The following is a 72089-nucleotide window of genomic DNA, read 5'->3' as shown; positions in this document are numbered from 1 at the left end:
CCATGATATAGGAGCAGCGAGTGCTTTCTTCACACAGGTGGGTATTGAATGTCAGGATTTCTCTTCTCAAGAGTGTTCAGGAAGCTAGATGACTGAAAGTATTTGAAGAGGAGGTCGATGGATATTGACCTGTAACGGAGTTGAGGGCTTTGAAGAATTCTGTATAAAAGAGGATTTGAGAACAAGAACAGATCAATCATGATCTTAGTGAAGGGCAAAGCAGGCTTGGGGAGTGAATGATCTGCCCCTGTTTTTAATATTCACACATTCTGTTATTGGAAAGTAAGTGGGTGTTATTTTCATGAATGTTCTGTTATTGAATGTTGCAGTCAGGGAGACCAGAGGATTTTGTGAGCCATTGATTGGTGAGGTATGTGGGCTGTGTGAGAAACAAAGCTCACACACTTCAGTAATATCAGTCCGAGACAAGATCTGAATCAATAGTGACATTTATTTTACACTTGCAAGTGGGTGTGATGTCCAGTGTCTATAAAGGCAGAGGACATACACACCAGGTTGAATTCATACATAATATTTATCTGATTTGATGTCTATTGTTTTACACTGCTCCCTCCCCTGCTTACATCATCCACTTCCCTAAGACCGGCCCCCATTACCCCTGTTTGCCTCTTGCCTTATCCGGCCTTGTCTGTGTTAAAATGCTTATTTCTGGTCTCACAAGGCTGTTTGACCTTACCCTGCTATAGGTCATTGTTAGGCATATCCTTTCTTCATCATTATCTACCCCCTTCATCTGTGCCTTTCCCGAGGCCGTTCTGATCCCTATGACCCTTTTAATTGGGGTTTGTTCCTGTGTTTTCGTAAAAGTGGGAAGCAGATGTTTATACCTACTGTTTGTACATGCATATCTAGCTTAACTTCATCCTCTCACAACATCTTATCTATTTGCCCACCGTGCCTACTATTGTTCATTGGCACATTTCATTCTGACATACAATTTTAGCTAATACAAAAACAATTCTACATTTCCTCTACATCGTTTCCATTCTTGTTGACTCAGCTCTTGCTAAAACAATTACCCACTGGTGTGAGTTCACCTCCTTTGTAAAATGGAATTTCAGAAGTAACACTAATCCACCTCGATCCCACAATTCCCCCTCTTTCTTTTAGTTACCATTTGTTATCTTCTGCAAATATTTTGTTTTTAAGCATCGCTCCCGAAATTCGCAAGCATCATCCCGGAGATTTCATCCATCTTGGTCTCACTCATCTCCTCATTATTTAGTCGATAAAGTCCTTCAGCCTGATTCCCTTTTAGGGGCATCTGTTTCATTAAGGCTGTTTCAATCAACCTTTGGGTGAGTCCTCGTATACAGGGTATGATACAGCAGCCAATGGCTACTAATACCCCGACTACTACTATCAGGGAAGTAAGGATAGAAACCACCACCCCCTTTCATTTCCCAAACCATGATTCCAGCCAACCTGTGAGAGATGTATCTACTCCTGAATTCTCAGCCAGTTCCTCTGCTAAGGTAGTCAATCCCCTTAAGGCCCGAGTAATTGAACCATCAGGCGCAGTGTTATTAGGAATAAAGGTGCAACAGCTTCTTCCTAACATCACACACACACACACTTTTTCTGCTAGAATCATATCAAGGGCTATTCTATTTTCCCATGCCATCCTACTTGTCGCATCAAGCTGTTCTGATATTCCTTTAACCGCATCTCTTGTATAATTTATAAATCGCTGTTGATTATAGAAAATGTAATTTATCCAATCTACATTTTTATTAATTGTTACCCACCAAAAGAGAGCTGACTCAAAGCCTGCTGCAATCTGGTTACGAGCCTTAAATTCATCCGGTACTCCGCTAGGGACTCCTACTGAATCAAGATAAATCCTGTCATCGAAAGAAGTGTCTAACAGTAATCTCTTACCCCTTCCCTTTTTCCCTCCTATCGTTTCCTTCTCAAATGCCAGGGTAAATGGAATTGCCAATTGTACAATTGCACATATCCCTCTCCAATCCGGAGGTAAGGTGGGTCTCAATATTTTGCCTCCACAGTACCACCACAGATCCGCTCGGGGAACATTTAATGCTGATTAGTTCCCTCCCTTCTCCGTTTCGGTGACATTCTTAATCTCTGTACATAGTTTCAGCTCCCCCAAATCTTTCGACCGACTTGTACCTCGTCTACGCACACACGAGGTGTGATTTCCAACTGCGGCAGAAAACAGGGGGGGACCTTTTACATCATTCTTCTCCGAGGGAGGGAACATCTGAGATAGGGAGGTACAATTCCTATCATTCCATGCAGTCTCATCCTGATACAGGGCTATCATACATTTCATGCCCTTCCTGTCTCGCCTCCACCCGAGCGGAAAGGGAACCACCTGGGCCACTGGCCGACTGGAGGCACATGCATAGCAATTGCTTTTGTTCAGACTTTTTACAGTACACTTTACCCATTCAACCCAGGCATTTGCATCCCCGTACCCAGTTTCTATTTCAATGGTCTGTTTCAAGTCATTTACCTCTATAAATTTTACTACTTTAGGATCATCGGGAGGGGTGAAAGATTGTATCTTATTACCCAGTAGTTCTACCCGTTTTCCCTGTCCTACACTAATTCGGAAACAACAGCCCAAGAAATCCTTCCCATTTGCTTTCATTTCTATCCCAAATGGTTCGTTTAATTGTATCTCATAGGTGGCCCCACCCAGGATTGTTTCGTGCCATGTGGTTTTCCTTATTGTTAGGTATATTGGGTTACACTTTTTATCAGGGCAATCGCGAGCTGGTCGGAAGGGGGCCCGGTGTACTGTGACAAGACCATTATACCAAGTACCGTCCCCAAGGCCATCCCCATAGGACTTAAGATGTATCTCAGAGCTGCGATACTGTCTCTGATTATCTACATCCCCACAATTTACTAAGCTACATACATCAGCGTCTATTACTTGTGGGTTATCAGATTCAGGAACCGTTAATAATACATATGAAAATGATATTTGATGAAGTGCCAATACTAAGAGAGCTAGCATCATAACTCTAAGCATTCCCAGTATTCTAAACATCATGCTGAAGCACAAAAAGACTTAATATACAATCTTACAGAAATAATCCCGCGCTCGCGTCGCCACTGTATAATTAGTTACTCAAAGTCTCTTTAGTCTGAGTTTCAGCGGATCTTGCGTTGATTCGGCTGTCCAGACTTCTTTCTCCACGGGAGGGTCCACTGGCCCTTTGATCAGAGTGTAGTGAGTCCAGCCTTTCTCCGCTGTCCTTATTGCCGTTTCGGTCGTCAAAAGAGCCTGGTACGGCCCTTCCCAGTCCGGCTGCAATTTAGTCTCTGTCCATGATTTTACTAAGATCCAATCGCCCGGCCGGATGGAATGAACGGTGAATTCAAGGGGTGGAGTCTGTGCCAATAAACCCTGTTTCCTGAGGAAAGACAAAGAGGAGGACAAACCCAGTATGTACTTCTTTAAAAACAAATCTTTAGTTTCGGGAATTGGCAATTCTCCATTCGTTCCCAAGTAAGGTAATCCAAATAAGATTTCATAGGGGAATAGTCCCAAGTCTTTCCTTGGGGCTGTTCGTACTTGCAAGAGAGCTATCGGTAAACATTTGGTCCAAGGGAGTCTGGTTCCTATTATCAATTTAGAGAGCTGTCATTTGAGTGTTTGGTTCATTCTCTCAACCCTTCCCGATGATGGCGGGTGCCACGGAGTATGGAACTCCCAGGAAATTCCCAACCATTTCATTACCCCCTGTAACACTTTAGAAGTAAAGTGAGTTCCTTGATCGGAATCAATATGGTTCACGAGCCCATATCGGGGAATTATGTGCTCCAATATTGTTTTAGACACTCCACTTGCAGTGGCGGTAGCTAGGGGGTATGCCTCAACCCAACCAGATAAGTGATCTACTATGACCAACATATATTTTAGTCTGCCTACCCTGGGGAGTTCAGTATAATCCACTTGTATACTCTGGAAAGGTCTCAATCCTGGGTCTCTTCCTCCCGGGGTCTGTTTTCTCAAGACTTTCTTATTTACCTTTCTGCATATGATACATCCCTCACATATTTGTTTAGCAATTGTATATATTCCTTTACATCCATATTCCCTAAGAACTAAATCACATATTGCTTGTACTCCCCAATGGCTGCCTTGGTGTAGGACAGCCATAATCTCTCGCATCATCATTTTGTTTAACATTTCCCTTCCATCAGGTAACCTCCAATGCCCGTCTGCTGTTTTTACAGCTCCTAAATCTCTCAATTCATTTTCTTCGCTTTCAGTAAATATAGGAGCTTCCCGAGGACCTGGAACAGTAGGTATTAGGGAATGAATCACCACTTCTTGTGGGTTCAGGCCTGCTTCCTTAGCCACCTCACCGGCTAATCTATTCCCCCTAACTTCTAGTTCATTTCCTTTCTGATGACCATTTACATGCACTACTGCTATTTCTCGGGGAAGTAATAGGGACTCCAAGACCCGTTTAATCAATTCTTCATGTACTAATTCTTTCCCTCGGCTGTTCATCAGCCCTCGTTCCTGCCATATCTTGCCGAAAGTGTGCACAACACCAAATGCATATTTAGAGTCAGTGTATACTGTTCCCTCTTTATTCTCTAATGCTCTAAGGGCTCTTTCCAATGCATAGAGTTCACAAGTCTGAGCTGACCACTCATTTGGCAACCGTCCTGCCTCCACCACACTACTGTTTGTCCCGTCACGACTGCATACCCATTATATCTTTTCCCTTCAATCACCCGGGATGATCCGTCTATAAAAGGTCTAACCCCTGCATGAAATGGAACATCTCTGAGGTCCATGCGGACCTTAGTTTGGTATTCTATAATGTCAAGGCAATCGTGCCCTGGATTCTGAGAAGAGTCTCCTTCCCCTTTCCAAAGAAAGGCAGCTGGATTTAAACAATTGTCAGTGACCAACACTAGAACATCCTTTTCTATTAATATTGCCTCATATTTCAGAATCCGCGAGTCTGTCAACCATCGCCCAGCTTTTTGGTTTAGGATTGTTCTCACTTGGTGTGGAGTGCTTACTATTAGGGCGCCCCCAAATGTAAGCTTTCTGCTTTCCTCCAACAGTGCAGTGGCAGCCACAGCCTGCACACACTGGCCACTCCCGGGATACTGGATCCAGTAGCTTCGAAAGATATGCTACTGGTTGTCTCATTCCTCCCCACCTCTGGGTCAATACTCCCAAAGCCGCTCCCTTATCCACGGTAGCAAAGAGGTGGAAAGGTTTATCTCGAGAAGGTAAGGCTAACACGGGGGCATGGATCAGATCTCTTTTGAGTTTCTCAACTAGTTCTTTTTCCTCATCATCCCAACTTAGACATTTTGGTTCCCCCTCTAATAGTTTGAGATATAATTTCTTAGTCTTCAGTGCATAGGAATCAATCCACAATCTGCAATAACCCGTTAGACCTAAAAATTTGCATAACTCCCTTTTAGTGCTGGGCAATGGCATCCCCACTATTCCCTCTATCCGTTCCGGTTCGCTTTCCGTCACTAACTAAATGTCCCAAGTATTTCACTTCTTGCTCCACATATTGTAGTTTGTTTTTAGATACCCGCAGTCCCTGCTGACCCAGGAAATTCAATAATTTGTTAGTGGCTTCTACTACTCTTTCTCTTCTTTTTCCTGTTACTAAGAGGTCGTCTACATACTGAAACAGGGTAGTCCCCTTGGGGCTGCTAAATTTCTCCAATACTTGTTCTAACATCTGTCCAAATAAATTCAGGGATTCCGTAAACCCCTGGGGAAGCACAGTCCATCGGTATTGCTGTTTTCGTCCTGTCTTAGGGTCTTCCCACTCAAAGGCAAACAAATTCCTTCTTTCCTCTGCCAAGGGACAGGCCCAAAAGGCATCCTTTAAATCTATCACACTAAACCATTTGTGGTCATGAGGGATCTTTCTTAATAAGGTATAGGGGTTTGGCACCACTGGGTGCCTGATCAGTACTATTTGATTTAATGTTCTCAAATCCTGCACCAATCGATAAGTTCCATCGGATTTCCGCACTGGTAATATTGGGGTATTATAAGGAGACATACATGGCTCCAACAATCCATCTCTAATCAATCCTTCAATTTCTGGCTGCAGTCCTCGTTTACCTTCTATGGACATGGGATATTGTCGCTCACAGACAACGTCCCCTTTCCTTTTTAAATTTATTTCAAGGGGGGGATCTGTAATTTTCCACGATTCCCTTCTCTAGCCCATACAATAGGGTCTATCTTTCTCTCCATATCCTCTGTCAACATTGCCATTTGTACAAAATTTTTTTTTCCTGAATTCCAATCTCCAGTCCTAAGAGGATAATTAAATCTCTCCCTTGTAAGTTACTTCCTATATCAGGGATATACAACAATTCCCCTTTGACCCTATCCTTAGGACCTTCTATCATCATAGGTTCAAAAACTGGAAAGTAAATCCCTCCCCTTTAACCCCTGAAACAGTAATTGACCGTGTCGACATTTCTACTTTCTTTGGTTTAAAATTCAGTGATGACCGTGCTGCCCCGGTATCTACTAGGAAGACTACCTCTTCCCTATAGGGTCCCACCTTCAGGTTTATCAAGGGTTCCTGGTGGGCTCCCGAGGGCAGGAACCCCTGACACCCCTATTCTTCATCAAAATTCATAAGCGGAATTGCCCTCTCTTCCCTTTTCAGAGCCGGACATTCCCGCTTAAAGTGCCCTATCTTTCCGCAATAATAGCATCCTGCCTGTGGAGTCTTCCAGCTCTGCCCCTGTCGCTCGAACCCTCTATCAAATACTCCCCCTTGTCCTCTCCCTCTCTCTCTCCCTTTCCCCCTTCCTCTCTGTCCTACATGCTGCCACCCACCGCTCTGGTTGCTCAATATTGGTTCCATTCTTTTCTTAACTACCTCATCAACCGTTGCGACTATCATTTTCACCTTCTGTTTCTGTCTCTCATCCTCTCTCTTTACAAACACTTTCTGTGCGTCTCTTAACAATTCATCTAATGGCTTTTCACTCCACCCTTCTATCTTCTGTATCTTTCTCTGTATGTCTGGCCATGCCTTTGTCACAAAATGTACTTTCAAAAGAACCTGTGCCACTGGGTCCTCAGGGTTCATTCCAGAATATTTCCGCATTGAGTCTCTTAATCTTTGCAAGAAAGCTGAGGGAGTCGAACCTTTCTCCTGTCTAACTTCAAAGGCTTTAGTCAAATTCTGTGACTTCGGAACTGCCTCTTTTATTCCTTTTAGAATCAGGTCTTTCAATTCCCTCATTTCTTCTCTATGCTCCGGATTTTGATTTTCCCACTGGGGGTCTCTAAGGGGAAACTTCACCTCTCCCTGTCCAGCATCCCCATCTCCAATCGAATGTTCCCTGTCCCATATTTTAATGGCTGCTCCCCGTACAAGTCCCCTTTCTTCCCCAGTAAATAATATATTCAAAATAGACATTAACTCAGCCCAGGTATACAGACTGGGCCCCAAAAATTGATCAATTTGTTCAGACAGCCCCACTGGATCCTCAACCAGGACTTTCATTTCTTTTTTAAATGTTCTGACCTCCCCACTGCTGAGGGGGGCACTTACAAACCCAATCTCTTTATCCCCTATTGGTACCACCCGAAGGGGATAAGTCATTACGTTCTTCCCTTTTTTTTGTTCCCCCCCCCCCCACTTTGGCTTTGATTTAGATCCTCCGGAGCCCTCCTCTACATCTACTGCAGCTGTGCTTTCTTTTACTGAGGATTGAGGGTCAGGAACAACAACATCCACGTCCAGTGCCCCTTCATCCTCCTCTCGTGAATCATCTGTTTCCTGTCCCTGTCTGTCTGTCTCTCCTCCTCCCCCATTTTCACCTAACCTGATTTTATGATATGGGGGAGGCAAACAGCCAAGAGGATCCCAGGGAATCGGTGGGGCAGAGGGGGAATCCTTTGTCTTTACTACCATCATTCCCAAACTGCCCTTCCAACAGGATTCATATTCCGCCTCCTCTTGACTGAAAGGTTGTTTCTTATTCACATACAAACCTAAATACTGACAGACCCAATCCTCGTCCGAACCATACCTTGGCCAGAAGACAGCCGGACGAAGGATTGGTTCTTTGGTCCATACTAAACAACAATATTTAATCATTTTCTTTTTATCCTTTTCCCTTGTACAAGTATTGCTTGTCCATTCCCGCAACATCCTCCCCAACGGACTTTCAGGAGGAATGTTACCAGGGACTTTTTCTTCTTCCTGTACTTCGTGACAGCTACTCTGCCTACCCCCCATTTCCCGGGGCCTTCGCTAGTCCCTCAGCGAGTAAATACCCCTTGTCCCGGCCACCAAGGCAATACTTAAAAGTCAGGTTTCTTACCTTGGTCTGTGCACAGAGTTGCCTGGCCCCTTGTCGCCGTAGTTTCTATCGACCTCCTTTCCCTGTCTGATTCAGATGTCTCTCTTGTGGGATTCGTACCAGTCACCCAAGGGAGCTGACCAAACCATGACAGGAGACCGCTCCTCAATGGGGAACGGGACGCGTCTACCCAGTGTCCAAGGCCAGCCACTCCCCCCGGTGATGGAAGAAAATCCCGGACGAGCCCCCAATTGTGAGAAACAAAGCTCACACAATTCAATAATTTCAGTCCGAGACAAGATCTGATTCAATAGGTTCATTTATTTTACACTTGCAAGTGGGTGTGATGTCCAGTGTCTAAAAAGGCAGAGGACATACACACCAGGTTCAATTCATACATAATATTTATATGATTTGATGTCTATTGTTTTACACTGCTCCCTCCCCTGCTTACATCATCCACTTCCCTAAGACCGGCCCCCATTACCCCTGTTTTCTCTTGCCTTATCCGGCCTTGTCTGTGTTAAAATGCTTATTTCTGGTCTCACAAGGCTGTTTGAACTTACCCTGCTATAGGTCATTGTTAGGCATATCCTTTCTTCATCATTATCTACCCCCTTCATCTGTGCCTTTCCCGAGGCCGTTCTGATCCCTATGACCCTTTTAATTGGGGTTTGTTCCTGTGTTTTCGTAAAAGTGGGAAGCAGATGTTTATACCTACTGTTTGTACATGCTATCTAGCTTAACTTCATCCTCTCACAACATCTTATCTATTTGCCCACCGTGCCTACTATTGTTCATTGGCACATTTCATTCTGACATACAATTTTAGCTATTACAAAAACAATTCTACATTTCCTCTACATCGTTTCCATTCTTGTTGACTCAGCTCTTGACTAAAACAATTACCCACTGGTGTGAGTTCACCTCATTTGTAAAATGGAATTGCAGAAGTAACACTAATCCACCTATATCCCACAGCTGTATTTACAGTGAATTTGTGTCTACGACATGACCAATAAATGAAGCACAAGTTGCAGACAGGAGAAGCTCTGGAAAGAGAGATGAGGGGCCTCTTTCATACCCAGACTGGGCTTTCCAATTACATTTCCCAAATCACCTCAAAGCTTGTGTGATAGTCTTGAAGGGCTGAATGATCTCCTCTATTTCTGTGCACCAGTTTATAGCAGTAAGTAGCCTCACATTGCTCCTGTCTAACAGGTTTGGTGTTCGGAATGGAACACAGGAACATGGGACTGAGGGGTAGGAGTGGGTCAGAACAGAACAGAACAGAACAATACAGCACAGAACAGGCCCTTCGGCCCACGATGTTGTGCCGAACTTCTATCCTAGATTAAGCACCCATCCATGTACCTATCCAAATCCCGCTTAAAGATCGCCAATGAATCTGACTCTACCATTCCCACGGGCAGCGCATTCCATGCCCCCACCACTCTCTGGGTAAAGAACCCACCCCTGACATCTCCCCTATACCTTCCACCCTTCACCTTAAATTTATGTCCCCTTGTAACACTCTGTTGTACCCGGGGAAAAAGTTTCTGACTGTCTACTCTATCTATACCTCTGATCATCTTATAAACCTCTATCAAGTCACCCCTCATCCTTCGCCGTTCCAACGAGAAAAGGCCGAGAACTCTCAACCTATCCTCGTACGACCTACTCTCCATTCCAGGCAACATCCTGGTAAATCTTCTCTGCACCCTCTCCAAAGCTTCCACATCTTTCCTAAAGTGAGGCGACCAGAAGTGCACACAGTACTCCAAATGTGGCCTAACCAAAGTCCTGTACAGCTGCAACATCACTTCACGACTCTTGAATTCAATCCCTCTGCTAATGAGCGATAATTCTCCATAGGCCTTCTTACAAACTCTATCCACCTGAGTGGCAACCTTCAAAGATCTTTGTTCATAGACCCCAAGATCCCTCTATTCCTCCACCTGACCAAGAACCCTACCATTAACCCTGTATTCCGCATTCTTATTTGTTCTTCCAAAATGGGCAACCTCACACTTGGCAGGGTTGAACTCCATCTGCCACTACTCAGCCCAGCTCTGCATCATATCTAAGTCCCTCTGCAGCCGACAACAGCCCTCCTCACTGTCCACAACTCCACCAATCTTTGTATCATCTGCAAATTTACTGACCCACCCTTCGACTCCCTCATCTAAGTCATTAATAAAAATTACAAACAGCAGAGGACCCAGAACTGATCCCTGCGGAACTCCACTTGTAACTGGACTCCATGCTGAATATTTACCATCTACCACCAATCTGGCTTCGACCGGTTAGCCAGTTTTCTATCCAATTGGCCAAATTTCCCTCTATCCCATGCCTCCTGACTTTCCGCATAAGCCTACCATGGGGAACCTTATCAAATGCCTTACTAAAATCCATGTACACTACATCCACTGCTCTACCCTCATCCACATGCTTGGTCACCTCCTCGAAGAATTCAATAAGACTTGTAAGGCAAGACCTACCCTTCACAAATCCGTGCTGGCTGTCCCTAATCAAGCAGTGTCTTTCCAGATACTCGTAAATCCTATCCCTCAGTACCCTTTCCATTACTTTGCCTACCACAGAAGTAAGACTAACTGGCCTGTAATTCCCGGGGTTATCCCTATTCCCTTTTTTGAACAGGGGCACAACATTCGTTACTCTCCAGTCCCCTGGTACCACCCCAGTTGCCAGTGAAGACGAGAAGATCATTGCCAACGGTACTGCAATTTCCTCTCTTGCTTCCCACATAATCCTAGGATATATCCCGTCAGGCCCGGGGGACTTGTCTATCCTCAAGTTTTTCAAAATGTCCAAAACATCTTCCTTCCTAACAGGTATCTCTTCTAGCTTATCAGTCCGTTTCACACTCTCCTCTTCAAAAATACGGTCCCTCTCGTTCGTAAATACTGAAGAGAAGTACTTGTTCAAGACCTCTCCTATCTCTTCCGACTCAATACACAGTCTCCCACCACTGTCCTTGATCGGACCTACCCTCGTTCTCTTCATTCTCAGGTTTCTCACATACGCATAGAATGCCTTGGGGTTATCCTTGATCCTATCCGCCAGGGATTTTTCATGCCCTCTCTTAGCTCTCCTAATCCCTTTCTTCAGGTCCCTTCTGGCTATCCTGTATCCCTCCACTGCTCTGTCTGAACCTTGTTTCCTCAACCTTATGTAAGCCTCCTTCTTCCTCTTTACTAGACATTCAACCTCCCTCGTCAACCAAGGCTCCCTCACACGACCATTTCTTTCCTGCCTGATTGGTACATACATATCAAGGACACGTCGTATCTGCTCCTTGAAAAAGTTCCACATTTCCACCACATCCTTCCCTGACAGCCTATGCTCCCAACGTATGCTCCTCAAATCCTGTCTTACAGCATCGTAATTTCCCTTCCTCCAATTGTAAAATCTTCCTTGTGCGCACCTATCTCTCTCCATAACCAAGGTGAAAGTCACAGAATTGTGGTCGCCATCACCAAAATGTTCACCCGCTAACAAGCCCACCACTTGTCCCGGTTCATTACCGAGTACCAAATCCAATATGGCCTCCCCTCTGGTTGGACAATCTACATACTGCGTTAGAAAAGCTTCCTGGACACACTGCACAAACACCGCCCCATCCAATCTACTTGATCTAAAGAGCTTCCAATCAATATTTGGGAAGTTGAAGTCGCCCATGACTACGACCCTGTGTCTTCTGCACCTTTCCAAAATCTGTTTCCCAATCTGTTTCTCCACATCTCTGCTGCTATTGGGGGGCCTATAATAAACAACCAACAAGGTGACTGCACCTTTCCTATTTCTGACTTCAGCCCATACTACCTCCAGAGGCAGATCCCCCTCAAACTTCCTTTCTGCAGCCGTTATACCATTTCTAATTAGCAATGCCACCCCCCCTCCTTTTTTACCACCCTCCATAATCTTACTGAAACATCTGTAACCAGGAACCTCCAACAGCCATTCCTGTCCCTCATCTATCCATGTTTCCGTGATGGCCACAACATCGTAGTCCCAGGTACCGATTCACGCCTTAAGTTCACCCACCTTATTTCTGATACTCCTTGCATTGAAGAATACGCACTTGAGCCCATCTGTGTCCGCAAGTAGTCCCTGTCAGTGCTACCTTCTCCACAGCCTCCCTACAGTCTTGGACATCCTGACACACAGCTAGCTTACTTGCTGGACTACAAGTCCGGATCCCATCCCCCTGCCAAATTAGTTTAAACCCCCCCGAAGAGTGCTAGCAAACCTACCCCCCAGGATATTGGTGCCCTTCTGGTTCAGGTGCAACCCGTCCTGTTTATACAGGTCCCACCTTCCCCAGAATGCAGTCCAATTGTCCAAATATCTGAAGCCCTCCCTCCTACACCATCCTTGCAGCCACGTGTTCAACTGCACTCTCCCTATTCTTTGCCTCTCTGTCACGTGGCACCGGCAACAACCCAGAGATGACGACTCTGTCTGTCCTAGCTTTTAGCTTCCAGCCTAACTCCTTGAGCTCTTGAATGACCTCCCCACCCCTCTTCCTAACTATGTCGTTGGTGCCAATGTGTACCACGACTTCTGGCTGCACACCCTCCCCCTTAAGGATTCTGAAGACACGGTCCGAGACATCTTGGACCCTAGCACCCGGGAGGCAACAAACCATCCGAGAGTCTCGCCCATGTCCACAGAACCGCCTGTCCGTCCCTCTAACTAGAGAGTCCCCTATAACTAGCGCTCTCCTCTTCTCCCCCTTTCCCTTCTGAATCTCAGAGCCACAGACCCCTTCACTGCAGCTTACACCTGCAAGGCTGTCCCCCCCAACAGTTTCCAAAGCTGCATACTTATTTTTTAGGGGAACGACCACAGGGGAACCCTGCACTGCCTGCTTCTTCCCCTTCCCACCTCTCACTGTTACCCAGCTACCTCTGTTCTCCGGCGTAACTATGTCCCTGAAGCTTCTATCGATCACCCTCTCAGCCTCTCGAATAATCCTCAGCTCATCCAGCTCCAGTTCCAGTTCCCTAACTCGTTCGGTGAGGATCAGGATCTGACTGCATTTCCTGCACACGAAGTCGGCAGGAGTATCGGTGGTCACCCCTACCTCAAACATCCTGCAGGAGGAACATTCCACCGCCTGCGCTGCCATGACTGTACACTGTCTCCAAAAACAAGAACACTGAGTCAATAACCTGTGGATTTTAAAGTTAGGTTAGAGGAGGAGGGTGGGAGGGAGGCCCTACGGGAGTAGGACCTGGGGTCTAGAACACACCCACTCAAATACTAATCACTTGCCTTCCCGCCCAGCTATGCGCTCCAACCTCACTTCCGCTGCCCGCTACAGGGAAGTAATTTTGAAACAAACTGTCTTACCTTAGCTGTAGTCTCCCGGGTTCGTTTTTCCTCGGCCGCTGCTCCCACTCAAATGACCGTTGGTGATCAAAGGGTGAGTATTTATTCTCACCGTTCTCCTTCCCGGCTGCCCCTCTGTTTGCCGTCACTTCCTCTGCTGCTCCCGCTCTTTTTGTGAAGAGAGAAAAAAAAAACACCGCTGCCCGCTACAGGTAAGTAATTTTGAAACAAACTGTCTTACCTTAGCTGTAGTCTCCCGGGTTCGTTTTTCCTCGGCCGCTGCTCCCACTCAAATGACCGTTGGTGATTAAAGGGTGAGTATTTAAAGGGTCATTAGATACTTTGAGACTTCTCCACCAGGCTCTAAGATTGTGGCTGATCAGGTTGTGGACTCAGCCCCACTTTCCTGTCTGTATCCCATTATCCGTGACTCACTTCCCTGTCAAATATTTAACTAAAGCAGCTTTCAATCAATGTGAACATAGAGGCACGATAAACTTTCAGTGAAGAGAATTCTGACTTGAAAGGTTCTTTTAGAATTTTTCGTCATCCCTCTTATAGAATCAGAGAGTCATGCAGAACGGAAACAGGGAAACAGACCCATTCGTCCAATCTGTTCACTCCGATCAGATATCAAATCTGATCTCGTCCCATTTGCCAGCATTTGGCCAATATCCCTCCTCTCAGATACTTTTTAAATCTGCGATTGTAACCAACTTCACGACTTCTTCTGACAGCACTTTCTGTACACACACCACTCTCTGTGTGAAAGATTTACCCTAAGGTCGCTTCTAAATCATTCGCCCTCTCGCCTTCAACCTATGCCCTCTTGTTCTGGGCTTTCCTACCCTGGGAAACAGAAAGTGCCTGTTCGGAATGCCCCTGATGGTTTTATATGCCACTATAACGTCACCCTTCTGCCTCTGACACTCCAGGGGGAAACACCTCAACCTAATCAACTTCTACCTAAAGCTCAAACCCTCCAGTCCTGGAACATCCGTGTCAATCTTTTCTGCAGACCAACAAGTCGTATGCAGTATTCTTCAAGGGGCCGCACCAACATCCTGCACAGATGCAACTCCTATATTTAATGGTCTGACTGATTAAGGCAAAAGTGCCAAATGTGTTCTGCGCCACACTGTCTACCTGCAACTCCACTTTCAAGGAACAATGTATCTGCAACCCTCGGTCCCTTTTTCTCCAACACTCCCCAGGACCTTACCATTAAGTGTATAATTCTTGCCCTGATTTGTCTTCCCAAAATGCAAAACCTCGTATTTATCTAAATTAAACATCATCTGTCACTCCTTGCACCTTTGTCCCATCTAATTGTGGTCTCGTTGTACTCTGAAATAATCTACTACACCACCTTTCTGATGTTATCTGTAACCTTACGAACTATGGCCCCGATATTCACATCCAGATCCCTGACATAAATGATGAAATGCAGTGAACTCAGTACTGATTCTTACAGCACAGTGCTGCTCATAAAGCCTCCAGTCTGAAAAATACGCCTCTTCCTTCAAGCCAGTTATGACGAGCTTCCTCTGAATCCCATGTGACCGAAACTTGCTCATCTGCCTACCAATCGGAATGTTATGAACACCTTGCTGAGGTCCATGTGGACAATGTCTACCGAACTGCCTTCATCAATCTTCTTTGTCACCTCTTCATAAACTCCATCAAATTAATGAGACATGATTTCCCATGCAGAAAGACACGTTGTCTACCCCGACCAGCCCTTGCCTTCCCAAATGTATGTAAATCCTATTACTCGGAATCACCTCTAACAACTTACCCACCACTGACATCAGGCTCACGGGTCTATAGTTCCCCGGCTCTTTGGGTCATTTTTTCCTCTTCTAGTCCCACTCCACCACTGCTCACAGCAAATGTTAAATACAACAAGGTTGGTGATGTGGCCGATGTTATCGGTCTCAGACTGGGTCAGGGTCAGTTTTAGGAACAAGTCAGGCTAGTTTCTTTAATCTGTTAAAACAACATGTTTATGATCCAGAGCAATGTTACTCTAACAATGATGGAAAGATGAATGGCAAACTGGGTATTGCAATTATATAATCAATATTTCTCTGTTTACAACACTGAGACACACACACACACACACACACACACACACACACACACACACACACACACACACACACACACACACACACACACACACAACGATAAACAGAATCTCTGCAATTTTAACTTGAAAGAACTTTGTCTAAATCTTAGTGTAACTCACGACAAAAGTAAAAACTGAGAGATTGCCCAAAATGTTATTCTGCTTCTGAAGATATTTTACTCACACAGCTACTAGCAGTGGAATGTCATCCTGGAGTAGATGGATTTGGCAGAATTCCCTTTGCATTAGGCAGTGAGGAGATTCCAATGGATTCAGTCAGTGATCGCCCAAAGAGTGGCACGGTGGGTCAATGGTTAGCACAGCTGCCTCATAGCATCAGAGACCCGGCTTTGATTCTAAGCTTGGGCGACTCTCTGTGTGGAGTTTGTACATTCTCCCCTTGTCTGTGTGAGCTTCTAATGGGTGTTCCAGTTTCCTCCCACAGTCCAAAGCTGTGCAGGTTAGGTGGATTGGCCATGTTAAATGGTCCATAGTGTTCAGGGATTTCTAGGTTAGGTGCATTCGTCAGGGATAAATATAGGGGAGCGAGTTGGGAAGGTTACTCTTTGGAAGGTTGGTATGGAGTTATTGGGCCAAATGGCCTGGTTCCACACTGAAGGGATTCTATAAAAATAAGAATGGTAACGATGACTGTAGAGTTTGTTTTAGCTTGCACACATTGCTGTGATGAGGAACAATGAAGGAGAGAGAATGCAATAGGCCATTCCTTCTCAGGAAGATGACATTTTCTGCCTCTCTGAGTTGAATCACACAGTAATGGCATCCTCTCCCAAACTGGACCATGTGAGGTCTCCTTGTACATTGTCCAAACTATTCTGAGTACACGGGCTGTGCCATCGAAATTAACTATGACCATCTTTAATAGTTATTATCTGTAGTCTGCAATATTAGGGAAAGAAATCCTACAGACACACTCTGCACAATGAAGGTTCTTGAATAGACAGAGACAGCAAAAGACCATAATTTCTGGCCCCAAAATACAGATCAGTATTACCCACCTCTCATGTGTTACTGCCCTCTTCCTCAAACCATGAAATGATACAAGGCAGCTGATTACTGTCTAGCCTCTCCTCCCCACTGACTGTGTATAATATCAGTCCCTCATCCCCCTAACAACACAAGGCAACCCAAGCTCAGGTGCTTTGTGAAAATCAAGGCCGGAATCAAGGCATCCTGCAGAGGGGCAGGAATTTTAAAATTAAACGGGGAGGGTGAGTAGTTGGTAATATTACTCACTGGGTTGAAGAGTGGCAAGTGGAGTTTAGTTTGGATTAATGCGAGGTATTGGATTTGGTAAATCAAACAAGAGCAGGACCTATACAATTAAAAGCAGGGCCTTTGGCATTGTTGGAGTACAAAGACCTAGGCCGTCAGGTATAATTCTTTAAAATTTGAATCTCAAATAGATAGTATGGTTAAGAAGGTGTATAGCACACTTGTCTTCATTGGTCAGACCTGTGAGTATTGGAATTGGGACGTCATTTTGTAGTTGTACAGGATATTGGTGAGACCTCTTCTGGAATACTGTGTCCAGTCTGGTCACCCTGCCCGCTCAATCCATAGGCACACCACCCTCTGTTTGAAACAGTTGCCCCTTGGGTCACTTTTGAATGTTTCCCTCTCACCTTAAAACTATGTCCTATAGTTTTGGTCTCCCCTACACTTATAAAATACATTGACTTTTCACTTTAATGTTACTGACCTTGATATTATTAAGATGGAGAGGGTTCAGAAGACATTAATCTGGATGTTGCTGAGAATGGAGAGAGTGATCGAGAAGGAAAGGCTGGGTAGGCTGGGACTTTTTTCACTGGAGAGGATGAGATTAAGGGTAACTTCACAGAAGTTTCCAAAATAATGAGGGGTACAGATAAGCTGAAGGGCTAATGTATTTTCCCTAGAGTTGGGGATGCAAAACTGAGGGATATTGTAAGGTGCGAGGAAAAAGATTTACAAAAGTCATGACAGGTAAATATTTTAGACAGAAGCTGGCTTGGGTGTGGAATGAACTTTCAGAGGAAGTGGTGAAAGCAGGTACAGCTACAATTTTTAAGGGACATTTAGAACCATACATGTATAATACATTAGTTTGGATGGTGCTGTGAGCAGCTGCCCTCTCCCTCCCCATCTCTGAATGAATCCCAGTTGGTTTTCACCCTCAGCAAATGTTTGTGCAGTGGCGTGTGGAGGCCAGCAGAGGGTGACATTGCATCACTTTAAGCACCACAGAGACTGCCAGACCTGCCCACACAGAGATACACAAATACACTGACAGGAATTGTTAGGACACGGCATTGAGCTCATCTGGTAATTTAAATTAAACATAGCAGTATTGGGAATATAGCAGTATTTCACTAGCTCACACTCGTGAGTGGGACAGGATTTCAGTTGTTTCTTGGGGACTGTGATGCTATGACAACCTCAATGTTTGTAGATAAGACCAAACCTGGAAAAATTGTAAAGTCAATGGTGGACAATGTGGAACTCTAACAGGACAATCACACGTTGATGTAGTGTTCAGGTTTATGTTAGATGGGAATCAATGCAGAGCAGTGTGAGGTGATGCACTTTGGTAGGAAGGACAAAGAAAGATAATATAAAACACCTGTGCCATTATAATGGGGCTGCAGGAACAAAAAGCGATGCCTGTGTATGAGCACAGATTGTTGAAGATGTCAGGACAAGTGAGGAGAGCAGTTACTATCACAGATTAGTTTCAGTATCTGAGCTGTTTACAGGGGGAGGTGTAGAATGGAGTCTCTGTGCTCCCTTCCTGGGAGGTGGTGGTAATGATGTGTTGTGAGCCCACCCTCCTGCCCACCGAGACCGTGGGGAATCCATTTGTACCAGCTCGACACAAAAGGGAGATGGCATCAGGGCCACGGCTTCTAAGTTGTGTCGGGGGGAAACGGAGCTGCCAGTGGTTTTAAAGTGAGAATTGTCCTTCATTGAACATTGCTCCTTACTCGGTCGGTGGGACGTGGATGTTGCAGAATCACCACACGAGGTGCCCCGGTCCTCTCCGGCCCGTACCAGGGTCCTCCCCACATGGCAGGTGGAGGGTGGTGAGGGAACGGATATCGGGCACTCCATCACCTGGATAGGCTCTTCCTGTCCTATTCCAGGCTGTTTCTCCTGGAATGGGAGAAAGGGAGGGAGAGAGGGAGGGTGGGAGTGGATGGGCCTGCTGTTAGTGCTGGTGTAGGTGGGGGACATGGTCATTGTGAGGAGTCAGGTGGGAGTCAGTCCACAGTGTCCTATCCATGCAGTGTTATTAATGTGGGGGGGGGCATGAAGTGGAGGGAAGGAGAGAGGGAGAGAGAGACAGAGACAGAGACGGAAAGGGGGAACGTGCTGCATGCATCAGTGAGAGTGGTGGAGCATGAGCCTTGTTTGGGTGTCGGTGCTATAACAGATGTACAGATGAGTGTGAGGGAGCAGAGACAATACGGTGACCCTTATCCTGAAAGAGCGTGGAAGGTTATTGATGCTTGCCCTGTATTGCTGGACATTTCTACAGACCACAGATACCGCACTGAGCTAGGCGAGGAGTTCAGACCATGCTAGGTGGGTATGGTGGTGTGGCCACCACCGGGAAGAGAATGGTCCACCTCTATACTAGCCCATCCACCAGGACCTCCGTGCCCCTGTCGACAAACAGAGGTGTAATTGCCCATGATCTGCCATACTCGGGGTAAACAGTGCAGGGCAGCTCCTTACTGACAAAGCTCAATCGTGTGCGCATTGGCCTTTTAAAGATGGCACCAGTGCCTGTGATCACGGAATATCCAGGGTTACCCAGGCGATGGTGAGCACCTCCAATCATGATGGGTGGGAGAATCGGGCTGGTATTGAATGAGAGGGACACCATGGGATGGGCTGGGTAGTTAATGAGGTGAGTCCGATACGATAGCACCAGGAAACTAGCTCAGCCTCGTGCGGACGATCCCTCTGTAACACTCAAAGAATATCAAACAAAGATGAATTATCGTTAGAATCTGCACAAATAGTCATAGATTCTGTTGAAACTAATTGCAGTTACAAAGATGAAGAACAAATGCTCATCTGATCTCATACCAATATCCCTTTTTCGCATCTTTCCAGGGAAAACTGGCTCATGTTACAGGATGCTATCAAAGTGTCTACCTTTCAGCATTCTGAAACCTGGGAACACATCCTTCCATTACACTGTCTCTCAGTTCCCCCTCTCTGTCTATACCCCAAACCCCTCCCATGTGGTGGTATTTAAACTGATTCCCCCGCCATCACTCTGTGGCAGTGTTCTCACGCACAGCACCCCCTTGTCAGGGCACAATGGAGATATGGAGCTGTAAATGGATGGGAGCTGCACATCCGGTCACTTCCAGCATGGGCTGCAACTTTCCCCACACTGGGCAGGGATCTAACACAGTGTTATTGATGAATGCAGTGGGTTGGTGTACAGAGCTCTACATGCCGTGAGGATAACTGCTCCCGGTTTACAGATCAATGCACTGGGGTGATGTACACAGTCCTACATGCTGGGGTGAGGGGGGGGGGGGGGGGTAACTGCTCCTGGTTTACAGATCAATGCACTGGGGTGGTGTACACAGGCCTACATGCTGGGAGGGCAACTCTTCCTGGTTTACAGATCAATGCACTGGGGTGGGGTACATAGCTCCCCCGTGCTGGACACATATCTAGTCCGGGGTTATAGATCAATTCACGGGTGTGGTCTGCATAGCTCCCTGTACTGGACAGATATCTTGTCTGGGTTTATAGATCAATGCAAGGGTGTGGTCTGCACTTCTCCCGGTGTTGTACAGATATCAAATCCGTGTTTATAGATCCCTGATCTGATCTGGGCAGTGTTCCACTCTGGGCAGTTTGCTGGATTGTATTGATCAGTGTAATGGATGAATCTGGACAGATTGCTGGGATGTACTGAGCAGTACACTGGCCTGGTCTACACAGTGTTCCACAGTGAACAGATATCTCCTCTGGATGTCTGGTTGCTGGGCTGGTTCTGTGAGGTGGATTGAGAATGTGGTATATCTAACCATTTCAGCTGATCTGGCAATGCCTTTAATTCCCATTCCTGTGATTGGACCCTCCGTCTCTCACCCCATTAATGTTACAGTGTGTCCAGGCACAGTACATCATGTTGGTGGGGTGGGTAGGGGGGAAAGGTGATGGACAGGTCAAGGGGTTCCCCGGAACGTTCTGTCCCCGACATTCGATTACTGACATTCGCCAAAATGTTCTGTTCCCAACATTCCATAACTGACATTCCCCGGAACGTTCTGTCCCCAACATTCTATAACTGACACTCCCCGGAACGTTCTTTCCTTGACATTCTAAAACTGCCACTTCCCGGAACGTTCTGTCCGCAACATTCTATAACTGACACTCCACGGAACGTTCTGTCCCCGACATTCTAAAACTGACATTCCCCGGAAAGTTCTGCCCCCGACATTCCAAAACTGCCATTTTCTGGAACATTCTGTCCCCAACATTCTATAACTGACACTCCCCGGAACGTTCTGTCCCCAACATTCTATAACTGACACTCCCCAGAACGTTCTGTCCCCAACATTCTATAACTGACACTCCCCGGAAAGTTCTGTCCCCAACATTCTATAACTGCCATTCCCCAGAACGTTCTGTCCCCGACATTCTATAACTGACATTCCCCGGAACATTCTGTCCCCGACATTCTATAACTGACATTCCCCGGAACATTCTGTCCCCGACATTCTAAAACTGACATTGCCCGGAACATTCTGTCCCCGACATTCTAAAACTGACATTACCCGGAACATTCTGTCCCCGACATTCTATAACTGACATTCCCTGGAACGTTCCATCCCTGACATTGTGAACAGCCGGACGTCAGTGAATTGAACAAACGATAAGATCCTGAGGGAAGCGATCCCATTCCAAAGAGAAGGAGACACTGTTCCGAAGGCCCGTCAGGCAGTTAAAGGGGTGAATACGTTTTCCCTGGGTTTGCATTTCTTCCCGACACAGGATCGACCACAATTTAGACCAAAATACAAGAATTCCCAAGCTCCATTTGTCTTCAGGAAACTGGGAGAGAATCCTTCAGGACAGCAACGTTTCCAACCTCCGTCTTAGGAACTGGGAAGGAGCGACCACAGTCTGCTCTCGATTGATCGAGTGTGTGGAAATGTTCTAGAAAGCATCTGTCCTTATGGATGTGTCTTTGTGTGTTTGGGGAGGGAGGTTTCTTGTGTTATTTTAATGAATCCCGGAACACAGGGACACATTTGAAAATCTCACTGGGTCCCTGATCAAATGGGTCCCTTTGCCTCCAGGCTGATGGATAATGGGTTTGTTTTCCTTCCTCACAGTTAACGTCGTGACCATCTACGTCCTGCTTTATAAAGATTGTGGATTGTCTCCATGTGTCAGACGTTACCTTGGGGCCATGGCAGCGGCGGATCTCCTGGTCATTATCCTCGACCTGATACTGAGACACATTCCCATTGTTTATTCGGAACAGTTTTATTTCCTGATGTTCTCCGTCCCCGTGTGTAATATCCACGCCGTCCTGGTTTATGCAGCCACTGACTGCTCTGTCTGGTTCACCGTCACTTTTACCTTTGATCGGTTTGTGGCCATTTGTTGCCCGAAGCTGAAAAGTAAATATTGCAGTGAGAAAACGGCGGCTGTTGTTCTGGGAGCAGTGACTGTGCTGAGCTGTTTAAAGAACATTTCCTGGTATTTTATGCTCACGGCTCGGTATGGGCTTGTGAACGGTCCCTGGTTTTGTCTGATTTTTGACGCTGTTCGATTGTCCATTGTCTGGGCCACAATCGAGTTCCTCCAACACATTCTAACCCCGTGTGTCCCATTTCTCCTGATTCTGCTGCTCAATGTTCTCACCGTCAGGCACATTTTAGTGACCAGCAGAGCCCGCAGGAGACTCCGCGCTCACACCAATGGGGACGCTCAGTCTGACACTGAAATGAGAAACCGAAAAAAATCCATCATTTTACTGTTTGCGATCTCAGCCAATTTCATCCTGTTATGGTCAACGTTAATGCTGTTTTCTATATGGGTGCGGATGGATGATATTGGGTATCAGTCTGTGCTTCTCCATGCCTTTGTGCAGGAATTGGGCTTCATGCTGCAGCTCCTCAGTTGCTGCACAAACACCGCGATTTATGCCGTGACCCAGACTAAGTTCAGACAGCAGCTGAAGAATGTGCTGAAATATCCCTTCACCCAAATCCATCCATCCATCAAATTCCCTCATTAATCAATCCATCCGGGATTTTCTCATTTGATTTAAGTGTTTCAGCGATGGAGCAGCCTGTCGCTATGGTAACAGACTGAAGTTAACGCTGGTTTGTCCATCCTTATCCCACAGGGGGGTTACAGGGAAACATTTCAATGTTTCTCCCAACTCAGGGGCCAGTGAGTAAAGGCACCAGCCCACTGACTGTGACAATCACTTCCATTTCTAAACAATAAAAATGTTCATTAAAGTGTGCCGAGCAGCAGAGTGACAGATGTCGTTGTGTGTCTTTGTGTTGGAGAAGCTGAGCTGGAGAGAGACAGACTCAGCCCCAAGTCCTGGTCCTCTGGGAAGGGGAGGGCAGCGCGCCCTGAGCTCAGGAGCTGGGTTTAACTCCCTCTGTCCCCCCCCAACTCCAACCTGACCTCCCCATTTCCTCTCCCCTACTCTTTCTCCTCAATTCTCTCCCTCTCTCTCACTGCACACTCTCTCTTTCTCACCACCTCTTCCTTTCACTCTCCCTCGTCCACCCTCTCTCTCTCACACACCCCTAACCATGATTTCTCCACCTGCCTCCACTCTTTCCTCTACCCCCTCCCCTGCACTCACTCTCTCCTGCTATCTGCCTCCCTCCCGTAATTCCGTCTCTACTCCATTTTCACCGTCCCACCTCCCATATCTCTCTAACATCTCAAAACCACCCCTCCAACCACACGCAGCCAAAGCACCAACCTTCAGTCTGGATTAGAGGAAGAGGGAGACGTCAGAGAGACAGTGTGTGTCAGAGAGAGAGGGAGGGGCAGGAGGGCGAGAGATTTAATCAGAGAGAAACAGAGCGAGTTGGGGAGAAAGAGAGTCCGAGATATGGGGATCAGGAGTGAGAGAAGGTGGAGAGAGAGTGAAGGAGCAGGGCGAGAGTGAGAGAGAGACGGAGAGAGAGAGAGAGAGAGAGAGATGCAAGGCAGAGATAAGGTGAGGGAGGGAGAGAGAGAAATAGGGGAGTACATAATGAGAGAGGGGTCAGAGAGAGGGGAACAGAGTGGGAGACAGAGAGAGAGGAACAGAGAGCGGGGGACAGAGAGAGGGGGACAGAGAGTAGGGGACAGAGAGAGGGTGACAGAGAGAAGGGGACAGAGAGAGGGGCAACAGAGATAGAGGGGGAAGAGAGAGGGGGACGGAAAGATAGGGCCAGAGAGTGGAGGACAGAGAGCGGTGCACAGAAAGAGATGGAGCGAGACATGGGGGACAGAGAGAGAGAGGGACAGAGAGCGGGGGACAGAGAGAGGAGGACAGAGAGGGGGTACAGAGAGAGGAGGACAGAGAGAGGGGGGACTGAGAGCGGGGGACAGATAGAGGGGGAGAGTGAGAGGGGGGACAGGGAGATGAAGAAAGAAAGAGGGGGACAGAGAGAGAGGGGGGACAGAGGGAGGGAGACAGGGAGAGGGGGAGAGAGAGAGGGGGACAGAGAGAGGGGACAGAGAGGGTTAGAGTGAGCGGGGACAGATAAAGGGGAACAGAGAAAGGGGGGAATAGAGAGGGGGACAGAGAGAGGGGAACAAAGAGAGGGGACACTGACAGAGGGCAAACGAGAGCGGGGGACAGAGAGAGGGGGAAAGAGAAAGGGGGTAAGAGAGAGGGGAAACAGAGAGAGAGGGGACAGAGAAGGGGTAGAGTGAGCGGGGACAGATAGAGGGGGACAGAGAAAGAGGGGAAGAGAGAGGGGGACAGACAGAAGGGACAGAGAGTGAGGGGGGCAGAGAGGGTGACAGAGAGAGGGGGACAGAGAGTGGTGGAGATAGAGGGTGTCAGAGAGAGGTGGTCAGAGAGAGGGCGACAAATAGGGGGTCAGAGAGAGGTGGAGAGACAGTGGGGGGGACAGACAGTGGGAGGATAGATAGGGAGGGGAAGGAGGTGGGGATGGGGGGAGAGAGAGAGAGGACAGAGAGAGGACTGACAGAGAGGGGGGTACAGATAGACCGTGGGGACAGAGAGAGGGGGCACAGAGAGAGAGGGGAGACAGAGAGAGGGAGTCACAGAAAGGGGGGCAGACAGAGAGGGGACAGAGAGGGAGACAGAGGGGCGGGATAGAGAGAGGGCAACAGTGGGGGGAGACAGAGAGGGGGTCAGAGAGCGAGGGTCAGAGAGAGGTAGGACAGAGAGGGAGGCAGAGAGAGAGCGGACGGGGGGACAGAGAAGGAAGGGACAGAGAGGGGGGTGACAGAGAGAGTGAGACAGAGAGAGGGGGACAGAGAGAGGGAGAAAGAGAGAGAGGGACAGAGAGAGAGGGACAGAGAGAGAGGGACAGAGAGACGGGAAGGGGGGACAGATAGCGGGGACAGAGATTGGGGACAGAGAGAGGGGGAGAGAGAGAGGCGGGACAGAGAGGGGGAGAGAAAGATGTGGACAGAGAGGGGGCACAGAGATAGGGGGCAGAGAGAGGGGAACGGGGTGGGGAGAGAGAGCGGGGGAAAGAGAGAGTGGAACAGAGAGAGGGGGAGATAGAAGAGGTCGGGTGATCAGAAAGAGGGGGGTCAGAGAGAGGGGCCACATAGATACGGGCGACAGAGACAGGGGAACAGAGAGGGAGGAGAACAGAGAGGGGGGGAGAGAGAGGGGGTCAGAGAGATGGGGACACAAAGTGGGACAGAGGGGGCGACAGAGAGGAGGACGGCGGGCAGAGAGAGAGAGGGGCGACAGAGAGAGGCAGGGGACAGAGAGAGGGGGACAGAGAAATGAGGGAAAGAGAAAGGGGTGGACAGAGAGAGAGGAGAACAGAGAGAGGGGGACAGAGAGAGGGGACGGAGGATCGGACGGGATTGGCGAGGGGGCGGTGTTGGAAGGGTTTGTGCGTGGTTCAGTACTGGAAGGTTTTCGGAGAGGGGCCGGTGTTGGACTGGATTGGGGAGGGGCGGTGTCGGACGGCGTTGGGGAGGGAGCGGTGTTGGATGGCATTGGGGAGGGGGCGGTATCGGACGGGATTGGGGGAGGGGCAGTGTTGGACGGGTTTGGGGGAGTGGGTGGTGTTGGACGGGATTGGGGAGGGGGCGGTGTCAGACGAGGTTGGGGAGAGGTCGGTTTTGAACGGGGCTGGGGGAGTGGGTGGTGTTGGATGGGGTTGGTGGAGGAGGCGTTGTTGGACAGAGTAGGGTAGGGGCGGTGTTGGACGGGGTTGGCGGAGGGGAAGGAGTTGTACGGGCTTGGGGAGGGTGTCGAGTTTGATGGGTTTGGGGAGGGGGCAGTGTTGGACGTAGTTGGGGAGGGTTCAGTTTTGAACGGGGCTGGGGGAGTGTGCGGTGTTGGATGGGGTTGGTGGAGGGGGCGGTGTTGGACGAATTTGGGGAGGGGGCGGTTTTGCACGGGGCTGGGGGAGTGGGCAGTGTTGGATAGTGTTCGTGGAGGGGCAGTGTTGGACGGTGTTGAGGATGGGGCATTTTTGAATGGAGCTGGGGGAGTGGGCGGTGTTGGATGGTGTTGGTGGAGGGGGCAGAGATGAATGGTGTTTGCAGTAGTGGGCAGTTTTGGCCGGGCTGGGGAAGGGGGCGGTTGTGGACGGGGTTGGGGGAGGTAGCGGTGCTGGACGGTTTTGGGGTTTGGGGCGGCGTTTAATTTGGTTGGGGGGGAGGATGTGGTGTTGGACCGGGTTGAGGGGAGGGGTCAGTGTTAGACGGGGTTTGGGCGGTAGCAGTGTTGGACGGGGTTGGGGAGGGGGTGGTGTTGGTGGGGTTGGGAAGGGGGCTGTGTTGGACGGGGTTGGGGAGGGGGTGGTTTTCAGCTGGGCTGGGGGACTGGGCGCTGTTGGATGGTGTTGGTGGAGGGGGCGGTGTTGGACGGAGTTGGTGGAGTGGGCGGTGTTGGACGGGGTTGGGGAGGGGGCAGTTTTGGCTGGTGTTGGAAATGGGGGCAATGTTTGACGGGGTTGGACGAGGGGGCAGTGTTGGATGGGGTTGGGGGTGGGGGCAGTGGTAGACCGGGTTTTGGAGAGGGCGGTGTTGGACGGGGTTGGGGAGGGGTGGTCTTGGACCGGGTTGGGTAGGGAGTGGTGTTGGACCGGGTTGGGGACGCGGGGGTGTTGGGCAGTGTTGGAGGAGGGGGTGGTGTGGGACGGGGTTAGAGGAGGGGGTATTGTGGGACAGGGTTGGGGAAGGGGTTCGGTGTCGGGCAGTGTTGGGGAGGCGGCAGTGTTGGATGGTGTTGAAGGAGGGGGAGGTGTGGGACGGGTTTGGGGGAGGGAGTGGTGATGGACGTGGTTGGGGATGGGGTGGTGTTTGAAGGGATTAAGTGGAGGGGACAATTTTGGACAGGCTTGTGTTGGATGGGGTTGGGCTGGAGGCGGTGTCGGACGGTGTTGGGGATGGGGCAATGTTGGACGGGATTGGGGGATGGGGCGGTCTTGGACGTTGTTGGGATGGGGGCGGTGTTGAACAGGGTTGGGTGAGGGATCAGCGTTTGGCAGGGTTGGGTTGAGGGAAGGGGTTGGACTCTGTTGAGGAGGCGGCGGTTTTGAACGGGTCTGGGGGAGTGGGCAGTGTTGGATGGTGTTGGTGGAGGGGGCAGTGTTGGACGGGGTTGCGGGAGGGGCCGGTGTTAGACGGGGTTGGGTAGGGGGCAGTGTTGGACGGTTTTGGGGATGGGGCGGTGTTTGATGGGGTTGGGGGAGGGGACAGTGTTAGACGGGGTTTTGGAGGGGGCAGTGTTGGACGGGGTTGGGGAGGGGGTGGTGTTGGATGGGGTTGAGGAGGGGGCGGTGTTTGATGGGGATGGGGAGGGGGTGGTTGTCAACAGGGCTGGGGGAGTGGGCGGTGTTGGATGGTGTTGGTGGAGGGTGTGGTGTTGGACAGGGTTGGGGGAGGGGGTGGTGTTGGATGGCGTTGGGCAGGGGGGCGGTGTTTGATGGGGTTGTGGAGCGGGCGGTTTTCAACAGGGCTGGGGGAGTGGGCGGTGTGGTATGGTGTTGGTGGAGGGGGTGGTGTTGAACGGAGTTGGTGGAGGGGACGGTGTTGGACGGGGTTGGGGAGGGGACGGTGTTGGATGGTGTTGGGAATGGGGGCGGTGTTTGACGGGGTTGGGCGAGGGGGAGTGTTAAACCGGGTTTTGGAAGGGGCGGTGTTGGTCGGGGTTGGGGGAGGGAGCAGTTTTAGACGTGGTTGGGAAGGGAGCAGTGTTGGACGGGTTTGGGGAGGGGGTGGTGTTTGAACGGGTTCACGGGAGTGAGCAATGTTGGACGGGGTTGGAGAGGGGTCAGAGTTGGACAGGGATGGGGAGTGGGCAGTGTTGGACGATTTTGGGGAGGGGGAGGTTTTGGGCGGGGTTGGGGAGGAGGTGGTGTGGGATGGGGTTGGTGAAGCGGCGGTGTTGGACGCTGTTGGTGGAGGGGTCGGTGTTGGACATGGTTCGGGGACAGGGCAGTGTGGGATGGCATTGCGGGAGCGGGCGGTGTCGGACGGGATTGGGGAACGGGCGGTGTTGGTTGGTGTTGGTGGAGGGGGCGGTGTTGGATGCGGTTGGGGAGGGGGCAATTTTGGATGGTGTTGTTGATGGGGGCGGTATTTTATGGGGTTGGGGGAGGGGGCAGTGTTGGACAGGGTTGGGGGCGGGGAGGTTTTGGACAGCTTTGGGGAGGGAGCGGTGATGGACGGTATTGTTGAGGGGGCGGTATTGGACGTGGTTGGGGAGGTGGTGGTGTTGGACAGTTTTGGGGAGCGGGTGGTGTTTGATGGGGTTGGGGTAAGGGGGCAGTGTTAGACGGGGTTTGGGAGGAGGCAGTGTTGGATGGGGTTGTGGGAGGGGCCAGTGTTGGACGGGGTTGGGGAGGGTTCGGTTTTGAACGCGGCTGGGGGAGTGGGTGGTGTTGGATGGGGTTTGTGGAGGAGGTGGTGTTGGACGGAGTTGGGGAGGGGAGGTGTTGGAGACGGGGTTGGAGGGAGGGGGAGGTGTTGGACGAGGTTGGGGAGGGGGCCGTGTTGGAAGGGTTTGGAGGGAGGGTTCGATTTTGAACGGGGCTGGGGGATGGTGTTGGATGGGGTTGGTGGAGGGAGTGGTGATGGACGGAGTTGGCGAGGGGGCGTTTTTGGACGGGTTGCGGAAGGGGGCGGTGTTGGATGGTGTTGGTGATGGGGCAGTGTTTGATTGGGTTGGGCGAGGGGGCAGTGTTGGATGTGGTTGGGGAGAGAGCGGTGTTGCATTGAGTTGGTGGGAAGGGGCAGTGTTGGACGGGGTTGGGGAGGGGCCGATGTTGGACAGGGTTGCGGGATGGGGCAGTGTCGGGTGGGGTTGGGAAGGGGGCGGTGTTGATGGGGTTGGGCGAGGGGGCAGATTTAGATGTGGTTGGGGGAGGGGGCGGTGTTGGATGGGGTTGGTGGGAGGGGGTAGTGTTCGACGGGGTTGGGGGGCAATGTTCGACAGGTTTGCGGGAAGGGGCGGTATTTGGAGGGTGTTGGGGCAGGAGCAGTGATGGACAGGGTTGGAGAGGGGGCGGTGTTGGACAGGTTTGGGCAGGGCGTGGTGTTTGAACAGGTTCACGGGAGGGGGGAATGTTGGACTGGGTTGTGGAGGGGCAGTGTTGGACGGGATTGTGGGAGGGTGCGGTGATGGTCAGGATTGTGGGTGGGTGCGGTGTTGGATGGTGTTGGGGAGGGGGTGGTTACTAACGGGGCTGGGGAAGTGGGCGACGTTGTATGGTGTTGGTGGAGGGGGTGCAGTTGGGTGGGGTTGGGGGGGTTGTTGGATGGGGTTGGGGAGGGGACGGTGTTGGACGGGGTTGGGGAGGGGGCGTTGTTGGACGGGGTTGGGGAGGGAACGGTTTTCAACGGGGCTGGGGAGTGGGCGGTGTTGGACGGTGTTGGGGAGGGAGCGGTTTTCAACGGGGCTGGGGAGTGGGCGGTGTTGGACAGGGTTAGGTAGGGGGCAGTGTTAGAGGGGCTGGTGTGAGGGAGCGGTGTCGAACGGGTTTGGGGAGGCGGCGCTGTTTGACGGGGTTGGGAGATGAGGCGGTGTTGGACGGGGTTGGGGAGGGGGCGGTGTTTGACGGTGTTGGGGAGGGGTCGGTGATGGCCGGAGCAAGTGGGAGGGGTCGGTGTTGTATGTGATTGTGGGAGGGGGCGGTGTTGGATGGGTTGGGTATGGGGCGGTGTTGGACGGGTTGGCGGAGGGGGCGGCGGTGAGGGTAAGGCTGGGGGCGGTGTGTGGACGGTTATGAATGTCAGGCTGTGGGCGATGTTGCACGGCGATGAGGGTTAGGCTGGGGCCGGTGTGTGGTCAGTAGTGAGGATCAGGCATTGGCTGTTGCGTGGACGGCGGTGAGGCTCCAGCTGGGGGGTGTCTGTGGACGGCAGTGAGGGTCAGGCTGGGGTGGTAAGTGTCAGGCTGGGTCTGCTGAGGGTCAGGCTAGAGGCGGTGTGTGGACGGTGGTGAGGGTCAGGCTGGGGGCAGTGAGTGTCAGGCTGGGGGCAGTGAGGGTCAGGGCCGTGAGGGTCAGTCTGGGGGCGGTGTGTGGACGGTGGTGAGGGTGAGCTGGGGATGGTGTTAAACAGAGGTGAGGGTCAGGCTTGGGTGCGGTGTGTGTGTGGCTGTGAAGGTCAGGCTGATGGCGGTGTGTGGGCGGGGTTGAGGGTCAGGCTGGGGGCGGTGTATCGGGGCTTTGAGGGTCTAGCTGTGGGTGTTGTGTCGGGACAGTGTGGGTCAGGCTGGGGGGAGTGTGTGGATGGAAGTGAGGGTCAAGCTGGGGGCGGTGTGTGGGTGGCAGAGAGGGTCAGGCTGGGGGCAGTGTGTGGGTAACCATGAGGGTCATGCTGGGAGTCACGTTGGACGGCAGCGACGGTCAGGCTGGGGGCGGTGTGTGGACAGCAGAGGGGGTCAGGCTGGGGGCGGTGTGTGGATGGCAGTGATGTTCAGGATGGGCGAGGTTTGGACGGCGGTGAGGGTCAGGCTGGGGGCGTTGTATGGACGGTAGAGTGGGTCAGTCTGGGGATGATGTGTCGATGGTGGTGAGAGTCAGGCTGAGGGTGGTGTGTGAGCGGTGGTAACGGTCAGGCTGAGAGCGGTGAGTGGACGGTGGTGTGGGACAGACTGAGGATGATGTTGGACAGCGGGGAGGATTAGGCTGGGGATGGTGAGAGTCAGGCTGGTGTTGGTGTGTGTGGGGTGGTGAGTGTCAGGCTGAGGGTGGTGTGTCGGGGCGGTACGGGTCAGGCTGGGGTCGGTGTGTCAGGGGCAGAAAGTGTCAGGCTGGTGGCAGTGTGTGGACGGTGGTGATGGTCAGGCTGGGAACGGTGTGTGGGCGGGCTTGAGGGTCAGTTTGGGGCCGGTGTATCGGGGGCAGCAAGGGTCAGGTTGGTGGTGTTGTGTCAGGACAGTGAGCGTCAGGCTGGGGGGCGGTGTGACGACGGAAGTGCGGGTCAGGCTTGGGGCGGTGTGTGGGTGGCAGAGAGGGTCAGGCTGGGGGCAGTGTGTGTGAGTGGCGGAGAGGGTCAGGCTGGGGGCGGTGTGTGGGCAACCATGTGGGCATGCTGGGAACCACGTTGGATGGCAGTGAGGGTCAGGCTGGGGGTGATGTGTGGGCAGACATGAGGGTCATGCTGGGAGCCACGTTGGTTGGCTGTGAGGGTCAGGCTGGGGGCGGTGTGTGGGTAGCCATGAGAGCATGCTGGGAACCATGTTGGACGGCACTGAGGTTCAGGCTGGGGGCGGTGTATAGTTTGCCATGAGGATCATGCTGGGAGCCACATTGGAAGGCAGTAAGGGTCAGGCTGGTGGCGGTGTGTGGACAGCAGAGAGGGTCAGACTGGGGCCGGTGTGTGGATGGCAGTGAGATTCAGGCTGGGCCAGTTTTGGACAGCAGTGAGGGTCAAGCTGGTGGTGGTGTGTGGGCGGTTGTGAGTGCCAAGCCTGGGGTGGTGTGTTGGGCTGGTGAAGGCGAGGCTATGGGCGGTGTATGGACGGCGTTGTGTGTCGGGCTGGGGATGATTTTGGAGGGCGGTGAGGGTCAGGCTGTTGCGGGGTTTTTGGGGAGTGTTGAGTGTCAGACTCTGGGTAGTGTGTCGGGAGCTTTGAGTGTCAGGCTGGGGCGGTGTGTGGACGGTCGGGAGAGACAGGATGGGTGTTGGTGTGTGGGCAGGCGGTGAGTGTCCAGTTGTGGCGGTGTTTCGGTGCAGTGAGGGTCAGGCTGGGGGTGGTGTGTGGCTGGCAGTAAGGGTCAGGCTGGGGGCGGTGTGTGGGCAGCAGAGACGGTCAGGCTGGGACTGGTGTGTCGGTGTGTTGACGGTCAGGCTGGGGGCGGTGTGTGGACGGCATTGAGGGTCAGGCTGGGGCAGTATGGTTGGGGTATTGAGGGTCAGGCTGAGGGTGGTGTGTTGGGGCAGTAGGGGTTAGGCTGGGGCGGTGTGTCAGGGGCAGCAAGGGTCAGGATGGGGGCAGTGTGTGGACGGTGGTGATGGTCAGGCTGGGAACGGTGTGTGGGTGGGGTTGAGGGTCAGGCTGGGGGCAGTGTATCAGTGCTTTCAGGGTCAGGCTGGGGGTGCTGTGTCGGGACAGTGAGGGTCAGGCTGGGGGCGGTGTGTGGGTGGTGGAGAGGTTCAGGCTATGGGAGGTGTGTGGGCGGCCATGAGGGACATGCTGGGAGCCACGTTGGATGGCAGTGAGGGTCAGGCTGGGGGCGGTGTGTGGACAGCGGAAGGGGTCAGGCTGGGGGCGGTGTGGGAATGGCAGTAAGGTTCAGGCTGGGCCAGTTTTGGATGGCGGTGAGGGTCAGGCTGGGGGGGGTGTATGTCCGGTGGAGTGGGTCAGTCTGGCGATGATGTGTCGATGGTGGTGAGAGTCAGGCTGAGGGCGGTATCTGGGCAGTGGTGAGGGTCAGGCTGAGAGCGGTGTGTGGACGGTGGTGTGGAACAGGCTGAGGACCATGTTGGATGGCAGTGATGGTTAGGCTGGTGACGGTGAGGGTCAGGCTGTGAGTGGTATGTCGGGGCGGTACGGGTCAGGATGGGGTCGGTGTGTCAGAGACAGCAAGGGTCCGACTGGTGGCAGTGTGTGGACGTCAGTGATGGTCAGGCTGGGCACAGTGTGTGGGCGGGCTTGAGGTCAGTTTGGGGGCGGTGTATCGGAGGCAGCAAGGGTCGGGCTGGTGGTGTTGTATCAGGACGGTGAGAGTCAGGCTGGGGGGCGGTGTGTGGATGGAAGTGAGCGTCAGGCAGGGAGCAGTGTGTGGGAAGCAGTGAGGATCAGGCTGGGGCAGTGTGACGACTGGAGTGCGGGTCAGGCTGGGGGCGGTGTGTGGGCGGCAGAGAGGGTCAGGCTGGGGACGGTGTGTGGGTAGCCATGAGGTCATGCTGGGAACCACGTTGGATGGCAGTGAGGGTCAGGCTGTGGGTGGTGTGTGGGCAGCCATGAGGGTCATGCTGGGAGCCACGTTGGACGGCAGTGAGGGTCAGGCTGGGGGCGGTGTGTGGGCAGCCATTAGGGCATGCTGGGAACCAGTCAGGGAGGGGAGATTGTAGGGTTGGGTAGGGATCAGTCAGGGAGGGGGAGATTGCATTGTTGGATAGGGATCAGTCAGGGAGGGGAGATTGCAGTGTTGGGTGGGGATCAGTCAGGGATGGGGAGATTGCAGTGTTGGGTATGGATTGATAAGGGAGGGGAAATTGTAGTGTTGGGTAGGCATCAGTCAGTGAGGGGATATTGCAGTGTTGTGTAGGGTTCAGTCAGGGAAGTGGAGATTGCAGTGCTGGGTAAGGATCAGTCAGGAGGTATATTGCAGTGTTTGGCTTGGATCAGTAAGGGAGGGGAATATTGTAGTGTTGGGTAGGGATCAGTCAGGGAGGGGGTGATTGCAGTGTTGGGATGGGATCAGTCAGGGAGGGGGTGATTTCAGTGTTGGGTTAGGGATACTCAGGGAGGGGTGATTGCAGTGTTGGGTTGGGATCAGTCAGGGAGGGGAAGTTGCAGTGTTGGGTAAGGATCGCTCAGGAACGGGGAGATTGCAGTGTTTGGATTAGTCAGGGAGGGGAAGTTGCAGTGTTGGGTAAGGATCACTCGGGGCCGGGTAGACTGCAGTATTGAGTAGGGATTAGTCAGGGAGGGGAGAGTGCATTGTTGAGTAGGGAATAGTCAGGGAGGGGGCGATTGTAGTGTTAGGTAAGGATCAGTCAGGGAGGGGGAGATTGCAGTGTTGAGTAGGTTTCAGTCAGGGAGGAGTGATTGCAGAGTTGGGTAGATATTAGCCAGGGAGGGGTGATTGCAGTGCTGGGTAGGGATCAGTCAGTGAGGGGGATATTGTAGTGTTGAGTACGAATCAGTCAAGGAGGGGTGATTGCAGAGTTGGGTAGATATTAGCCAGGGAGGGGTGATTGCCGTATTGGGTAGGGATCAGTCAGTGAGTGTGAGATTGCAGTGTTGTGTTGGGATCGGTCAGGCCGGGGGGATCGCAGTGTTGGGTAGGGATGATTTAGGGAGGGTGAAATTGAAGTGTTGGGTCGGGATCAATTAGGGAGGGGGTGATTGCAATGTTGAATAGGGATTAGTCAGGGAGGGTATAGATTACAGTTTTGGATTGGTTTTGGACATGGATTTGGTGATTGCAGTGTTGTCTGGGAATTAGTCAGGGAGGGCATGATTGCAGTTTTGGGTGGGGATCAGTCAGGGAAGGGGTGATTGCAGTGTTGTTTCTGGATCAATCAGTAAGGGGTGAGTGCAGTATTGTGTATGGAGCAGTCAGGGAGGGGGACATTGCAGTGTTGGGTATGGGTCAGTCAGGCTGGAGGCCATTGTAGAGGTGGTTAGGGATCAGTCAGGGACGTGGAGATTGCAGTGTTGTTTAGGGATCAGTCAGGGAGGGGGAGATTGCAGTGTTGAGTTGGGATTTGTCAGAGAGTGGGTGATTCCAGTGTTAAGTAGGGATTAGTCAGGGAGGAGGTAAGTGCAGTGTTGGGTCTGGATCAATCAGAGAGGGGTTGATTGCAGTGTTGGATAGGGATCAGTCAGAGAGTGGTTGATTGCAGTGTTGGGTAGGGATTAGTCAGGGAGGGGAAGTTGCAGTGTTGGGTAAGGCTCACTCAGGGACGGGGAGATTCCAGTGTTTGGGCTGGATCAGTCAGGGAGGGGAGACTGCAGTATTGAGTCGGGATTTGTCAGGAAGGGGGAGAGTGCATTGTTGAGTAGGGAATAGTCAGGGAGGGGGCGATTGTAGTGTTAGGTAAGGATCAGTCAGGGAGGGGGAGATTGCAGTGTTGGGTTGGGAAAGGTCAGGGAGACGGTGATTGTAGTGTCAGGTAAGGATCAGTCAGGGAAGAGGTGATTGCACTGTTGAGTAGGTATCAGTCAGGGAGGGGTGATTGCAGAGTTGGGTAGATATCAGCCAGGGAGGGGTGATTGCAGTGTTAGGTGGGGATCAGTCAGTGAGGGTGAGATTGCAGTGTTGAGTAGGAATCAGTCAAGGAGTGATGATTGCAGTGTTGGGTAGGGATCAGTCAGCGAGGGTGAGATTGCAGTGTTGACTAGGAATCAGTCAAGGAGTTGTGATTGCATTGTTGGGTAGAGATCAGTCAGTGAGGGTGAGATTGAAGTGTTGGGTAGGGATCTGTCAGGAAGGGGGAGATTGCAGTGTTTTGTTGGAATCAATCAGGGAAGGGGAGATTGCAGTATTGAGTAGGGATCAGTCAAGGAGGGGTGATCGCAGTGTTGGGTAGGAATCAGTCAGGGACGTGGAGATTGTAGTGTTGGGTAGGGGTCAGTCAGTGAGGGTGATATTGAAGTGTTGAATAGCGATCAGTCGGGAGGGGGAAATTGCAGTGTTGGTTAAGGATCAATCGGGGAAGTGTAGATTGCAGTGTTGGGTACCGATCAGTCAGGAAGGGGGAGATTGCAGTGTTGAGGAGGGATCTGTCGGGGGTGGGGTGACTGCAGTGTCGGTGAATCTGTTTTTTTGGTGACAGTGCAGATGGATGTAGATCTGTATCTGGAACTGTAACCAACGAATCCACATTGTTCCAAAGTCAACAGAGTGTAGGTTGGCTGCAAGATAGAAAGTGCTTTTTGAATTTAAGCACAGCAACACCTGCCATCTGAGAGATGAGCTGTTCCACAATAGATACATGTTCCAATTACTTGAGGTTTAGCCGCTGTTTTGACCACAATTCAAATTTACCCAATTAGTTTAAGTTGTGCCCAGGATACCAGAAACCAATGGATTTGGTTTGATTGTTTTGACACCTTGAAACTGATTCTAAGAGTTTATTGAGTCGTGGGTGTTATATAAACCCGGTATTTTGAAAGTATGAGGGACAGCAACTGCCATCCAATAGCGAGCAACTGCTGTCGAGCCCGAGAGCTAAATGGCCATCTCGCATCTTCCTCTCAAAGAAATTAAAAAACAATTTCAACCAAAGTACCTTTTCATGTAAAACCTTCTCGCATTAAAAAAAAACGAAACAAAGACGGCCCAGCGAGATCAGCAGCCAGAGGATTGAATTCAGAGGAACATGTTTGGTCTTGAAATTATGTTAATGCAATGCTTAATAAGTGTCAAGTTTAATAATTGGAACAGTGAACTTTTGTGGAGTTGGAGTCAGATACTAAGTAGGTAAAAGAAGGGGACTTGGATTTGTGAACAGTTATTATTTAGTGTTCACTATTAGAGTTAAGAAAATAATTATAATTTTCTTAATGTGTTGGAATTTTAGAGTTCTCTGTCCCTATTACTTTAACAGATTACAGAGTGAACTAAGACTCTCTGGGTGTTTGGTTTAATTAACAGAGAGGTTCGACTCTGCATCATAATCAATGGCAGGAAATGTCTGATGAGACTGCAATGGATAAGCAGGCCAAAGAAACTGAAAGCTTGATGCTGAAAAATAAAGGTCAGCCATTTCTTTGGTGAGCGGCACGGTGGCACAGTGGTTAGCACTGCTGCCTCACAGCGCCAGAGACCTGGGTTCATTTCCCACCTCTGTGTGGAGTTTGCATGTTCTCCCTGTGTCTGCGTGGGTTTCCTCCGGGTGCTCTGGTTTCCTCCCACAATCCAAAAATGTGCAGGTTAGGTAAATTGGCCATGCTAAATTGCCCGTAGTGTTATGTGAAGGGGTAAATGTAGGGGAGTAGGTCTGGATGGGTACGCTTCGGCAGGTCGGTGTGGACTTGTTGGGCCGAAGGGCCTGTTTCCACATTGTAAGTAATCTTATCTAATAATATCATGTAATCACCTGTCACGATTTCTCATTTCAAAACAGCTCATAGATCGCTATTTGGGACATTAGTATAGGGTTGGTTGAAATGGAATATTTACAGATTAACTAGTCTGTTGAACTGTATCAGTGCCAACTGAAGAATTTGGTTTTTGATGGACACTTAGAGGGTTCCAAGCTGATAGGACTTACCCAGTAGGAAATTCCACTTTCCTGGACAATTCCTTTGGATTATGCTAAAATGGGAAATCTGCCAGTTCCCAACTCAACCCTGCCTCTGCACTGGGATAACGATTCTCTGTAGGATGTGATGGAATATGCTCCACTTGCCTGTCTGAATGCAGCTCCAATAAACAGTCAAGAAACTTGACACCATCCAGGACAAAGCAACCTGCTTGATTGGCACCCCAACCAGAAATATCCACTCCGTCCACCAAAGATGCTTAGTAGCCGCAGTGTATACCACCTACAAATGCAGTGCAGATATTCACCCAAGATCCTCAGACACCACCTTACAAACCCACAGCCACTTCCATTTAGGACAATGGCAACAAATACATGGGAATACCACCTTATGCAAATTGCCTTCCAAGCTTCCTGGAATTCCTTCCCTAACAACGTTATGGGTTGACCTAAGTGGACAAGAGCGGTTCAAGAATGCAGTTCACCACCAACTTCTCAAGGGGTGACTAGGGATGGGTAATAAATGCTGGGCCTGGGCAGTGACGCCAACATCCCATGAATGAATTTGAAAAATTGTTTCATGGCTGGAACAGCAGGACCCTCCTGTGGCTTCACTAAGGAGTTTTATTTATTCATTATACAAGGAATTTGTGTAACTCGCTACTTTGCTGTGTTAGTGATCTCCACTCTGAACTGAAATAATGTTGCTGCATAAATAAACTTGTTTGTGCACCAACTTAGGGTCTGCAGCATATAACCAAGTTTTGTGAAGTTATGCAGGAAAAGCGAGTAATCTTCAGGGTGGACTCCTTGAATAACATCATGTAAGAAACTTAAAACATAGGTGAACAACAGGAGGATGAAGCTCCAAGAGATGGTGAGGAGCAAAATCACAGACTTCCTCCTGCTCTCCATCTCTGGGTCTCCGTGCTGTAGATACTGCACAGAATGCTGTTTTGTTGCCCACCGTCATTATTGCTGGGACAACCTGTGCAGTATCTGCAAGAACAGGATGAGGGAAGAGTTTAGATTAGATTAGATTACTTACAGTGTGGAAACAGGCCCTTCGGCCCAACAAGTCCACACCGACCCGCCGAAGCGCAACCCACCCATTCCCCAACATTTACCCCTTTACCTAACACTATGGGCAATTTAGCATGACCAACTCACCTAACCTGCACATCTTTGGAGTGTGGGAGGAAACCGGAGCACCCGGAGGAAACCCACGCAGACACGGGGAGAATGTGCAAACTCCACACAGTCAGTCGCCTGAGTCGGGAATTGAACCCAGGTCTCTGGCGCTGTGAGGCAGCAGTGCTAACCACTGTGCCACCGTACCGCCCTAGTTCAGACAGGCTAAGGTAAAGCCCCGCAGCAAATTTGTGACAAACAGTGAAAACATTTGTTCCAGGAGAAGACCCACCACAATATCTCTCACTGTCAGTTTAAATTACATTCTCTATAATATGGAAACAGGCTCTTCAGCCCAACAAGTCCACACCGGCCCTCTGAAAAGGAACTCACTCAGACACATTTCCCTACCCTATATTTACCCCTGACAAAGCACCTATCACTGTGGCAATTTAGCATGGTCAATTCACCTAACCTGCACAACTTTGGCCTGTGTGTGGAAACCCATGCAGACACGGGGAGAATGTGCAAACTCCACACAGACAGTCGCTCAAGGCTGGAAATGAAATCATGTCCCTGGTGCTGTGAGGCAGCAATGCTGACCACTGAGCCACCATCCACCCCAATTTCAACAGCTCACCAAGGTCTGGTTTAATGGCAACTGCAAGGTCACGCTCAGTGCTAGGGATTCCAATTATTCCAAGTGACGAAGTTAGGATGATGTCCAAAGTAACGGAATTATATTTTTAAAAATATTTAGATGGCTTATCATATCTTCCTCCCACATAATGTGGAGATAGAGGTGACATTGACAGCGACCACTCTTATGTAAATGTGAAGGAACAGGCCATATGATCACATGCCCATAGCCTGTCATCCATGAATTCGCCACCTCTCACATCAAGCTGTGGTCTTAACTGCACTCACCATGATATATCTCGGGATACCGGTGGTTATGATTGCAGTTTGGAAAAGGCACATATCCGCACACATCGGTATGATCCTGATGAATACAGACAGGGGCTATAAGGTAGATGGAACCTCCAGGGTTATCACTTTATTCTTATCCATTGATGGGATGTGGGCGTCACTGGCTGGGCCAGTGTTTATTACTCGTCCCTAGTTGCCCTTTGGGAAGTATGGAGAATGACAATAAGAGTGACATCAGTGATACCTCCATTGTTGGAAGCCCAACTTGTTCACTCAGTCCCCTTCCTCCAGGAAAGCCCTTCATGTACCTCCAGTACCTGGGCAATTAGGGATGAGGAATAAATGCTGACCTCGGCAGTAATGCATACATTTAGTGTGTAAGAAGAATCACATTTCAATCAGTGAGTGAAATGCTCTTGTTTAAAGAGGGCAGCTCCTACTCTAGAGAACAAAAGAACAGCTCTGAGATATATTTTCACACATGGAATGAATTGGCTCGATGCAACATTGGTTGAAATTATTTGTGATTTCATGATGGAGCTCACGGTATTTGAGTGGGCAGCATTATTGCTGTGAGATCCCAGGTTCTGTTTTTTTGTTATTTCATTATGATATACTAAACAGCTACGCTCCTTTAAAATTGAGATTAAACTTGTTATTGTAATTAGTTTCTTCATTGTCAGTGTTTTGACACAAAGCTGAGCAATGCTGTCGTGTCAATCTTCCAAAGGAGCTTTCAGACAGTATAAGACGGCATCTCTAGGAATTCGTCAGCCCAGAGTTTCAAACAAGGAGCTTGTCAACCGACTGAAGTGCGAGCAGCAGCTAAGTTAAGACAGTTTGTTTTAAAAGTTTGTTTTAAATTTAAAATTACTTACCGGTAGCGGGCAGCGGTGTTTTTTTTCTCTTCACAGAAAGATCGGGAGCAAAGGGGGAACTGACGAACCATTGGGGCAGCCAGGAAGGAAAGCAGTGAGTATAAATACTTACCCGTCGACGCCAACGGTCATTTTGAGTGCGAGCAGCAGCTAAGGTAAGACTGTTTCAAAATTACTTACCGGTAGCGGGCAGCGGTATTTTTTTCTCTTCACAGAAAGAGCAGGAGCAGAAGGGGGATGTGACGAAGACCAGACGGGCAGCCGGAAGCAGGTGTGGCGTAAACTTAACTGGGTAGGTTCTTTTTTTTCCTATAAAAGCACGCAGGAGAGGAACCCGAGGCACAACAGAGGTAGTGCCTCCCACCCGCCCTCCTCCTCTAACCTAATACCGTTGTGGTAAGGAAGTAAGTGCTGCATTTTGCCTGTTCTATTGTTTAGACCCAGTTTTTTAAAAGGTTACTTTTGGAGGGATGGCAGTGAAGGCAGTGCAATGTTCCTCTTGCAATATGTTTGAGGTAAGGGATGCCGTGGACGTCCCTGCTGATTACACTTGCAGGAAGTGCACCCATTTGCAGCTGCTCCAAGACCGTATTAGGGAACTGGAGCTGGAGTTGGATGAACTTAGGATCATTCGGGATGCAGAGGAGGTCATAGATCGGAGCTTTAGGGAAGTAGTAACTCCAAAGATTGCAGACAGATGGGTGACGGTCAGAGGGACTGGGAGGAAGCAGCCAGTGCAGGGATACCCTGTGTCTGTTCGCCTCAAGAACAAGTATACCGTTTTGTATACTTGTGGGGGGGACGACTTACCAGGGGTAAGCAATGGGGTTCAGGCCTCTGGCACGGAGCCTGTCCCCGTTGCTCAGAAGGGAAGGGTGAAGAAGAGCAGAGCAATAGTAATTGGGGACTCGATAGTTCGGGGCACAGATAGGCGGTTTTGTGGGGGCGAGAGAGACTCACGTTTGGTATGTTGCCTCCCAGCTGCAAGGGTACGTGATATCTCTGATCGTGTTTTCCGGGTCCTTAATGGGGAGGGGGAGCAGCCCGAAGTCGTGGTCCACATTGACAACAACGACATAGGTAGAAGGAGGGCTGAGGATATCAGACAGGCTTTCAGGGAGCGAAGTTGGAAGCTCAGAGTCAGAACAAACAGAGTTGTTGTCTCTGGTTTGTTACCCGTGCAACGTGATAGAGAGTCGAGGAATAGGGAGAGAGAACAGTTAAATGCGTGGCTCCAGGGATGGTGCAGGAGGGAGGGATTCCAGTATCTGGATAACTGGAGTTCTTTCTGGGGAAGGTTGGACATCTATATACAGGATGGTCTACACCTGAACCTGAGGGGCACCAGTATTCTTGGCGGGAGGTTTGTTAGTGCTCTTGGGGGGATGGGGGTTAAACTAAATCTGCAGGGGCATGGGAACCTAGACTGTAGCTTTCGGGTGCAGGACCTGGAGTGCAGGGAGGTTAGGAACATGGCGTCAATCTCAAAGGAGTGTGCCTGTAAACAGGAAAGTGGCTTAAAGTGTGTATACTTCAATGCAAGAAGTATACGAAATAAGGTAGGTGAACTTGCAGCGTGGGTTGGTACCTGGGATTTCGATGTTGTGGCTATTACAGAGACATGGGTAGAACAGGGAGAGGATTGGCTGATGCAGGTTCCAGTGTTTAAATGTTTTAGTAGGGCCAGATTAGGGGGTAAAAGAGGGGGAGGTGTGGCATTGCTCGTCAAGATAGTATTACAGCGGTGGAAAGGACGATGGATGAAGACTCGCCATCTGAGGTAGTTTCGGTTGAGGTTAGGAATAGGAAAGGTGAAGTCACCCTGTTAGGACTTTTTTACAGGCCTCCTAATAGTCCTAGAAACGTAGAAGAAAGGATTGCGAGGATGATTCAGGAGAAGAGTGAAAGTAATAGGGTGATTGTTATGGGGGGCTTTAACTTTCCTGATATTGACTGGGAAAGCTATAGCTCGAGTACGTTAGATGGGTCGGTGTTTGTCCAATGTATGCAGGAGGGTTTCCTGACACAATGTGTAGACAGGCCAACAAGAGGTGAGGCCATACTGGATTTGGTTCTGGGTAACGAACCAGGCCAGGTGTTAGAAGTAGATGTCGGTGAGCACTTTGGGGACAGTGACCATAATTCAGTGACTTTTATTCTAGTTCTGGAGAGGGATAAGTGTGCACTGCAGGGCAAGGGTTTTTGCTGGGGGCAGGGAAATTATGATGCGGTGAGGCATGACGTCGGATACGTGGCTTGGAAAAGTAGGCTTCAAGGCAAGGGCGTAATTGATATGTGGAGCTTGTTCAAGGAGCAACTATTGAGTGTCCTTGATAAGTATGTACCTGTCAGACAGGGAGGAAAGGGTCGTGTGTGCGAGCCATGGTTTAATAAGTAAGTTTAATAAGAAGGTTCTGAAGAGAGCTAAGAGCAGCAAGGAGGGCACACGAAAAGTCCTTAGTTGGTTAGATTGGTGAAACCCTAAGTCTTTCTATAGGTATGTCAGGAATACAAGAATGACTAGGGTAGGAATAGGTCCAGTTAAGGATAGTAGTGGGAAGTTGCGTGTGGAGGCTGAAGAGATTGGGGAGATACTGAATGAATACTTTTCGTCAGTATTCACTCAGGAACAGGACATTGTTGCCAATGTGAATACTGAATCACAATTAATTAGAATGGACGGCTTTGAGGTATGTAGGGAAGAGGTGTTGGAAATTCTGGAAAGGGTGAAAATAGATAAGTCCCCTGGGCCTGATGGCATTAATCCAGGGATTCTCTGGGAAGCAAGCGAAGAGATTGCAGAGCCATTGACCTTGATTTTCATGTCCTCGTTGTCTACAGGAATAGTGCCAGAAGACTGGAGTATAGCAAATGTGGCTCCCTTCTTCAAGAAGGGGAGTATGGATAACCCTAGTAACTATAGGCCGGTGAGTCTCACTTCTGTTGTGGGCAAAGTCTTAGAGAGAATTGTAAGGTATAGGATTTATGAACATCTGGATAGGAATAATGTGATTAGGGATAGTCTGCATGGTTTTGTGAAGGGCAGGTCGTGCCTCACAAACCTTATTGAATTCTTCGAGCAGGTGACTAAGGAGATGGACGAGGGTAAAGCAGTAGATGTGTTGTATATGAATTTTAGTAAGGAGTTTGATAAGGTGCCCCATGGTAGGCTACTGCAAAAAATACGGAGGTATGGAATTGAGAGTGAGTTGGAGGTTTGGATTAGGAATTGGCTGACTGGAAGAAGACAGAGGGTAGTAGTTGATGGTAAAGGTTCATCTTGGAGTTCAGTTAATAGCGGTGTTCCGCAAGGATCTGTCTTGGGACCATTGCTGTTTGTCATTTTTATAAATGACCTGGAGGAGGGGCTAGAATGTTGGGTGAGCAAGTTTGCTGCAGAATTTCCTGACTTTAGTATTCTCTCATCTGTTCTGGTTTCATATGTTGTGAAGGTATGAAGAGAGATCATGCAACTTAGTTCTGAGGAAGGGTCTCCAGACTTGAAATATTTAATCTACTTTCTCTCTCACAGATGCTTGCCAGACCTGCTGAACAATTTCTGTTTTTTTTATATACAAATGAAGCCTGTGTTCGCAAGAATCTTGAAGGTTAAGGGCTGATCTGAGTGAAGTCCTACAAGACATTAACAGAAAAAGATAAATGATTTCCATTGGCTGGCAATTCTCTAACGAGGGGGCACAGTCTGAAAATGAGAGCCAGAGCACTCAGGAGAAATGGTAGGAAGCACTTCTACACACAAAGGATGTGAGAGGTTTGGAACGCTCTTCCACAAACGACAGTGGATACTGGAACTAGTGGTCAGTTTAAATGAGGAAGTTATTCTTTACCAAAGGAACTGAAGGATGCACGTGTTTTGATTTGTGAAGCTATATCCATCTATCATGCCCCCCCCCCCCCGAGAAATGTTCTCGTTCTCACAGTCTCTGGTTAAAGAATTCAAGTCTTGACAGATTGCCCTCCTGGTCTCTGGATGTTGAGGTGTTTGTCATGTGCAGATGTGTAGATTTAGAGTGTAAATATCACCACAGTGCAAACACTCCCTTGTTGTCACTAAGGGAGCCCTGAATTCTCTGTTGTACTGCCCTTAGTCATAGAGATGTGCAGCATGGAAACAAACCATTCGGTCCAACTCATTCATGCCAACCAGATATCCTAACCTAATCTAATCTCTGGCCGGCACCTGGCCTGTATCCCTCTATTCATATACCCATCCAGATGCCTTTTAAATACTGTAATTGTACCAATCTCCACTACTTCCTCTGGTAGCGCATTCCACACACACACCATCCTCTATGTGAAAAAGCTGTCTCCTTAGGTCCATTTTATATCTTTTCCTCTTACTCTAACCCTCCAATTTGGGACTCTCTCACCCTAGGGAAAAGACTTCTTCCGATCCATGCCCCTCGTGATTTTATGAAACTTGAGAAGCCTCCAACGCCCCATGGAAAACACCCCCAGCCTATTTCAGCCTCTCACTTTCGCTCAATTCCTCCACCCTGGCAATATCCATGTAAATAGTTTCAGAACCCTTTCAAGATTCACAAAATTCTTCGTTTGGAAGGAGACCAGAATTGCACGTGTCTTAACCAATGTCATGTACAGCCACAACATGACCTCCTGATCCTGATACTCAATCTTCTGACCAATAAAGGAAAGCATGCCAAATGCCTTCTTCACAATCCTATCTGCCTGCAACTCTACTTACAAAACTATGAACTTGCACTCCAAGGTCTCTTTGTTCAGCAACACACCCTTACCATTAAGTGGATATGACGTGCTCTGATTTGCTTTTCCAAAATGCAGCGCCCCATATTTATCTAAATTAAACTCCAACCGCCACTGCTTGGCCCATTTGCTCATTTGAACAAGTTCCCATTGTACTCTGAGGTAACCTTCTTCACTGTCCACTGCACCTCCAATTTTTTGCCAACTGCAAACTTACTTACTATACCTCCTACGTTTGCATCCAAATCATTTATATAAATGATGAAAAGCAGTGGACTCAACATCGATACTTGTAGCACATCACTAGGCATAGGCCTCCAGTCTGAAAAGCAACCTTACACCACCACCTCTTGCCTTCAAGCCAATTAAAATGGCTAATTATTCCTGTATTCCATATGATGTGACCTTGCTAACCACTATCCGATGGGGAACCTTGTCAAACACCTAACTGAAGTCCATACGGATCCTGTTCACTGCTCTGCCCTAATCAATCCGCTTTGTTACTTCTTCAAAAAAATCAGTCAAGTTCTTGTGACATGATTTCCCACACACAAAACCATTGCTACTTTAAAATTAATCAAACTTTGGTCACTGGCCCCAAAGTGTTCCCCCACTGACACCTCAGTCACCTGTCCTCAGTCTGTTATCATTGTGATAGGCTGATTCATTGTTGTGAATTTGAATTAAAAGGAGAAAAACCTGGACTGTCTGGACGCTGCTCCTCCATCAGGTAGCTAGTGGGGCAGGATCACAGGACACCGAATTTATAGTAAATTCTGTGTTCCATGATCTTGCCCCACTAACTACCCAATGAAGCTCTCGAAAGCTATTGTACTTCCAAATAAACCAGTTGGACTATAACCAGGTGTTGTGTGATTTTTAACTTTGGCCAGTCCAACACTGACACATCTATGTCCTCATAGAGTCCCTACAGTGCGGAAACAGGCCGTTCGGCTCAATAAGTACACACCAAATGAATTTGATTGATTCACTCATTCATTAGAGTGATGGGATATTACAGTACCTTCTTCAGTTGCTGCCTGAACTTTGTCAGGGTAAAGGCAAAAATACCATGCAGCAACTGAGAAACTGCATCAAGAATCCCAATTCCAGCACAATTCATGTAGATATGTAGACCAATAGCCTATCACAAACATTTGGGTCCATATTGAACACATTGTTAACACTAACAGTAACAAGATGGATTTACATCAGCTTTGCATTTCGGTGTCCCTGTGAGACTCTCCACTACTATCCTGTGGGCTCTGCTGGTCATTAGCATGTTTCTGCTGATGAAAACATTGAGCAGCAGAATCAGGGGAAATTGGAAAGTCGTGGTTAGAATGTGGTGGAACAACTCATTTATGATCCATACTCAAGAGTAATAAACACCGATTGTTAATACTGAGCTGGGAGAATAAAATACCAGAAGATGTTCTTTAAACAGCTCAGCACAGTTGCTGTTCCCAGAACAGTTTTCAAACTGCAATATTTAATTTTCAGCTTCTGGCAAGAAATGGCCACAAAACAATCAAAGGTGAAAGTGACGGCAAACCAGACAGGACCGTCCAATCGATATAAAGCAGTACAGCAATTATATTATACATGGGGATGCCCCAAAGGAAACTGTCGTGTTCTCAATAATCAAACAGAATTTGTCTCAATATCAGGTTGAGAATAACGACCTGTCCCTGCCATGGCCACCAGGTAACGGGTATCACATGGAGACAATCCATAATCTTTATCAAGCAGCATGAAGATCATCACTACATTAACTGTGAAGAAGGCAAGCAAACAAATTATACATTCATTTGTATGTAAGGTTACAGTGCCTTAATGGTTAGTACTGCTGCCTCACAGCACCAGGGACATGGGTTTGAATCCAGTCTGGGTCAACAGTCTGTGTGGAGTGCACATTTTCCCTGTGTCTGCGTGGGTTTCTACTCTGTAGTCCAGTCCAAAAATGTGCAGGTTAGATGATTAGTCGTGGTACATTTGCCCCAGAGTGACCAGCATCGCGCACTTTATTTGGATTAGCTTTGGGAAATGCAGGTATAGGGTGGGGGTACTGGGCCTAGGGTCAGTGCAGACACGAGGATCAACATGGAATCTTGTGCACTGTAAGGATTCTATTCTGTAATTCTATGTCTCACAGCACACTGAGAAATGGAGAAAAATCACCTCATCGCTGTAACCAATCAAAGTTGCTTTATTTAAGACATAAAAAAATCAAGTGTCCTCTAGCTCTTGTCTCAATTTTAATGTTTCTTGCAAGGAGTCAACCATGAAGGAAGCGTTGCTGCAGCTGTTCCCAGTTTTACTGAGATCACACCTGGAGGACTGCATGAAGCTTTTTTAATCTCCTTACCTTGGAAAGAATTTAATTACATGAGTAGTATGGACATAGCTCACTCAGTTGATTCCTGGGAATACGAATTCATCCCATGTGGGAATGTAGCGCAGTTTGGATGTATAACATTTGAAGTTAAGCAGAAATAGACATGATCATATTGAGACATAACTGACCCTGAGGGGACTTGACAGGGTGGATGCTGAGAGGATAGCTCCCCACGTCCGGGTGTATAGTACTCGGGGAACTGTAGAATGTTTGAAAATGTGGCCTCGTCCATTTCAAACTGAGATAAGGATGTATCTGATAATGTGTTGCCCAGAGAGCAGTGAAGGCTGAAGTTGATAGATATTTGATCAACTAAAGAGCCAGAGCTTATGCGGGTCAGGTTTGAGGGGGTGAATGGTCTACATCTGTTCTTATTTGTTGTGCATCATTCCATAAGTAGGACGTGATTTGGTGCAAAGACAATCCTTTACATGGAAGGGTGCTCCCATTTTAGATTGCGATGAGAATGTTTCTTTGTCCTGAGGGGTGTGCTAAATGTGACATTATCAACTGCAGGGAGCAGTGAAGATATTTAAGGCTTAGCTCAGTAGCTCCTTGATGGTCAAAGAATCCTATGTTTATTGGGAACAGAGATGGACAGGGAGTTCAGCCACAGTCAGATCAGCTCTGATTTGTCTGAATGGTGTAGCAGAGACCGAATGGCCAACTGGTGCTCCTGCCTCCTGTGTCATGTCACACAACACGTCTCTCAGTGAATTCCTCAAGGCTATTACTGAGGCACATGAAAACACCATTTAGCCCCTCTAAATAGTTGCATAAAACTTGCATTCAGCATTTAAAGTGTACTGCACCGTGTACCAAGTGGGTGATGCAGATCTTTTGAACACCTCCTCCTCATCTGAACAGATTCTGTGCATGCATAGGGCTTGTCCAGAGGGGATGGCTGTTTTAATATGTTTTGGGTAGAAGCTGGAGAAGTGTAGCATTGTGAGGTTATCCATAGGTATGCTGTAGAATGAGGTGCCCATCCTTGATGGAGATACATGTGTCCAAGAATGAAAGAGTACAGAGTAGTCCATTGTGAGTTTGATGGTGGGATGGAACTTGTTCATTTCACTGTATAGTTTTATCAGTGCCTCCTCGCCATGGATCTAGAGGAAGAAAATGTCGTTGATGTACCTGGTGTATAGTGTTGGTTGGAGGTCCTGCGTAGAGAAGAAGTCTTGTTCAGACTTGTGTCTAAAGATGTTGGCATATTGGAGTGCAAATTTAGTCCCCGTGGTTGAAGCGTGTGTCTGGATGAAGAACCTGCTGTCAAAGGTGAAGACATTGTAATTGAGGATAAAGCAGATGACTTGTAGGACGGTGCTCGGAAATTGGCAGTTGTTGCTCGTCTTTAAAGAACTACCAAACCTCAAACAGGTAAAGGGGTAAATGTAGGAGAATGGGTCGGTGTGGACTTGTTGAGCCGAAGGGCCTGTTTCCACACTGTAAGTATTCTAATCTAATCTAAACTTTTGAGAAAACAGAGAAGAATGAATAAAAACAGTACAGCACAGGAACAGGCCCTTCAGCCCACCAAGACTGTGCTCACACTTGATGACTTTCCAAATGAAAAACTTTTTTTATCTTTTCATGGTCCATATCCCTTGATTCCCGGCAATTCAAGAAATTGCTATTGCATCCACCTCCACCATTACGTTTTGGAAGCGCATTTCAAGCACTGATCACCATCGTTGTAAAAAAGCTGTCTCACATCTCTATTAAACTTTCTCTTCATACCTTAAAACTATGTCCCCTTGTAATTAACATTAGTATCCTGGGGAAAAGGCTCTGACTATCCACAGTAATAGCCTGGGTCTCTGATTACAAGTGTAGTGATATTCTCACAATCCCACTGACTGTCCTGAAGTCAGCACCTTTCAGGGAGAACACTCAACATTTCTGGTCAAATTATTTGTGGCTGGAAGAGAATAGGAACAGTTGAATCTAGATATAACAAAGGTGTAGATTATGGTTTATTCAGCAGGTAGACTGAGGCAAAATGGGAAACTTGAGATATTGCGGAGTTGATAGTGAACAGAATTGGTGCTGGAGAGAATATGGAAACTGATATTAGCTTAGAGCCGAAGTACTTGTTGGAGTTATACGCAGTTTGATTGCACTTCAGATATTGGCATTAAAATTGTTTGGTTAGGAATGGAGTTTGTGGACAGAAGTCATGGCAACGGCTTTCTTTTTTCAGTATTTAAATTAAGAGGACAGTAAGTTAGTTCAACAAAGTTTATTGAATTCATAGTCAGATAGAAAGACTTACCAGGAATAATAGTGAGGAGAGGATAGAAACCAGCTTGAATCAGCAAAGCACACTTAAGATCCACCCAATCTTGAGGAAGATTGTGAAGACCCAAACATAAACCCCTGGTCTTTATTGGAACATTCCAGTCTATTGTTCCCATAATCTGCTCCATTGTTGGAACATTCTAGTACATTGCTCTCAGACTCTGAGCTCTTCTCTCCTTCACTCTTGAAGTGTTAATCCTGGTTAGTGCTGAAAGTGAAGTTCCCAATGATACTATGTGATAATATTGTAAGACCACCTTATTAATAGGAAGTAAACCTTTTAGTGAAATAATTTGATGCATGGAGACTGACATTAACGACAATAACTGGACGAGCAGGTTCACTTAACCCCAATTCAAACCAATTTGTTTTATATCATGGTAAATTAATACATTTGCTCAGTCTGGATGGGATGTCTGAGTATTTCTGAGGAATGGACACAACAGCAAAGTGATTGATCTTAAATATTTATTGCTACATAGATATGGAAGTGTGGTCAGAGGACTGAAGAGTTTTCAATTATCATCTCTTTTCATAGAAGAAGAGACAAATCCTGTAATAAAGAACAGCCAAGATAATATAACTAAAATATTGAGGATACTTCCAGAGTCTACCATTTGGTGAGAATAATTTGTTCCTCAGAAACATTGGAATACACGAAGCAACTAGAATAGCGATGCAAATGGAGGACACATGTATAGACAAGAAAGGTCAGTTTATTAAGCTAGTATCAGAGTAGATCAATGAAAATGGTGCTGTATATTTTCTCAACTAAAATACAATCAAGGGTCATTGTCGTGGAAATTATATCTACTCAACTATTAGCAGGAGCAAAGAAAGGAACTTTATTTTGAATCCTGCAGGATTGACTCACTCCACTAAGCCAGATGCCTTAATGCAAAATAACTGAAACATTGTACAGATGCTTGCCTTATAGTGTTCCTTATCACACTCACAAGGGCAATTCCCTGGTATTTCAAACATAATAGATCTTCAGCCTTCGCTAAGTTCGACAATCGCAAATTCAAGTAGAAGTTTTACAGAATTCACACAGAGTTAATCTGACTGCAACCCTTCATCAAAACATAATTTACAAAGCTCAGTACAGCATTAAATTAAAGAAAAGCATTGTCTTCAAATTTCAAAGGAAAAGGATCATTAATTTCACAGTAAATGAATATTTTTCTATTACATTTTCCCCCTTTTTGTTATTTTATGACAACAAGGCCAATTACAGCAATAACTACAAAGAAGTAGAGAGCCGTAATAGCTATACATCAAAAGATGTTTAGGAAACGCCAGTCCTTTCCTCAGATACCACCTACCCAAAACACATCTTTGTGGTGGTATCTTCACTTGCTCTGGAGTGCACTGTACACAGCCCATGTGTGAGCTGCGGCAATCCCATATTCGTATGAGGCTTCTATTCACTACTCGCACTTAATTGGTTCTGGTACTGTCCGATGTCTCCTCAGGCCCAGCTACACGCTTGTAATGGCTGGTGTGTACCCACGTGGCTCTTTCTGCGATCTTAACTGCTGTCTGTGTTGTGAGGAGTTCTTGAAACGCTCTAAGCCACCACTTTGCCTTCCAGTTGTTCCTCCTGAAGTCTTTCACCACTATCCAGTCTCCGGGTTTTAGATCATGCAGCTTCCCTCCTGCTGGTTGGGGTAGTGCTGCTTTCACTTGAATCTGTATTTGAGATAAAAGTTTAGAGAGTTTTATACAGTAACACGACATGTCATCTTCACAGTGGCCTGTTATCTCTCTTACCTTAGGTCTTGGGCCAATTCCTGTATTGGGCGGTCTACCAAACAAAATCTCAAACGGGCTAAGATTAGCTCTTCCTCTACTCCTAGATCTCATATACATTAGCACAATCGGGAGTGCCTTTGTCCATGTCACCCCTAGTTCCTCACAACATTTTGTCAATTTATTTTTTTAGAGTAGCATTTTCTCTTTCCACTGCCCACCTCTCGCTGGGTGGTAGGCACAGTTTTGTCTCATGTTTATTCTCAAGTAATCACTGCTCTGCTGCAAGACATTATTGACAAATGGTGTCCCATTGTCACTACTGATCCTTTCAGGGTTGCCCCATCTCGGAATTATCTCAGTTAGCAAAGCCTTGGCTACTGCACTGGCATCCTGTTTAGACGTGGGGAACGCTTCCACCCATTTGGAAAACATATCAACTATTACCAGACAATACCTTTTCCCTTCGCTGGGCGTTAGTTCAATGAAATCCATCTGTAAATGTTCAAATGGTTTTTGGGGTTGGGGGTGCGCTACCTGACTCATCTGTATTCCCCTACCCACATTATTAGTGGCACAGATAACACAACGTTCACAATAGTTCTGGAATTAATGAGTAAATCCCTTACTCTACCAGTGTACCAAAATACTGTCGTACCTCCCCACTTTAGACACATGGTCCTTACCGTGTGTCAGTTTGGCATAGAATGGAATAATGATAGTGGTAGACAGGGTTTACCATTGGGACCACACCATACCCCTTCCCCCACACTGCATTCTGCTTTCGTCCACTCACGCTTTTCTTCTGGTGTGGCCTGTGACTGTAGCCCCCTAACATCTGGTGTTGGGATATAAATTTTTGTCATACACATGTCAATCTGCTCACTTGGCGGCTGCTGGGCTGCTGTTTTTGCTGCTGAGTCTGCCCTTGCATTGCCTTGGGAAATAAGATCATTTTTTTGTGTGTGGGCTTCACACTTACACACAGCAATTGATTTAGGCAACAGGACCGTTCCAGGAGATCGCGGTGTGTGATGGGTTTTCCGGTAGAGGCGAAGAAGCCCCTGTGTTTCCAAAGGGTTCCAAAATCATGTACAACCCCAAAGGCATATCTGCTGTCGGTGTAAATATTCACTGTCCTTCCCTCAGCTAGTGTACAGGTCTCAGTCAAAGCAATCAGCTCCGCTGCTGGTACTGACAGATGAGAAGGGAGTGACCCCATTTTGACGACCTGGTAGATAATCACTGCAGCATACCCTACACAACTCTGGCCTGTCTCCTTGCTCCTGAATTCTGACCCATCCACAAAAAACTCCATATCTGGATTATGGCATGGTGAATCCTGCAAATCTGGTCTGGGGCTGCAAATTTCATTCGTTACAGCAATACAGTCGTGTGGGTCTCCATCTCCTTGTGTGGGGAGAAGGCTACCAGGGTTAAGGGCGTTACATCGCTTAATTGTAATGTTAGGCATCTCCAATAACACAGTATTGTATCGGAGCCAACGTGCTGCTGACATGTGTGCAGTCCTTTGCTCGGAAAGCAGTAAGTATTCACCAACGCCGACTATATCCCTGGATGGTACAATACCTTTTCAGCTGCAGCCACAGCTCACAGGCATTGTGGCAATCCTGCTGCTACGGGGTCTAGTTTAGCTGAAAAATATACTACCGGCCTCAATCTTACCCCATGATCCTGCAACAGCACAGATGTCATGCAGCCACGCTTCTCATTTACCGTTTGTACAAAAGGCTTATTTGGGTTCGGAATCCCCAGTGTAGGTGTAGTTTGGAGCGCCCTTTTTAATTCAGCAAAGGCACTCTCGGCCTCTGGTGTCAACTGCAATGGACTCTGATTCTGCAACCCTTTGTCACTTAGGGGAGCCTCAAGAGTTGCATAATGTGCGATAAACACCCTACAGTAGGAGTACGTACCCAAAAAGGATAGCAATTGTCTCTTCGTGTGAGGCTTTGGAATTTGCTGGATTGCTTGAACTCTGTCTTGACCAATAGCCTTCCCTTGTTCAGATATTAGGTGACCTAATAACTTCACCTTTTGTTGCACAAATTGTAACTTTGTGAGACTGGCTTTGTGCTCTTGCTGCGCTAGATAGCAGACCAATGCAAAGGTCTCCTTCCACATTGTTCCTTTGTTAGTGTCGCTATCAAGCAATCATCTACATACTGCAGACGCACTGAACCCGGGGTTTGAAGAAGCATCTCAAGACTCCTGCACAGAACCCCATTATATATGGTGGGGTCTCACAGTAACTTCGCGTGAAGTTATATGATTTCCCTTTGAATGAAAAAGCGAACCAGAATTGACTATCTGGGTGCACTGCTACACGAAAGAAGGCATTTGCTAAATCTACAACAGGGAACCATTTCCTGTCCGGTAGAATTTCAGCCAATATAGTTTAGGGATTGGAAACACTTGGGGCACGTGGAACAACAGCGTTATTGACTAACTGCAGGTCTTGAACAAATCTCCAGCCATCAGGAGGGATTAAAAGACTGCAGATGGCCTCGGGTTTTAATGGGTATTATATTCTGCAAGGACGATACTCAGACTTCGGGTTTATCCTTATGGGCTCACAGCCCCGTATGAGCCCCACATCATGTTTGCCCTTTGTCGACAACTCAATAGGGACCATTAGAATTTTGGGTCCGAGACTTCTGTCTTCGGGATACGCCTCCTCGGCTCTTCAGGGCTAGTGGGGGTTACCTGGACTGTCCTGTCTGCCTGATTAGATTAGATTACTTGCAGTGTGGAAACAGGCCCTTCGGCCCAACAAGTCCACACCGCCCCGCCGAAGCGTAACCCACCCATACCCCTACCCCTACCCCTACATCTATATCTACCCCTTACGTAACACTACAGGCAATTTAGCATGGCCAATTCACCTGACCTGCACATCTTTGGACTGTGGGAGGAAACCGGAGCACCCGGAGGAAACCCACGCAGACACGGGGAGAACGTGCAAACTCCACACAGTCAGTCGCCTGAGCCGGGAAATGAACCCGGGTCTCTGGCGCTGTGAGGCAGCAGTGCTAACCACTGTGCCACCGTGCCGCTCACCAATTGGCCTGAGGTAGCCAGTTTAGGTTCTTCTTCTATATCCGCATGTCTGCATTGTACCAGACATCTATATCATCCCTGGAGACCCAACCTTTCGTTCTTTGTGCCTTTAACACCCATGGTCCCAAATCCTGCCACCCGTCACTGGAAACCTTTGCTAGTAACACGTGAGGAGCGTAGCCTTCCACATCAAAACGATAGGGTCTACTTGGTTTTACCGATACCTTAGAAAAGTTCACACTGACTGCACATCTGTGATCACTCCAATAAAATTCGCACAATAACAACTGAGCTGGTTTAACCAATCTCCGGAACCAATGCTTCTCATATGGTTCATCAGGGCCATCACGGTGTATGTGTGCTGTGCAGTGCAGCATGTCTCCAGCAAGAAAATCGGTGTTAGTAGGATTAACATGGTTGCTTGCTTCCCGGGTGATTGACTCGCTCACTGGACTTATCACTCTCTGGCCTAATCTCCATTCATAGACATACATCAGGGGTCGTATGTCATATTTTACGGCCTGCACTGGTAAATCTTCCCTTTGAATTACTTGCAAGCCCATCGCAGTACCGATCAAGTCCAACCCCATTCTCCTTTGGAGATCCCGAACCATCAGATTTGAAGAACAAAATTCCGATAACAAATTGACAACTGGAATGTTTCCCTGTCACTAGTTTGCACAGTAGAGGTCCAGAAAATCTCTTCTGCACCATGAATCCTGGTGCACCCATTGTGTTCAGGAACCTTTCACTCATCTTTATTTGCGTCGATTGTCTAAACAGGCTTAATTTAGGACTGAGTATGTTGCCCTTGTAGCTACCAAAATGGTAACTGGTGCACCTTCCACATATAACATATATATAGGCAACACACTATATACATCGTTGTGATCCTGCACATCCTGCCCACAACTCACAATCTCAGTGCTCAACATAGAGCTGGGGCATTCTCAGTGCCCCTAAGGCTAGTAGAAGAGATTAGCATAAGTGAGTCTTTATTACCAAGCATAAAGGAAAGAGGCTTACCTGTATCTTATGGACTGCCTACCTCCACTTCCGTCTTCCCCTGTCAGTCACCCTGATGTCCAATCTCCAGGGCCGATTGTGGCTGTCAGTGTGGGCACTGTCTCGCCCAGTGGTCCATTGCTCCACAAACAGAACAACCGCCAGATCCACCTCTGCCCGTCCCTCTTCCGTGAACTTTTCCTCTTCCACAAACTCCACCTCTACCTCTCTCTCCTCCTGCAGCACCTCTCTCCATTGGCTGGGTGACCATTTGCATCATAGTAAGCTGAGCTTTATCTGCTTGCTGTTGCATCTTTCGTTTCCACTTATCCTTCTCTTAGGTGAGCAATTTTTCAGCATGTTTCCCATGTTGTTCGATCAAACGCAGCTTTCCTGTGTCCCAGGTAATACATAGGCCTTTTACCTTTTTTGCTATTTCGTCCTTCATTCCATTGATGAAACTGTTCTTCGGGTGTGCCTCATACGCCATGATCTCTGCCGCCGTTGTGTCATCGGGTGGTCACAGTCCACTATGGGCGTTATGGACTTCAGTGAGGCGCGTAAGGTGCTGGGGCACTCCCTTATTTTCTCGTTGTTTACACATTGCTACTTTGGTTATATCACACTGGGAATGTCTCTCTTCAGGCGGTTGCCAGCGCTGCAACAAAAGCATCAAAGTCTCCATTCTCTTCCGCTTGTGGGTTGACTGCTCTGACATGGACTTTTATGGCTGGCCATTTGCACTTGATTTTGGTAACATCGGCATCTACGTTTCCTCCCAGGAGCCGTCTCATCTCATGTGACGTCGGATGAAACTCGGCACAGAACGTTTTCACTTCTGCGGTGAACTTGTTATCTCCAAAGTTGCATGGGTAAGGCAATTGCCCATAGGCACTTTCTAGATCCATCATTGGAACACTGGATACCCTTCTGCACATGCAGCTTCAACCATTGGGGCTTGAAGAACTACCTCGTTCGGTGATCATATACCAGTACTCTCACTGTCTGACTCATCATCCATCGGGGAGTGATCGCCGACCGACCCTGGAAGCCTTTCCGACTCGGTCGTCCTTCGTTTCGGCTTCTTGCTTCGATCTTTTGCGAGTATGGCGTGCTATCGGTGATTCAGCATACCCTGAGGCGGTGGCCGCTGAGTTAGAATCTTCGCCAGATGGATCACATACGGTGCTGTAGGTCTGGGAGGGCAGTCATCAAGGTCAGGAATTGACACAGACTTAAGACACTGTACAGCTTCGTCAGGTTGTTTTCCGCGTGTGTCAGCATGTGTGCTGGTGCTTTACGTGTGCTTAATCTTTCACTTGAGATTTCCTTTCCCTGAAATAAGCCTCGTCCTTCCACATATTATATGCACTCCAATTTACAGGTTTTATTTTTCCCTTCCTTTTCTCCTCTCTCTCTTCTAACCTCGACCTTAGTATTTCCAATTGTCTTTTCCTAAACTTTCGCCCTCCAGAAAACCACATTCCTTGATCCACAATTGTAACTGCTTTCCTGACTCTGGACCACAATTATTTAGCATATGCTGTATTTTTGGTTGGCCATTCCAGGTCCTGTGTGGACCCTCCTTTTGTTTGCTCTTGCTGGAGCCCATTTTTAGTGTAACTGGAAAAGTGTTCAGCTCTCTCTCTCTCGCGGTACCATTATCTTTTCTCTTTGACTTGCTTTCTTACCTCCGGAGGTCCACTCTCGCTTTGGGCGCATCCGCCTCAATTCCTTGGTTTTGTTAACCAAGAAACCACGTATCCAGTACGTCTTTTTCAAGTCCAACTCAGCCAGTGGCGGTTCCAAGTCTAAAACTACCCTTATACTTGCTGTCTCGCGAACATTCAATATCTGGCAATCCCTTTACCTTGAGTTTTGCTCAAACACTACGTGAGACTTTACTGAACCCCGCTCCTGCTTTATTTATTCTCTTAGAATGAATCTCTATGTAGGTCTCCTTAAGTCACGACTCGTACCCCAACTTTATTTGATTCGAACCCCGGCGCTGAGGAGATCCAGAGACTCCCAGTTCTCTTACAGAAAGTGGCCAATTCAGCGTTCGAGATGACATGAAAGACCTTCAAGGCGCTGGCGCCTCGTACTCCTTGGAATCCTCAGAATCTCACCCAGTCTCGGGATCCCGGACGAGCCCCCAAGTTTACTGTCGTGGAAATTAAGTCGACTTGACTCAACTGTTAGCAAGAGCAAAGAAAGGAGGTTTATTTAAATTCTGCAGAACTAACTTATTACATTCAGCTAGAACCCTCAATGTAAGGGGTACCTGAGCATAATTCAGATACTCGCCTTATACTGTTTCTTATCACGCTTTCAAGGGCAAAGACTGGGAAAGCTCGACTTTTTATTCTCTCATCCCCTGGTCCAGTAAATAACAGTTCTTAAACATTCGCTGAGTTTGGCTGTCACAAGGTTAAGATGGATGTTTACAAAGTCTGAACATAGACAAACTGGCTGCACACCTCATTGAAGTACCGTTTTCAATTTACAAAGACCAGCACAGCATTAAATTTTTACAAAAAACATTTCCCTTTACAAATTTCACTGTATATTGAAAATTTGTTACCCACAGTAAATGCAAAATTTGTTGTTTTCCATTACAATGAACTTCGGATTATTCATGAGGGTGTTATATAGAGAGTTTAAGGAGACATAGTCACACCTAAAGTACAGGGTCAAGGTAGCTTGGTCACAGTCAGGAGAGATAAAGCGAATAGGCAGACAGTGCAGGGATCTTCTGTGGCCGTTACCCTCAGCAATATGTTTACCGCTTTGGATGCTCTTGGAAGGGACGTCCTACCATGGGTAAAACACAGCGGCCAACTATATGGTGTAAGGCTTGGCTCTATGAGACAGAAGGGAAGGGGGGAGAATTGGATAGCGACAGTGATAGGCGATTCAATGGTTAGAGGAACAGACAGGAGGTTCTGTTTTTGGGAATGAGTCCCCAGATGGTATATTGACTCCTAGATGCCAGGAGTAGGGATATCTCGGATCGAATCTCCAGGATCCATAAGTAGGAGGGAGAATAGCCAGAATTCTTTGGCCCCACTGGTACCAATGACATAGGTAGGGAAAGAGAGAAGGACCTGAAAAGAGAATTTAGGGCGTTAGGTTGTATGCTAAAAGGCACGACGAACATACTAGTAATCTCAGGATTTCTAATGGTGCCACGGGATACTGACGCTACAAACGGAGATCTGGTGCAGTTGAAAACGTGGCTGCAGTGCCGGTGTAGAAGGGAGGAGTTCACGTATATAGATCAATGGAATACCTTCTGGGGAAGGTATGACATGCAGAATGAGGATGGTTTACACCTGTAATGGAGGGGTCCAAATATTCTGAGTGGGAGGTTTGCAAGAGATGTTCGGGAGGGTTTAAACTAGTTTGCCAAACGGGGTGGGATCTGAGCTAAGAATCAAAGGATCGGGTAGCTGGTGAGCAGGCAGATACAGCGTGCAGACAGCCTTTGAGCAAGTATAGGCAGTTGATTACGCAATGTTGCAGTCAGTGTGATGGGTTGAATTGTATGTATTTAACACGGAAGCGTCAGGAAAATGTGTGATGAACGTAGACCATGGATCGGACTTGGATCTGTGAATTTGAAGCCATTATGCAGACTAGGTAAGCACAGCGTCAGGAATGGTTGCTGGATGTTGCTGGATTTTATTTTTTAAAAGGAAGAGGAGGGAGGTAAAAAAAAGATGGGGGAGTTGAATTGCTAATGAGGGATAATATAACAGCTGCAGAAAAGGTGGTTGCCAAGGAGCGTTTGTCGCCTGAATCACTATGTTTGGACGTTAGATACAGGAAAGGAGCAGTCACTTTATTTTGAGCTTTCTAGAGACCCCACCCCCATCCAACCGCAAGAGACACACAGTGGAGCATAGTGGGAGGCAGATTTTGGAAAAGTGTTGAAGTAACAGAGTTGTCGTTATGGGAGGCATCAACTTCCCTAATATTGATTGGAACCTCCTTAGTGCAAATAGTTTGGATGGAGCTGATGTGGTCAGGTGTGTTCAGGACAGATTCCAAATTCAATATGTACCTAGAGGTGATTCAATATGTACCTATATGTGCTAAACCATCGGATTTAGTGGTTGGCAATGAACCAGGTTTCAGATCTCTTGCTGAGAGATCATTTCAGTGATAGTGATCACAACTCCCTGACATTTATGTTGTCATGGAGACGGAAAGGAGCATACGGTGAGGGAAAGTATTTAACTGGGGGAGGGGGATTTACAACGCTATTAGGCCAGAACTGTGGAGCATAAATTGGGAACAGATATACTCAGGAAAACGAACAAAAGAAATATGGAGGTTGTTTAGGGAGCATGTGCTGATATATCTCGATTGCATCATCCTACTGAGTCAAGGAAGAGATGATAGGGTGAAGGAAATTTTGATGACAAGAGATGCGCATCATCTAGTCGAGAGGAAGAACGAAGCTCACTTAAAGTTAAGGAAGTAAAAATGAGATAAGGGTCTAGATGGTTACAAGATAACCAGGAAGGAACTGAAGACTGGGCTTAGCAGGGCTAGAAGGGGGCATGAAAATGCCGGTCGGATTAAGGAAAACTGCAAGGCATTCTACAATTACGTGAGGAACAAGGGATGGTGAGAGTGATGGTAGGGCCGGAGGATGTAGGTGAGTTCCTTCATGAAGACATTGCTTTAGTATTCACTAGTGAGAGGGACCTCGTCGTTTGTGAGGACAATGTGAAATAGGCTAATATACTCGAACAGATTTCTGTGAAGAAGGAGGAATAAACTATGGTAAATTATTGAAATGCATCGTGTTGCTGGTACACACTGATTCTACTAAGAGTTGATGGTGGAGGCAGTGAATATTGTGGATGGGTTGGCAATCAAGTTGCAATGGAAATGTACCCTTCATTATGAATGGACAGCATAACTGATCCAGGTATGGTCTTAGATTCTTTTTGACGATACAAATTTATTTTGTTACAATAATTGACTGCGTGTAATTTAATTAAATCATTATCTGTTAAAATGAGGTTGTAATTGCCTACATGGTCACCTGTGCCTTTGCAACGTGGAACAAAAGTTTACTTTGCCCCTTGAGCCTGTTCTACAATTTAAAGAGTTTGTGACTGATTTGTTACGTAACTCCATATATCTGCCTTTGGCCCATATTCGTGACTACCTTTGTTGAGAAAAAAAGATATCTCTGATATTGAGGCATGAACAAAGAACTAAACGATACCAACTAAAACAGAAGCAAAGATTGATGTCGTTTTGATAACTCAAACTTCCTCAACTCAAAGTTAACCAGAGAAGGCTGTCAAGTGCCAATTTGAATTGATAGGCATTGTACTTAATTCATTGTTTTAGTTTAGATACATTTACTTACTCAGTGTAGATTGTTCTACAACGAAGACAGTTACACTGCTTTTTAAAATAAGAAACAAAAGATGTAGATTGTGTTCAGAATGAGTCAGGGAGGTTATGGATGAAAACCAGGATATTGGGTGTGTGTAATGACGCTGATTTGAAGACCCGAAGAAAGCATACTGGGCCTCCTGCGCGGTAACAGTTCTATCATTATGAATGTATTAGATATATTAATTGTTAGTGAAAAGACAATAGAATATAGGATCTTGTGTGGGAATGTGTGATTGAACTGGCCTCCATACGGACATGATGGTCTGGGTATCCAATTTGGCTGTAGAGGTTCATATGTAGTGTAGTTTTTATATCACAAGAAGTTGAGGAGTACATATTTTGAAAAACCTGACGTGGCCTTCGGCTGCTGAGCCCTAAGATACGGAAAGCCAGCAGAATGATAACCTTTATTTGCAGACGATTTGAGAACAAGAACAGTTAATTCTTGCTTCAGTGCTACAGGAGCTTTTTCAGGCAGCACCTGGAGGATCCTGTGTTGTTCTAACTTTTTCTCTCACAAATATATCATTGCCATAAAGAGAGAACAAATAAAGGTCATTAAAATACTATCAGAGGCGATAGTATCAAGAGAGATTGGACAAATTCGGAGGTTCAAAGAACGAGAGTTAACCATTGAAAGCTACAAAATACTGATTTGATTGGTGCCTCAGACTTATTTTTGGCTATCGCTGCTGATCCATCGATTGCAATCCAAACAATGCCTCACCTGAGAAGGAGAGAGGTTGATGTTCCTGCGAGTGCAGGGATAGGAGCAGATTGGATACCATAAGGCATAGGAGCAATAATATATCCATCAATTCACTTAGTCAGCTTTGCCTTTCATTTAGATTATATTTGTTTTGATGTTCCTCAACTCCACTTTCCTACATTTCCCTGTAACCTTAGATTCTCTGACTGATTGAAAATGCTTCTCTCAGCTTTGAAGATATTTAGTGATCCAGCCTCAACTGTCTTCAGAAATTTCTGCAGTTCTCTCCCACTCGTATGAGACTTTGTGGACTTTAATCTCTTGGTTTAATTCGAGCACTCTGTGTTAAAGTTGTATCTACATTGGATGTTGTCCTGTTCTATCGCACCTCCTCTATGTCCAGATACAAAATAATAAAAAGTCAGACCTGTAATATCCGCATTCATCTCCACGTCAGTCAAAAATATACCTTATCCAGATCTTAGGATTTATTTATTCCACCAAAACTACCAATTTTTCCTCACCTTCTGTATCAATTTGCTTAAGGGTCACACTGTCAGTCTCCCTGAAAATGGTAACTGCTGCTCCAAGCCGACATGTGGGTCGTGTTTAATATATTGTCTGGCTACATGCACAGGTTACGTCTTTGGTTCCCAATTATCCCATTATTTTCCTTTTATCCTCTTACCCTTGAAAACCGTAGAATTTCTTGTGATTCTTGCTAATCGAACCTGCTAATGTTAAATCATGCCTACCTTTTTGCAAATCTACTTTCTTCTTCAGTTCAGACCTGCCAATTCTATACTATTCTAGCATCTCCATTGATCCTTTCACTTTCTACCTTCTTTAAGCTTCTCCTTCCTTTTTTTTATTCCATTCTCAATATTTTTGGACATTCAATGTTCTCTGGACTTGTTTTCCTAAATTTGATCTTAGATGTAGCACCTTGAGCCCATACTCACATCAATTCCATATGGAGCATATGCAGCCCCCCAACCCCCCAACCCCCACCACCCTAAAACAGTATTCTGCTACAATTTTACCCAGAGGTAATTGTTCATAAACATCATTGACAAGATCCTGTCTAACAAAATCTGCCTCCCAAATACAAAAAAAAACTTTTTCTTCCTGATCCTCTTTAACTTTTGTCTTTTCCTTAACAAATTTAAAATATATGATGCAATGGGTAGTGCTGCGGAAATGTTCTCCTAAGAATGTCTATAATACCTGACTGGCGTCATTCTCCAAAATACTGCCCAGCTTTGCAATGTCCCTTGTTGTATCTTCGAGATATTGAAATAAAACACTTTCTGAAATAAATTTCAAGACATTTCCCTCCCTGTTAACAACATATTCTTTCCCCAATAATGTTGGGAATTGACATCGCTGAGTAGAATTACACTAATATTATTTTTTACACACCTCAGTGAATTGGTGAGACATATTCTTCTCCATTTTAACTGGCAGTCCAGAATATTTGCCCAATAGTGCGCATGTCGTCGTTTTGTTCCTCAGCTCTATGCACAAATCCCTTCAAGATCTCTCTAAGGTATTGTCCCTCCTTATGCAGTAGCTGATTTCTTATACAACAACACACCGAAACATCTTCTTTTCAACCCTGCACCGTCCTGCCTGTGGTTACAATACTACAGAATACAGCATTGCTCGTCCTGGCCTCTCTCAATCTCGTTTCTATCGTAAGATTTATTCATTCTACATGTGACTACAGTCCCTCATCACATCTGTCTAACGTTTGATATTTCAATCACCGATGTAAATGCAATCTAGCCTGTAATATAACACTCACAACACTCTGTACATCGGAGTTTGGCATTCAATTACTGTTTGCTATTATGCTGCCCCAAATGAACAAAAAAGTAATTTTGGGATTGAAAAACTTGGTATTCGTTCAATCATTATTTATTTGATAAAACTTTCATTAAATTAGAGACCCTACAGTGGAGAAACAAACTGTTTGGCCAATCAAATCCACAATGACCCTCCGAGGAGTAACCCACCCAGACGTATTTCCTGACATTTACCCCTGGCATTTACCAAAAGCAATTTATCATGGTCAATTCACCTGGCATGCACGTCGTTAGACTGTGGGAGGAAACCGGTGCACACAGGAAAAAAAAATGCAGATATGGAGTGAATTTGATAACTCCACACAGATGGTCACCCGAGGCAGGAACCAAACTCGGTTCTGTGGAACGTTGAGGCAGCAGTGTTAAGCACTGTCCTACTGTGCCCCAACCAACATAAAATACACCTTCACCTGTTGATTAATTCAGGACTCAGTGTGCACAGGGGACAGTCCTCACTGAGGGGCTGCATTGTTTGTCTCTCTCCACAACTGCACGTGCTCCCAGCAATGCTGCTGGACAGTGCAAATGGCCCCAGCTTATGCTGACCCTTTATGAACAATGATCACTTTCATCCTGCCTCTCACCAGATGGAGTTTCTCAGAAGAAAATTGTTTGTTCCTTCCCATATTTTCCATTCCATAATCCAAAGAATGCTGAGAACCGTGTTTCCTCATGAAGACAGGCCCATATGTAACACTGAAATGGAAAGCAGTCTGTCGGTGCCTTGAACAAGGCATTATAGAGTGGAAAGGTTGAGATGAAACACATATTGTGTCAACCAGTTTGTGGATTCTCATCAATTGGTGAATACGTGAGGAAGTGAAATGTCTGAGGTCAGGAATCTGGTGAGGGGCTTTCGGTCAAGACTTCCAGTTATGGTGCACATTGTTACATTCAACTGAGTGTCAGTACAGTGTATATGTGGTGACCTACACCAGACAGAATTCACTTCGTTCCGTTATTAAAGTAATTATTAGCTCGCTGTTTACTGCTGCTTTCTTCACGTGTATTCTGAAGGACTGATCTCCATTTAAACCCACACAAAAGCATGTTGGGCGATGCAAATATTAAACTCGGACCATAAACGCAAATGTTTAATTTTATTTTGCTCCTGGTGAATAAGAAAGTAGCATATATTGACATGATTTTAAATGTTTCACTGTGAGACACAAGGTGTGACAAGAGATTTTCAACTTCTTTGCGTCTTCATCCAGTGTCTGGTCCAGGGTGCAAGTGGTTGGAGTCTGGAAATCAGGCAATTATGTCATCAACATAAGTAACATGTGCGTTGTGATCCTGGCACTCAGAAATACACTCTATTTACTCACCTGCTTTCAGGACTTTTGGAGTCTACTTTCAGTGTTTTTTTTTGTAATTGCAAGGTTTCCTGATCTGAGCAATAACACTAACTTTGCTTGATGAAGTGAGCAATAGTAAGATGTGAATTATAAGTCGTCAACAGAACATGAAGTGTTTTATCTCTGAAAACAATCATGTTGTTATGATATCTCTGAATCTAAAATGTAAAATCATGTCAACACTTTATGGTACAAAAACTGAAGGAATTGTATTTTATTTTATACCATACAAAGAACATGTTGTGTGACGATTGTGCTGATCACAATTACGTATTCAATGTCTGTAGTAAAATGAATGCATTGTCGCTCTGATATTTCGGAAGCGGTTGGCTTCTGAACGATTACATATTCACAAAGAGCACACAATTGAGCATTCTGATAGAGATTTCATTCTTTTAAATTTAATTAATTAATTTAATTTCTCAATGAAATGTTTAAGCTTCAGCTATTTGCCAACAAGTTAAAGATGACAATAATTCAGAAGAACTTTAAATATTAATCTAAATGGATGTTTTGTGATATTGAATTGGAGTGAACAATAATTTGCAAGCATACAATGTTTAGAATAAATTATATTTGCCGTGCAATGTGATACGTGAAAAAATGATAAGCATGTATTCATTTGAATGAAAAGTCAAACCATTTCATTGAGCTTTGTGGCAAAAAGAATCGAATGTTTTTTTTGGCCATTGGGAGCAATAATTAGATTTCATAATGAACTAACTTGGCACTGCATGGACTTTAAATGATTACGGTTCATCAAATATAGAGCCGTAGAGTCGTAGATATGTACAGCATGGAAACAGATCCCTTGGTCCAACTCTTTTAGGCCGACAAGACATCGCAAATTAATCTAGCTCTATTTAGAATATAGAACATAGAACATTACGGTGGCACAGTGGCTAGTACTGCTGTCTTACAGCGCCAGAGAACTGGGTTCAATTCCTGCCTCAAGCGACTAACTGTGTGGAGTTTGCACATTCTCCCCGTGTCTGCGTGGGTTTCCTCCCACAGTCCAAAAACAAAGTGCAGGTTAGGTGAATTAGTGTTCGATGTAGATGTAGGGGAAGGGGTATGGGTAAGGGGTATAAGTAATCTAATCTAAATTGCCCATAGTATGAAGCGAAGGGGTGCATGCAGAGGAATGAGTGTGGGTGGGTTGATCTTCAGAGGGTCGGTGTGGACTTGTTGGTCCAAAGGACCTGTTTCCACACTGTACGTAATTGAATCAGGTCCTGTCCTGGTCTGCAATAATTAGATTCAATTACGTACAGTGTGGAAACAGGTCCTTTGGCCCTTGATGTTGCGCCGACCTGTGAAACCAATCTGAAGTTGGCGAGTCTGCGACTGTAGCAGGCATTGCCTGCTATGTCCCTACGACTCTCTGACTGAAGAACTATCTCTGATATATTGTCCTTTGACTATTATTCCTCAATTTAAGGCTATGTCCACTTGTGCTAGCCATCATCATCCGAGGAAAAAGAATCTCACTGTTCACCCTATCTGATCCTCTGAATATCTGATATGTCCCAATTTCCCAATTAAGTCACGTCCCAACCTTCTTCTCTCAAACCAAAAGAGCCTCACGTCCTCAGGCTTTCCTCGTAAGAGCTTCTATCTATGCCATACAACATCCTAGTAAATCTCTGCTGAACCCTTTCTAAAGTTGCCACATCCTTCCTATAATGTGGTGAACGGATCGGTACACAACAGTCAAAGTATGGCCGCAACAGAGTTTGTACAGCTGCAGCATGACCTTGTGGCTCCGAAACTCAATCCCTCTATCAATAATAGTTTACACCCCGTCGTCTTTCTGAACAACCATGTCAACCGACGTGGCAACTTTCAAGGATGTATGTACCTGGACATCGAGATCTCTCTGATCCTCCACACTGCCAAGAATCCAACAATTAGTTATTATTCTGCATTTCTGTTGCTCCTTCTAAAGTGGAACACCTCACACTCATCCGCATTAAGTTTCATTTGCCACGTCCCAGCCCATTTTTGCAGATTATTTATGTCCCTCTGTAACCTACTACATCGTTCAGCATTATACACATCTCTACTAATCTTAGTGCATCCGCAAATTATATTAACCTATCCTTCTAAGCCTTCATCCAGTTCATTTTATAGAAATGAAAAAAAGCAGTACACCCAAAACAGATGCTTACGGTACACCACTAGTAATTGAACTCTAGGATCAACATTTCCCATCAAGCAAAACTCCCTGTTTTCTTTCATCTAGACAATCTCTGATCCAAACTGAAAATCATCCTCAATCACATGCAAACGTATATTGTGCTATAACCTACCTTGGCGAACCTCATCAAATATATTACTGAAATCTATATGCACCACATCAATCGCTTTACCTTCATTCACTGCTTGGTCACCTTACCAAAAAACTCAATAAGGTTAGTGAGGCACGACCTACCCTTCACAAAACCGTGGTGGCTATTCATAATCAACTTATTCCTTTCTTGATGATTATAAATTTTATCTGTAATTACACTTTGCAACCCTTTGTCCACAAACAAAATAAAGCTCACTTGTCTATATTGTTCAAGGCAAACGTGAGGACTGCAGATGCTTGTGATCAGAGTCAAGATTAAAGTGGTGCTGAAAAAGCACAGCAGGTCAGGCAGCAGCCGAGGAGCAGGAAAATCGACGTTACGGGGAAAGGCCCTTCATCAGGAATGAGGCATGGTGCCTCCGGGGTGGAGTGATAAATGGGAGGGGGTGGGGCTGGGGAGAAGGTATCAAAGAGCTCAATAGGTGGATGGGGTGTAGATGAAGGTGAAGTTCGGAGAGGCGTATGGAGTGGATAAGTGGGAAGGAAGATTGACAGGTTGGAACTGGGTTGAGGTGGGGGCAGGGAAAAAGAGAAAACTGGTGAAGTCCACATTGATATGTTCCGAGGTAGAAGATGAGGCGTTCTTCCTCCAGGTGTCGGGTGGTGAGGGATTGGCAGTGGAGGAGTTCCAGGACCTGCATGTCCGCAACAGAATGGGAGGGGGAGTTGACATGCTGGGCCACGGGGCAGTGGGTTTGATTGGTGCGGGTGTCCAGGAGATGTTCCCTAAAGCGGTCTGCGAGAATGCGTCCAGTCTCCCCAATGTACATGAGACAGCATCGGGAGGAACGGATACAATAAATGACATTAGTGGATGTACAGGTGAAACTCTGATGGATGTGGAAGGTTCCTTTGGAGCCTTGGGTGGAGGTGAGGGGAAGGTGTAAGCGCAGGTATTGCAATTCCTGCTGAGGGAGGGGAAAGTGCCTGGAGGGGAGGGTGGGTTGTTGGGGGGTGTGGTTAGTCACAGTGGGAGCAGTCTTTGCAGAAAGCTGATGGGGTGGGGAGGGACATATATTCCTAGTGGTGGAGTCTGTTTGTAGGCTGCAGAAATGTCGGCAGATGATGCAGTTCATTCGTAGTTTGGTGGGGTGGAAGGTGAGAAATGGAAGGTTCTGTCCTTGATGCAGTTGGAGGGGTGGGTTTGAGGTCAGAAGTTCGGGACGTGGATGAAATGCGTTGGAGGGCTTTCTTCAACCACGTGGGAAGGGAAATTATGCTTTTAAAGAAGGACGCCATCTGGCGTTTTCTGTGGTTGAACTGGTCCGCTTGGGAGCAGATACAGCAGAGACAGAGGAACTAGGAACAAGGGATAGCATTTTTGCGGGAAATGGTTGGGAAGAAACATTATTCAGGTCGCGGTGGGAGTCGGTGTGTTTGTGAAAATTGTCAGTGTTAAGTCGGTCATCAGTGATGGAGATGAGAGGTACAGGAAGGGCCTAGAGATTTCAGAGATGGTCCAGGTGAATTTAAGATCGCGGTAGAATGTGTTGGTGATGTTGATGAACTGCTCAACCACCTGGCGGGTGCACGAGGTGGCACCAACGCAGTCATCTATGTCGTGTAGATAGAGGTGGGGAGTGATGTCGTTGTAACTACAAAAGATGGATTATTCTACGAGCTAACAAAGGGACAGGTGTAGCTGGGGCACATGTGGGTGCCCATGGCTACCCCATTCGTCTGCAGGACGTGGGAGGATTCGAAGGAGAAATTGTTAACGGTGAGGACCAGTTCAGCCAGCCGAATGAGCGTGTCAGTGGTAATGGTGGGGAGGTCGGAAGAGGAAGAAACGGAGAGATTGGAGGCCCTGGTCATGGGAGATGGAGGTGTAGAGCGATTGGATGTCCATAGTGGAGATGAGCCATTGGGTGCCAGGAAAACGGATGTCTTGGAGGAGGTGAGGGCGTGGGTGGTGTCTCGAACGTCTGTGGGGAGTTCCTGGACTACAGGGGATAGTATAGTGTCCAGGAAGGTGGAGATGAGTTCGGAAGGCTGAAGCAGGCGTCAGGATCTGGGAAGGAGGGAGAATTGCGCGGTGCGGGCTTCCAGAACAATGCGGTTGGAAGCTGTGAGTGGGAGAAGTCCTGAGGTGATAAGGCAGTGTATGGTCTGGGAGGTGCGGGGTTTGGTGATGGGGGTGGGCTCATGGTCGCGGGGGCGGTAGGAAGAGCTGTCTTAAAGTTGGCGCCTGCCTTCAGTGATATAAAGGTCAGTACGCCAAACTACGACTGCATCCCCTTTTTCCAATGGTTTGATGATGTGGATGGAATTGGAGCAGAGGGAGTGGAGGGCTGCGGGTTGTGAGGGTGACAGGTTGGAGAGGGGGACGGGTATAGACAGGTTGAGACGGTTAATGTATCGGTGGTGGTTGGAAATGAAGAGATTGAGGGCAGGTAATAGGCCAGCACTGTTTGCCCGGGGGATGAGCGCGCTAGAAGCGGGCAAAGGGGTCCTCAGAAGGTATGCAGAAGTCCTGATTGTAAAAGTAAGCTCGGAGGCAGACGCAATGGAAGAAGTGTTCGATGTCAGGACGCATATTAAATTCACTGATGCATGGGCGGAGGGAGATAAAGGTGAAGCCTTTGCTGAGGAGTGATCGTCAGTCCTTAATGAGGGGGAGGTGTGGCAGGATGGTGAAAACTCAGCACGGCTGGGAGCTAAGACCTGGTGTATGTTTGGAGCTGGGATTGGGGGCGAGTCTGTAAGTAGAGTGGGTGGTGCCTCGAACGTATGTGGGGAGTTCCTGGACTACAGGGGATAGTATACTGCCAAATAAGGTGGAGATGAGTTCGGAAGGCTGGAGCAGGCGTCAGGATCTGGGAAGGAGGGAGAATTGAGCGGTGTGGGCTTCCAGAACTATGCGGTTGGAAGCTGTGAGTGGTAGATGTCCTGAAGTGATAAGGCTGTGTATGGTCTGGGAGGTGCAGGGTTTGGTGATGGGGGTGGGGTCATGGTCGCGGGGGCGGTAGGAAGACGTGTATTAAAGTTGGCGCCTGCCTTCAGTGGTATAAATTTCAGCATGCCAAACTACGACTGCATCCCCTTTTTCCGATGGTTTAATGGTGTGGATGAAATTGGAGTGGGGGAATGGGGTGGAAGCATTAACAGGGACGATGTTCCCCTCGGGGTTTTGGGGCGGGGATGATGATAGTGGGATCCATGAGGAAACGTGTCGGCAGTATGCAGGTGAGTGGCATTGGTGTGAGTGAAAATGGTGGTGATGATGTCAGTGGTGGGGCAGAGGTTGCAGAACGCGTGACATTAGCGATGACGTGAGGGGCAGAAGTGATGTCACACGTGGTGCAATTGAAATCATGAGGGGCAGAAGTGTCTGCACAAGCGACAGCGATGTGGGCGGAAGTGATTTCATCGATCTCGTTGGCGATGATGGCTGTACTGGTCTCGTGGCAAATGGTGGTTGAGCTGTACCAAACGTCGGGGGTAAGCTTCTGGGATGTTTGAGGAGTGCGTGTTATTGAGGTGGGTCCAGATATAGTTGTTGTACTTACAGTTTTTGATGTTTAACATGGTGTAGAAACACTGTTTGTTGAAAGTATGAATTCATCTTAGGATATACAGGTGAACTTACATTAAATAATCGAGATAGACGGCCACGTTTTCGTTCGGATAATTGATTATTCGGATAATCGATTCACTGCCTTTCCTCTTGTGCTTGGAGTTTTTAATATCTTCTCCCGTTCAGGAATCTACAGCAGTTTAGAGCGTGCGAGTCCCCGCCCCCAAAACCGCCCCCCACCCGCCCCATCCTACACTGCCCACTCCTCAACACAGCCATTGCCCCCAACCATCCAAAAGTGACCCCGCACCCAACACCACCTGTGCTCCTTACACATACCAATCCGCTCCCCGCGCCAACCGTTCAATACAGTCCCCAGCCCGCAACACCGCTCCCCGCCCCAGTCCAACACCGCCCTCAACCCCACTCCAACACCACTCCCCACCCCCTTCATCCAAGACCGCGCCTGGCCCCCAACTCCATGCAAGACGGCACGATAACCGCCCCTAAGACCTTCTAACTCTGCCACCCGCCTGCTCCCCACCCCATCTAACTTGGCCCCTGAAAATCCGTCACCCCCGCCCGCCCAAATCCGTCCAACCCGCCCCCCACTCCAGGACAGCCGCACTGACCTCAACAATAAGACTGCTGCTGCAGGTGGATTTGTGGGGTAAGTCTCCATATCGTGTTCACACACACACACACACACACACACAACTATTGACTCCAAGATTTTGACAAGTTCCAAGTTTGCCCTGAACAGGACAAAGTTGGAGAGATTATCTGGGGAAGCGGGGGGGGGGGGGGGGGAGGGCAGGTTAGGGGACGCCCCACTGTAGAACTCCAGAGAAAGTATTGGAAGAGAGAGGTCAGTCATTTGGAGATATAGCCTGTTGAATCATTGTAAACAAAAGAAACTGTTAGGAACACGGTTTTGATGTAATGTTTGTGTCAGGACCTCGAGCCTCCTTTGGATAAACACTTTATGGATAATTGGTATTTGGATAATCGAGGTTCCTCTCCAATACAGAATGGGTCCTTTGCAGTTCTGAGACAGCCGCCATTAGCTGTGGCAAAACTGACTGTACAGAGTTTAGGTGGTGCCGCATGGCTGTGAGTGTGGTGTGGTGGATCCTGAAGGAGAACCATAGCTGATGATTTTGTATTGGCAGTCTGCACTGGTTGTCCTGTTCGGATCCCAAC

The sequence above is a fragment of the Chiloscyllium punctatum genome, chromosome 19 (genome assembly GCF_047496795.1).
Source record: "Chiloscyllium punctatum isolate Juve2018m chromosome 19, sChiPun1.3, whole genome shotgun sequence".
NCBI classification, from domain to species: domain Eukaryota; kingdom Metazoa; phylum Chordata; class Chondrichthyes; order Orectolobiformes; family Hemiscylliidae; genus Chiloscyllium; species Chiloscyllium punctatum.
The sequence above is the reverse complement of the archived record's forward strand: the minus strand, read 5'-3'. Positions refer to the sequence as shown.